We start from the raw sequence: 72,089 nt of genomic DNA, 5'->3' as shown, positions 1-72,089 counted from the left end.
TCTTGTGGGGACCCCAGCCAGTTCGTAGATGTAAAAGTTGGCGGATCATTTGGAGAACTTGGCTGCTCTCTTCCTGGTGGGCCGTTTGGATGTCGCGCAACAATGCTATTTTCAGGCAGACCCCGGTTAATTTCAACAAGTTAGTAAATTATATTTTGGCGGATGTATACGCATCGTTACGCATATGCCTTCCGGATCTTCAACGCCACTTGCCGCTAAGGCCTCCCCCGGATCCGGACTGATCGCCTCGGATTTTATCTGTATTTTGTGTCTATTTTTTGGCTTATGTGTTCTTCGTCATGTTTGTCGGTTTCAACGACTGTTGAACCTGTCGTAATGTTGATATCTTTGATTCGTCTCTCTCTCTCTCTCTCTCTCTCTCTATATATATATATATATATATATATATATATATATATATATATATATATATATATATATATATATATATATGGCCACTAGAAGATGAGAACTAGATTGTAAACTACACTTCAAACACTTTTTTTGCAAATCTCACCATGCAACTTTGTTTGGCATGTTTTATTTGTTAAGAATTGACTAGTAGATCATTTTTTTTATCAAAAAATTCAACTTTTGGATGCTTCAATTTTTACAAAAAAAATTAAGCTGCTCAATTTTTAAAGACTTAAGAGATCTTATATATATATCTTAATTGGTTGATTCAAGAGCCAGTTTTTATAAAAATCAAGAATCTATACAGTCAGTTTTAAGAAGAAAAAAAAAAACAAAAAACTCTGAATTTTTTTTGGTTCACACTGTAATTTTATATTCTAGTGGCCCTATACATATATAGCTCCTAAACAGTTTTTATCTCTTAAACATCCTAACAGATTTAAACTTCAAAGTTTTGGGCATTTGCTTAAATCAGAACTCCGAGACTTATTCTCACATAAGGTATCCGTTGTCGCAATGTTAAAGCTGGATGTGCTCCCATATGAACAAGGATACCTTACCAGTTTGGAGAATGTGGTTTTGGCTACTTGCCTTAGGTCATGCTTGGAAGGACTCGTGCCAAGTAGGTTGGGGTGATTGAGTGGGCTGGTCCGACCACCATCAACGGACCACAAATCAAACGCGTCGATCTGTTCGAACGTGCTGAACATAAACCCTGCCCAAGCTGGGCTAGTTCTCAAAAAGCTACCCCAGGCTTGGCCCACGAGTGGACCGTCCACCATTTGTTAAGGTACAAAGCTGTGAACTATGAGGTGCCAAAATTTAGTCGGGCCTGGGCCCAAACAGGGCAGACCACAGTAGTCCTGCAGGCAGCCCGACCTGGTGACCAGCTTTAGGGATGTAAACGGTTCGGATTCAGTTGGAAAATCCAACCGGATCTGAATCAGGAAACAAAACTGACATAGATCAGAATCCAACTAGAAGGCTTCAGATTTGGTTCCAGCTTTTTCCATCCAAATCTCATTATACAAAATCCAATTAGGTTGGATTCTGTTATGCAAAGTTCCGAACAGAGTCCATTTACATCCATACTCAGCTATACTTCTTACTTGGATCTGCTGGATCAAATCCATTTAACTTCAAAAAAACCAGATGGGTATCCAAATTTGACCACGTTGGATATGGCTGTACAAATAATTGGATTTGGGTATCCGACCAATCCAAATCCATATAAGATCCAATAAAAGTTTCAGACCCGATAGGTAAGTCAGATTCGGTTCTATGTTTTTATGCCAAAAACTGGATCTGACTATATCTGACTTCATCCGTGCACAAATATACATACGGGCCATACGGCTAAGATAATTAGGCGATTGGATCTGGATTTGCTAAAGATTCTCTTCATCATACAGGAATCTGACTCCAAATCCAATCAAGCTACAACTAATCATGTCCAGCCCATACCCAAACTGTTTAGATCCATGGTTAAAGGAAAAAGGACCATATTTGACTGTAGTGGGCCCTGGACCTGGTTCATCTGGGTCTTGTCAGTTTAGCGCCACAGATAATGGTGGTGGGACTGAGATTCACAGGCTCACAGCAACCTGGATCTGGATCCTAGGCAGTGGCAGTGCCTCTGGAAAAGTGTGTGAATAATGAATATGGCCTGGGTGTAAACGGTTCACTTTTTAAACTTTTCCATTCTTTTCTTCAATTTCGTTGCTGAGGCAGGGGAATGTCTGGATGGCAATGATTGCAAAGCTTTGTGCTTTTCTTTAAACTGTCTCATGGATCCCACGCCTGCCCTCCACCTAGGGCTGCAAATGGATCGGATATCTGAACCGAGACTGGCACATTAATTTTGGATTCGAATCCCTACAATCAGATCCAAGTATAATTTTGGATCAGATTCAAAATTGCTAAATTGGGTTTCTTGGGTTTGGATCAGTATTTCAGGTTGGATCTAAATCGAATCTGAATGAAAATCTGATTCAATTTCGTTTTTTTTTTCATCTAAAGAGCTTAGTCGCTTTATGGTTTCTTACTGGATTCAGTATTACCACATGCCTTTTGGGTACGGATTCATCCTTACCATATGATCTTAATTGGATTCAATTTCAAACTCGGATCCACATCATACATTCTGATTTAGATTTGGATGTAACATGATCCAGCCCATAATTTCAGATTGGGATCTACTTTGGGCATTTTGATTCGGATTTGGATGTAATAAGATCCAGTCCATAATTTCAGAGTCAGGTTCACGTCGTACATAGGGATGGCAGTGGACCGGGGGAAAGCGGGGCCCCTCCCTGCCTCGCCCCGTTTGGACCGGGGATGAAGGGTATGAAACGGGGATGGAGGCGGGGACGAAGGTTAAAATCCATCCCCGTCCGGGGGTGGAGGCGGGGATGGACGTGCACTTTTCCCCGCCCCGCTCCATCCCCGTTTGAACCGGGGATGGAGGACATGAAACGGGGATGAAGGTGGGGGTGGAGGATAAAATCCATCCCCGCCGCGGAGGCGGGGCGGGGGTGGAGGATAAATTTTGAGGCGGGGCGGGGGTGGAGACCTTGTCCCCCGCCCCGCCCCGCCCCACTGCCATCCCTAGTCGTACATTCTGATTCAGATTTGGATATAAAAAGATCCAGCCCGTATTCCGATCCCATTGCAGACCTGCCTACTCCACTTCTCTCTCTCTCTTCTCGCACGTGTTTGCACAACTTGGCATGAGTTTTCCTTCACACGGGTGCTTCAAGTGGGCTGCACACGTGAGGCCAGCACCCTCCCAATCTGCGATCCATCTCACGATGTTCTCCGTACACAGCAGTGGGTACTCTCTGGATGAGTTGATGGTTGAACCTCCATCTCTTTTGAGGTCACCCCCCATATTAAATCTTTTTTTTTTTCAAAGTCAAGCTGGGGTTTTGGCCTGGTTTTTAACGGGCTCGGTTTTAAAGAGAAGCTCATGGCCGGGTCCATTGGCCCAACGAGCTAATGTGAAGTGGGTCGGGTCTGGCTCAGCCTGGCCTGGCCCAAACCTAAATGTTTTCCTGAAATTATGGGTTAATGGGAGAATAGCAGGTTTTCATGCAACCGATTAGCTAGGTAAATAATAATAGTTATCCAAGTTACTATGTAACAGCTAATTTTTCAAATTAATAAATAACTCAAGCCCATCGAGCCGGCCTGGTAGCCAACCAGAGCCTGACCTACAAATATTAACAGGCCTGGTTTCAGCAAGGTACCTAATGGACCATAGCCCAAACCTGACCCATGACGGGTTGGGTCGGCTTGGCTCATTGGACTGCCGGGCCGGTTGCCCACCCCTAACCCTGCCAGTTATACAACTATACTATTGGGCTTTGAACGTGCATCGTCCCAACACAAGGTGACTTGCACCTGCTGCTCCTACCAGACAATTGATGCACGTCACCCCAATATTAGTTAAAGAACAGGAGCCCCAAGACATTTTTCTAAACAAACAAGTTGGTCACTTACCATCTTGGACTTATTTATGGTCATCAATTTCACAAAGCTTACTTCCAAACAGGCTTCTCACTGTTAAAAGGTGGTTGAAGCATAAGTCCTGTCTTGTGGGCCCAACAAAGAGATATGGATAACACTAATGGTTACACCATACAAGTCATTAGAATATGCGAACCATTGTGAGCCATAATTTTTATAGATTTTTTGTTCTTTTCTCTTGAATCTAACCTGACGGATGTGCTCTACATGCATAGTTTTATAAGAACCTACTTTTGAATCATCCTATTTTGATGCATAAATGAGAATTTTTTTAAACTTTCAAATCAATGGCTCATAATTTTTATAAATATTCAAGCATTCAAAATTCACACTTTTTTCATCGAGAATACACGATCCAATGGTTGATTCCTAGCAAACTCACCATGCCAAAGACATTCACATGGTTGGAATTGCAAAAAAAGTATTGAAAATGCCCACATATCTAATTCTCATATTCTAGTGACTCCACATATCTAATTCTCAAATAAAAAATGGCTACAATTATTAATAAAAATCTATTTCATATGGACAAATCAAACTATTTGCTGCAGTCAGGGCTGGGCTGGGCTAGGACTGGGCTACAAAAATGGATAAAAATCTATTTCAAATCTGGATCCTGTTTATTTGATGAAAAATGTGATTTTTGAATAATTGAATATTTATAAAAATTACAAACCATTGATTTTAAAGAGGATGATTAAAGAGAAGATCTTTATAAAACCAAGAATGTAAATCTCATCCGTGAGGTTAGATTCAAAAGAAAATGATAAAAAAATGCATAGAAATTGTGGTTCACAAGCTAGTTCTCATATTCTAGCGACACTCTCTCTCTCTCTCTCTCTCTATATATATATATATATATATATATATATATATATATATATATATATATATATATATATATATAGAGAGAGAGAGAGAGAGAGAGAGAGAGAGAGAGAGAGAGAGATGAATAATTGGATATTGTTAGTCTGTGTTTAAGTTGGTAGGGAAATGATCTGTCATACTGTACGTCGATCACAACATGTAGGGCATGGGCAAGCAACATGTAGGGCATGGGCAAGCAACAATCATCTTGTTTCTGATGGCACCTCTCACGTGCTAACTACGAGTTATTATATATGTGGGCATTCGGGATACAACCATCATTTGCAATTTATGCCCCTAAAATCATAGTCGCTAACTCATGCAAAGCAAAGCGTAAGCGTTACTCTCCCTTATAATTAAAGCCCGTCCAGGTATGGAGGCGGGGATGGACTTATGCTTTCCCCCGCCCCGCCCTGCCCCCATCTCCAATCCTTGTAATGGATCGCAATGGATCGAGGGGCCCCTGTCTCGCCCCGTTTGAACCGGGGATGAAGGACATAAACAGGGGATAGAAGTTAAAATTCAAACCCGTGCCCGGATGGAGGTCCAGATTTTGATATGGGGCATGGGTGGAGACCTTTCCCCCCACCCCCGCCCCGGTCCACTGCCATCCCTACTTATAGATCAGGGTTTGTGGCCCAACTGAGTCCGTGATGTTCTCCTTTTTAACTTCCTAATCATTTTACTTCTTTTGAGTTCCATTTGTGGTATACTTTGACAGACTGAGTCACTGAAACGTTTCATCTTGGGTTTCAGTGAACGAGTTTACTGAACACAATGCAAAGCAGGATTTTAATCTTCATTGTTGAATTGGATGGTGGAACTCACTCTATTTTAATTTGAATTGTCTTCGAATTCAGATCACACGAGTTAACAATTAACATGGTTCAATAAATAAAAATACGAAAAAAATGGGTACCTCATTATACTGAGGTTCAAAAATATTTTAATAACTCATTACAATGAATGGACTGTTTGCTTCACTAGCTACAACATAACAGCATTGTCCAGTTCTTTTACAATGTATCTTCCTGTGAAGGTAGAGCTAGTGGTGGACAATGGGCTGCGCCGGGCTGGCTCAATGGGATCCGGTATGGGCCTAACACTCATGTGAGGAGACATAATCACCTTATTGGCACACAGCATAAAACTTCGAGTCCGAGTCTCGCACCTAAGGCATATGCTGGGTGTGGGCTTACGCATGCAGGAATTGAACCCCGACTGCCCGTATGACAGCCAACGTCCGCTCCAACTATACTAACCCCTTTGGGGCTAGTCCCCACCTGACTGAATCTTTCTACAAGGCAAGAGAGGAGGCTCCTTAAGGTTTATGCTGGCACAATGGTCATAGCTTTTGAATCTTTGATTCTAACTATCCTTATGATGAATGCACTGAAGGTGGTCCACAACCACTGAGTGGGCACCTTTTTATCATGCGCAGTCATGCCAGTATGGTTTGGACTTGGGTCGGATATAATTGGATATAAATCAGATCTAGAATCAGAAGAAGAAAACCTAATTATATTGTTCAGTCATTAAAAACATATTTTAAAATTTATTTGGACCTTATGAGTCATCATTTACTTTATTTTTATATTTTCCTTGTTTTACATAATGTTTCCCGGTTTCTTATTTTTATGATTTTTAAAAAATAAAAAATTTCAAAAAGCCTATCCAAAACGTTTCAGATTTAATTCTCTGAGCCATTTTGAAAAAACAAATCAGTTCAAAAACCGACTCTAGCAACGTTGGGAGTACCACTGGATTTTAAAGTACAAACCACCAGACATGGGTGAGAGTATAGTTTTGTTTTTATGAAAGGTAAGCTGAGGTTAGGCAGAACCCTACCAGATACCTCTTAAGCCCCATGTGGCAGAGGGATTCGAACCTGGGCCTTCAGCTTGTCACAGAACCTCGCATACCACATGGGATAGCACCTCGGTGGCGAGTGTATGATTGCTTTCGCCCAATGTTGTTAACAGGGGCGTAGCTAGGATTCCCAAAGGTAACAGAATATTAAAAGTTTTACAAGATGTTCTTGAAAATGAGAGATTATCTTGGATATGAAAAGTAAGAAACTGTGGCTCAGAACCACATGAAAAGGAGAAACAAATGCTCAAAATGTTGTAATTATGGTCTGAACTCTTGCTTAGCAATCGTCAAATACAATGGATGCAGGATAAAGTCTTCAAAATTTTAAACAAAAACTTCACCAATTTGTGCATTTCTCTCATTTTATAACAAAAAAAAAATTGTGCATTTCTCTCATTTTCTGCATTACTTGTTCTTTTGTAACTATTTTTTGTGTAGCCCTATATAGATTTTTCAATAATATGGTAGGGGGCCAATCCCCGAGTATTTCTCATCAAAGAAAAAAAAAAGCCCTCAGGGCTCCCCTCATCTGGTAGGAGCGACAGATGAATGTTGCCAAGTTTGAAACATGTGCAGGGATGGAGGAGGGTATTATTTTTAGACATGGTAGGGCTGGAGACCTTGTCCCCGGCCCCCGGCCCCCGCCCCCGCCCCCGCCCCGGTCCACTGCCATCCCTATTCATAATCGGGTCCAGGTTTAAGTATTAAAATGACTGGATCCAAGACTGGGGTGCAAATCTAAATAGAAGTCATGTGAATTTCAAAGTTGGGTTTGGTCCTAGTCCGCTGTCTAAGTCCATGTTTAAGTTCACGAAATTCAGGTTCAGGCATATAGCGGCCTGTATAAACGAATAGCATGAGTCTGTATGGTCGTATGGAGGGAAGATCGGGTGTAATGTCATTGCACATCATTTATGTTCTGCTGATCAGGTGCAGCATCACACTAAAAGTGTGCAATCACATTGCACCTGAGTGGCTAGACATCAGCTCAAGTACCCAATGAGCTTTCTTGAACATCAGGCAAATCTATATTAGAACTCGGGTTTGGTATAAAATTTCATAAACCATTTGTGGGTCTAACCAATTCAGATAAGGGTCAGAATCGGGTCAAACCGGGACATGTTGAAAGGCCTAGGTATTGAAACCATTGCTCACTTGGAGCTGGATATTGAGCCGAAAACCTGTCCATGTGGGTCCACACAAATATGTAGTTCAGTAACACCCAAGCCCATGTACCAGCTTTACTATTGGATGAAAAATCCATCCATGACGCCCAAAGTCACCACTAAAACTGGTCCGACTAGCTCTCATCAAGCCGGACCCGGATCAATATCCGGTTCATGAATGTGAACGTCATTTCTGTCCTTGACCAAAGAAATCGGAAATTTGAATCGCGATGAGGCGTACTCTGTACGCTAGCGCCATCCTATATAAAAGGTGCCAACGATCGGAGGACCTTATTTTCCCGCCTCGTTTGAGAGAGAGAGAGAGAGAGAGAGAGAGAGAGAGAGAGAGAGAGAGAGATTCGTCGTCGGGGTCGCAGAGAAGAAAGCGATGGAGGTAATTGAGATCCTAAACTCATCACTACTCTTTGATATAAATTTTAGGTCGAATTTTGATTCTCTTTTGTTCTCTATCGTAATTCAATATCGATCTCACCCATTCTAACCTATTTATTGTTTTGTTTGTTTGTTTTTCTAAAATTTCTAATCGACTTTTAGAACGATGTCGAATTACTAAACCCTAGTTCCCTCCCTTGTTTCACGCTTGATTCTTTCAGGAAATTTGTGGGGACGTGCTAGGGGTTTCATGTCAAATTTAGAAATCGACTGGTTGATCTGTTAAATTTTGGCGTGTAATATTAATTTGGAGCGGGAAATTGAAGGAGATCGTTTTGTTTATTGTAGGTTTTCACATGTTGTTGCTCTCTTTGTCTCTGTTTTGATTCACGGTAACATGTTTTGTCAGTTTTGGACGGTAGTTTATTTCTTTATCTGCCAAGATCTTTTTTCTTCTTATTGAGATTTTTATTTTCAAGTGCTGGACCATATATATGTTACTTTGGTCGTTTTACTGGAATTTAAGAGTTCTATGTTCAGTAATTGCTGTTGACTTATGGGTTTTTGTTGTGATTATTTTTCTTATTTTCTCATGGCCTCCCGTTTTTAACACAAATTTCTTAGGGTTAGAGATATTCATACGCCAATGTCAATAGATATGTTTGGGGCATTAAAAGTTAAACACACTGTTGATCTTGACTGATACGTTGATTCTCTCAAACATGCATTGCTTTGCTCATAATGCCCATAGATCATTGTGCTTGTTCATTGTGTCCTTTACTATAACACTAGCTATTCACTTTCAGAGAAAACAAAATGGGTCATCTGAGAAAATATAGGATATGAAAAAAGAAGAATTGAAAATAACAAATGGACTAAGATACAATTTTAATGTATTTTATATTGATTCAGGCAATCTTTTCCCATAACTATAGGATCTCGACACTGTGACATTAACCTTGATGTTCCAGTTTGCAGAATGAAATAAAATCTTTTACACCTTCCCTTGTTGATTTTAAGATTATGATAATCACGGTAAACTCCTCCAGTTTCGGCTGACCCTATATGTCAGAACAAATATTTGAATGCATCATAAATCGGACGGCCTGTAGCTTCTGTTAATTTTGTTAGCATGACTCCACTAGTTCCTTTATTTCCCCAGATTTTTAAGGATATGAGACAAGTTAGTTACACCTATTACTTGTTTGATTTGTATGATTTTGACTGGATTTTGCATGCTTAATGATGATATAATGTTGCTTTCCGCAGTCATTTCAAATATTTATTACATTAATAGAGTGCTTATTATTCTTGAAGACTCTACACATGCATGAATTTAATAGTTTGGCTGATGTCCTCAATTAACCTTGCATGATTGACTTCCTGTGATTTCTTCTAATGCCGATTTAATCTTTAGATAATTGTTATGACTTTTACTTTTTTAAATTTGAGTGCTGGCGTGAAAGTTTTGCTTTTGGATGACAATATGATCTGAAATTGGTTTAGTTTTTGCCTTGAGATGAGGGTACGTTGTTTGGTCCTTGGGATGTATTATTTGTCTGCATGGGTTCTTAGCAATTCCTAACATAACTATGTCCATTAAGCAGGAATTATTTAATACTTTTGACACAATATGATGATTGCAGAGTACATTTCATAGTTCAAAAATACTAAAATTGATGCTCTGAAATGTTGTGCTTTAATTTTTGATACATTAGTAATATAGTGATCATGTTGATAAATTGGCAATTTAGGGTTGTTGCAGCTGCATTTGATTTGAGGTCACATTTACTTATTTACTGTTCGTAATTGCTATGAGTAGTTTGATTCAAAACACAAAGTCCATATGTCATTTTCATTATCCTGTTATATTTATTGTTGCTCCAAACAAGTTGGCAGCTTATGGTTCATTTGGGGTATCTGAGCTGGTAAACTAGTGTTGCTCTTCTATTATTAAGGTGTTAGTCTCCTGGATTTTGTTCCAAAATGAACAAAAAGAAGCATGGAAAAAAGAACTGAGATTTCACATTCAAAATCTCATGTGTGTGTGCCATGTGCTTGCACATTCATGTATGATTATCAATGATATTCCTTCTACGTGGCATTTGCAAGCTATGATTGCCTGTTGTTGTTTTGTTGATACCGAAGTGTGGCATGGTTCCTTGAACAAGTCATCTTATACTGTTTTATTCTGTTAAGTTTTCTTCCATTTTTTTGTATATCTTTTACTGCTTATTGTTCCATGGAGCTGTTCAACAAGATGGTTTCATCTTATTATCCCTATACTCATGGATTGACTTCAAATTAGATCGTTGTCTTTGTTTTCTGTACTGCGACAGCCATCATAAGGGCAAGTCCACTGTTATATATATATATGGCCACTAGAAGATGAGAACTAGATTGTAAACTACACTTTAGTGGCTTTGTGTTTGTGCTCTATATTATATGCTCTTATGACCATTGTGGTTGTGCTTGTATTTGGGATTTCATTTCATCCACACCCTCGTTAAAAGCAAGAAAAACACTTAATGCACACAAACTTTATGGTACAGTAGGAAAATTTTATTAGTCAAGAATGCATTTCCATTTTGGCCATTTGACACTTTTTATGTGATTGTTCATATGTGAATTGTATAAATAGACATACCAAAAACCACAAATGGATCAGTCTAGAAAAGGAGGAGAAAATATGAACAGTTTTGTGAAATAGGAAGCTATTGGGAATTCTAAGCTTTTTAACTCCCAAAAATATGGAAGAAATGATAAAAGAGATTCATACAAAGTTCTGGAAATTTCTGATGTAGGTTGAAATATATGACTCAGTGTTGATATGGTTGTCGGCAATCATCTAGCACGGGGGCGGGTCCTGACCCCCAGATACAGCTCAAGGGTAATGGTTCCTGCCCTGGTTCCGCTAAAGGGAAGTAAAAAAAAGACACCGAGAAGCTCTTGTCCGCGGAACAAAGCCATTGACAAGAGGATCTAGGTCCGGGTGAAGATAGGCGCTCCCTTGAAGGCTGGCCAGATTGTTTGCCACTGAGCCCACACAATGGAAGAGGATCCACAATAATTTTGAGGGTTCCAAGTATACAGTCCGTCATTCGTCCATATCAAAAAGTGCTAAGCCAATCTATGAGCATATCAAATAGTAGTTTCAGGCTACCAGAATCTCATAGGCCAGCAATTATTTGTTACCTTGTCCCCACCCAAGTAGGTCAGTTGAACCCAAGTGGTGTGCTAACGGTATGATCTTTGGCTTTTCATTGCTTTAAGCTATTGAAATGTTTATATGTGGTTAAATTGCTCAGGCACTTCATGCATGTGTATCGCTTTGGAAGAATTCTATGCTTTTTGCGGTGGATTTGGTACTGCCAATCTCCACAAAGATGCCCCAGATTCTTGCCTCTATATGGTGGAGGTAGGTTGCTCATCCAAACTCGAAAATAGTTTTATGGCTGATGTTTGCATCTCAGAAAAGGGTGAGCAACAGGTCGGGTTTATCTTTGGAGGGGTCTTCTTTTGTAATGAGACAAATGCTTTCCCGGCCTGGCAACAGATCCGTGGGCCACGGGCTCCCTGGCCCTACCTACTGGAGCTTTGATCGGGTATTTGGAACTCAGACCAGATCAAACTGGACCTCGGCTTGGCCTGGTTTCGGCGGTTTGGAGATGGGCCAAGCTGAAGTCTGAATTAGGCCCATGGGCCAGACTATTGCCCAGTCCTGATCTCAGATGAAAGGCGGGAAATTCAGTTTCCATGTGCCAATGCTTTGCCTCTTTTTTTCCTATATTCTCTTTGGCCTTTTTTGGGTTTAATTCAGTAATACACCTTTCCTTCTGCGACTGGCAGGTAGCTAAGGTAGGATTAATGTTTTAAGGTATTAATATATATATTTTTGTCACTGTATTTGTCCACAGTTTCAAGTTTTTACTTCTGCTCACCAAGTTACCTGTGGATGTGAGTCCTCAAACATGGACAAAGGGCACCACGTCTGTTTTGATAAAAGCTTCTGCCACTTGTTCGTGGCTGTTGATTGACCACAGTTCCCGATAATGAAGGTAAGCTTGATGCTATATTGTCAAGTTGTCAGAGGCTTACATGGAAATATTCAAGTCAGAACACAATAGGAAAATTTGCACTGCCCAATCTCATGAAAGCTATAAAATGGGAAACTCTCTAATACAACACAACTGGACTGCTTCCTACATGTAAAGTTGGCTATGAAGATGCTTGCTTTGTGGCTATGGTGGTAGCTATATATATATATATATATATATATATATATATATATATATATATATATATATATATATAATTGGTTGATCTAACATTTAACATTTTATGGATTCAATCTTATAAAAATGACTCTTAAAGATTATTTTTTAGGGCATTATAAGTCTATTAAACTTGAAGAGAATTGAAAAGCCAAACACATTTTTCAAAAAAATATCTTTTTACGTCAAAAAGTAACATCGTATTTTTAAAAATGTCATTATTTTAAGGATATTTTAATCATTTTCATAAGATTGAATCCATCTAATATTAAAAACTAGTTTAATGTTGGATTAATACTATATATGTATATATAACTATTTTTGTTGAGTTTTTGAAAAATTATTTCACTCAATAAAGTTACGTATTATCTTTCATGTGATATTTGCCCCTACTTAGAATCAAGTCCTTGGTGCAGTGGGTATTCGTACAACTTCACTCTTAGGATATAATCAAGCTTTTGCCTTCTCGCGAAGATCGAACCACTTTATGCATTGGGTGAAACTGATTACCTCGACAGAGACCACCTTGAATAATCTCTTGGGTCAGGTTAACCCAACTATGGGTTACACCTTAAGCTGAAATTGGGTATGAACATTAGCTTCAAAATGAGTATGGATCTTGGACTTGAATTCAATATGGATCTTGAGCTCAAATTTTGTATGGATATTGTCCTCGTATTTGGGTATGGACCTTAGGATTGGCTTGAGTAAAGACCCTAGGCTTGTCTTAGGCAAATCTAAGTCAAGGTTTAGGCTCACCATTAGGGAAAGAGAGCATGAGAGAGTTAAAGAGAGGGAGAGCTTGTTGAGTGAAGAAAATGAGGGAGTGTTGGGGGCTTATATAGGCCCCAACCCACCAGCCACCACTGAATGCCCATAAAGACCATTCAAGAGGCCCAAACGACTAATCTTAATGGGTCCGACTGCCACTAGCCAAGGAAGGACACCTAAAAATGACCTAAAGTGAAAGGTTTGGGTCTAAATTGACATTCTCAAGGTCAAGACCGATCGAATTCTAAGTCAGGGTCAAAGGTCAACTAAGAATGGGAACTCATGAAATGTTTGACCATAAATGTCCATGCAAGTACATTGGGTAAAGTTCAAACAGATCCGGGTCAAGGTGCAAAAAGATCCAAGGTAATTTAGTGTTGGATTTTTTATGAGTTGGTCAAGGGTCAAATGTTGGTTTCAGAGGTGGGGATTAAATTGTACTAAAAGAATTGGTTAAAGACTAAACCAAACCAAAACCAAAAACCAAATACAAATTCAAATTTAAAGTTTAAAGCTTAGTTGACACGCAAGATCCAAGCTCCTTTAAGGCCCTGCTCTCTATGACAACACCCCTCTGTATAAGGACAAGAGAAGTTCTCACATGACTAAGCTTATAGAAAACACTAAAAACCCACTTAGGTTAATTGTAAGAAAAATAGTATGAAACTTAATCAAGATTCAAATGCTAAAACTAGAGCCAGGGCCTTGCAAAGGCTCAATCAGGGCATTCATAATCAGTGGCAGAGCCACTTTTGGGCCAGGGTGGGCACTTGCCCATATCAGGGTGCTCATCCTGGCCCAGAAACTAAAGTACATCCCGGGGTCAGCATTGGCGCCATTTAGGCCTGACCAAAGGGTATGTTTGATGGCTTGTCTAGGGTTGGACGAAATGAACAAAAAGAACGGAACAGAACATTGGTTATGTTCGTTCTGTAACAACTGTTCCAATTCCAACGTTTGTTTGGACCATACTTAAATGTTATGTCCCAAATGTCCGTTGTTTGATGATGATGTGCGGACAACTTGAACCGTCAAGGATAATGGGTTGAATTACTTTGTTTTGGATCGTATAACCTGATCCGTCCACCATTTTACATGTTTTATCAAATTTATTATGGTTTTTTGCCCGGATATGGATCCAATTATGGAATTATATCTAAAATCTTAATTTTTTGCTCAAAGTATGATTTTGGAATTGGATTTTTGTCCCAAATATGAATTTCAAATGAGATTTTTGCCCCAAATATGGTTTTTTGCTTTGAATATGGATCTCAAACTGGATTTTTGCCTCGAATATGTATCTCAAATTAGATTTTTAGCTAGAATATGGATCTTGAATTTGACATTTGCCTCGAATATAGATCTCTAATTGGATTCACTGCTTTTAAAAGTATGCAACCTGCTTGCTGCATTTTTTTCAATATCACAGCTATGGGAAGTCAATAACCTTGTGCCATGCAATGGGCTCATGGCACCACTGAACATAATTGGATGAGAGACTATCCTGCAAGTACCTCCACCCGCCTGATCAATTATTCCCCAAACACTAAATTTATAATGTAGATTTATAAAAATAATCCATGGTATGATTTCCACTTAAGTTGGTTTATCCTCGACAAGTTTAATAATAGAGCGGTTGATTTGCAAGTGGATGACAACCATGACTAAAATCTGATAAACCTCAACCATCAACTAACTGCAAATATGAGTTAGAACCTTAGAAGAATTATTGAAAAAGAAAAAAAAGGATTGAGAGCTCTACCAATCCACCATACTTAAAAATGCTTACAATCAACAAAGAAGACTTTACAAAAAGAAACTTTGCCTACAGTCATATTTGTGCTTTCATGGTTTTTATCTTGGTTTCATAATCAGCACAAAAAACATGGATACTATATATATATATTGAATTGACCATACAACATTAACCTGTGTCACATATACTCTTTTTATTCATATAATGAATCCTTTGATATACTAGTCGCATTGAGAACTTAAAAAATAACAGGAAACAGATCATGAATTGGTTGCCAACTCAGCAAATCATGGTTAATCACCACATTAGATAAGTACAATTAGAAATATTATTTCATACAATGGGTGTTTATAAAAACCAATAATCAATTGTATTACCAAAGGTATACATCAAATGATAAGTTACAGTGGAAGAAGATTAAACTTTCTTTCTGTGTTGTAAACTGAACGTTAGAGGAATCATTTACCAACAAACTGATGAATTTATGTTTGTATTAGACAACTGCAATCATGAAGTCCACTCACAGAATATATAGGCTATGTTAACTCAAAATCCTGAAGCAAACTCACTCAATTTTCTAAAGATCTATTTTGTAATATTTTACACGCTTCTCCTACAGAAATATAATCACACCAAACTTTGTTTCTCATAATGAGCCAAAACTTTTATGTGTTGTGCTTCTTCCAGGGTCATCGATAGCACTTTTGCATAAGCTTAAAAGACATCTTTTGTGTTTCTGTAATTTACATGCCAACAACATAAAAAATGAAGAACCCCCTAAAAGAAAAGAGAAAGAAAAAAGAAATCACAATTCCTAACTATACACGTACATCCAACCACCAAGCGTCTACACTACTACACACATACATCCAACCACCAAAACGCATAAAATTCAACAACCAAAATCCATGATCAAAACCAACATCAGACACCCCACTAATTCTCAACCAAAACATCATACCGACCATGAATGATGAAACAAACTTCAAAGAAAACACAAAAATGAAAGGCGATGGAAAAATTTTAACATAATTTCTCAATCCAGATAATGATCACGCGTTTGACATTAAAGAGAGAAGGAACAAGGGAAAAAATGAAAAAACATAAATGGGGTCTTTGGCAGGATGGGTCAGGCAACTTTGGGAGAGTGGGGGACTCTGGCGAGTGAGAAAGAGACTCCAGCGAATGGGGTCTTTGGAGGGCTGGGTCAGGAGAGTTTGGGGTCTCGGGCGAGCAGGAGACTCTAGCGAATGGGGACCAGTGATCAGGGTGGGTCCAACGACTCACAGTGGGCCTGAGGCAGTAGCAACAACTGTGGCGACTGGCAAAGGAGAGGTGAGGATTCTCTGGTGAGGCATCGTGAGGGTTCAACGTCAGGCAACCAATATACTAATATAGAGGAATCGATTCCCTCTCGATGAGAGAGACAAGAGGAACTCTTCTCGACGAGAGAGAGAGAGAGAGAGAGAGAGAGAGAGAGAGAGAGAGAGAGAGAGAGAGAGAGAGAGAGAGAGAGAGAGAGAGAGAGAGAGAAGGTGGGCAACTACAAGCTTTTTAGGGCATCGTTGGGTTGAACGGAAACCCGATCGACGGGTTGGATTGTTGTTGCAGTGCAAGGAGGTCAACATTTGCGTCGGATTCTGATGAAAGGATCGAAATTAGGAAAACAAAGAAGAAGAGGATGATGGGCTGAGTTATTTTTTACAGAGAGAGACACATCGATGGGCGTGGCATGCCCGTGGATGCATTTTTTTTGTCCCCTCCATTCCTGTTCATTTTGTAACAAGGGGGGAGGTGGATCGAAAATTACGTACTAATATGGATGGGGTGGACGCACGGAATGTCGTCCGCCGCGTCCAATGTTTGTTGAAAATCATCGTTTCCAACGTGATTTTCGTCTGAATCATGCTGAGAACGGCGCATCAAACATATGCTTAAGGCACAAGATGTGCCCCGATCCCAACCCCAACCCCACCTCTCTCTCTCTCTCTCTTGTTCTCTCTAAATGACACATTTTGTTACCTGTAATAAATTGCTTTCAAGCGATGGCTTTTGACACACATCGTCGACACACGAGTGCAGCTTGCCAATAGCACATCATCTCTCTCTCTCTCTCTCTCTCTCTCTCTAGGCCTAGATTTCGAGTTAGGGCCTGAGGTGTGCAGACTATGCCCTACTTCTGGTTGTTCGTTGTCAGCGTCCTCTGCAGCACACGACAACACCTCCTTCTTGTGTTTTTTTAAGGTTTAGGATTTTTCTTTTTTCAATTAGCATTTAGTTTTTTTATTTTATTTTTCAAATAAAATGAAGCATGTGTTTATTTATGTATTTTTTATTTTCAATTAACATTAAACATTATTTCACTTGCTTGATTTTAGTTGGAAACTTATAATTTAGGAGTTTTTTTTCAATTGCCATATATATGAAATTATGAATAATGCTTGTTAGGATTTAGGGTTTTATTTACGTTCAAATATTTTAAAAGGTCTTAGGTTTTTTTGTGCTTTTTTTCTTAATTAGCATTTAGATTTTTTATTTTTAAATAAATTAATATTTATTTATGTATTTGTGTGCTTTTTGATCAACATTAAACATAATTCTACATGCTTGATTTTAGTTAGAATTTTGGGGGTTTAGTTTTTTTTCAATTAGCCTATTATGAATGACTTTGTTAGGATTAAAGTTTTATTTATTTTTTTAAATAGCATGAATAGTTAATTAGATTTTAAGGTTTTTTGCAAATAGCATTTTGTTAGGATTGAGGCTTTCTAGTTAGTTTTTTTAATAGCATGAATATTTAATTAGATTTTTATTTGGTTTTTAAATAAGATAAATATTTAATTAGGTATGTTGGTAATTTTTAATTAACATTAAACATGATCTACAAGCTTGATTTTAATTAAGATTTTAGGTCTTTTTTTTTCAATTAGCTTATATATGAATGATATTTGTTAGGATTTCTTGTTCTGGTTTGGTTTTTTGTAAAATACCATAAATGTTTAGTTATAATTTAAGGCTTTTAATTTTTTTTGAATTACTATTAGGCATGAATCCATTAATACTCAATAATGAGTACATGATTTTAGTTTAAATAGTAGGGGTTTTGTTTTTTTTGTCAATTAGCATAAACTCAACAACCAATAATGAAAGGTATGTATCTGACATTTTTTTAACAACGCATTTTTGCCCACCCTAAGTTAAATTCCTGGCTCCGCCATCACTGTTCATAATGCAGTATAGCACCTGAGCATCCAACGTATCATCACCAGCCTATGGCTATTATGTATTCTTATTGCTTAGTGTCGAACCCCAAAAACTCTTTTAAGTCCTACAAAATACATAGCCTGCAAGAATAAGACCAATCAAAAGCTTGTCGTTTTAGGATCTCAATTTTTTTACTCTTTTTTCGGTTTTTTCTTTTTTTCTCACGCTTGTCATCTCTTGGTTGAAAACTGGCCCATGCTCATGCTGACAACATTGGTTAGGATTAGAGATGGCAGTGGACCAGGGGCCTTACCTCGCCCCGTTTGGACCATGGATGGAGGTTAAAATCAAAACCCGGGCAGGTATGGAGGGCAGGATTTTGAGATGGGGGTGGGGTGGAGACCTTTTCCCCCGTCCCGGTCCACTGCCATCCCTAGTTAGGACAATAAGTGTGGATAAACTCAGAAGTCCCTTTGATGCCGTTCATCAATGGTGATGTATGTTTTTTGTGGGGGCCCATCTGAGACATAAGCTATCCATCCGAGGTCATTTGATGCCGTTCATTGCCACGGATGAATGGCATACAGTCAGAGGTACCATTGACCTGATCCACACTCAATGAATGTCATGCCATCAGAGGTGGGCCACGTAAGGCAGGGTGGACTTCGGGTCCCACCGAGGGTTTTCCTCGTTTCAGCGAGGGTTTATCGTTATAAAGAAAAAGAAAATCTTCAGTTCTTCCTTTTTCTTCTTGCCCCAATTACAGGAACATTCATGTGGGATTTGTGTACTATCATGAATTTTACTTGAGTGGAATGAGCTTTGGAAGCAGAGGCAAGCAGGCCATGTTGAATGAACTTAGACAAGAACATTTTCTGTGATCAGAATAATTTGGACGACTGAGAAAAGAGAATCATAACACTGGCTTAATGTTAAAGCATGATACCGAACACTCTGACCACGTGAGACCAGAAATCTTGAAAAGTGAAACACCTTGTGTTAATCTTAACACCTGGCATTCGTTGCTGGCGTTTTGTGCCATCAATCACTAAAAAAAAAATTCCAACAGGACTTCTTTATGATTTATGAAACACTGAACTTTTTCATTTTTAAAAAATAGGTAGAATCAGCCGGAAACCAATAGGCCGATTCACCACATTGGTCCGAACTCCAAAATATACATCTACGGCTAAACTGAAGATGATTCTGTACGGTAACCAGATTGGGTCGGGGCTGAACCGATGTCAGTACGGTCTGGTTTTTCTTCGACCGGACCACATTATGGTAAGGAACTGTGCCAAAATCCGGATCACATCTCACACAGCATAGGGCTGAGTGCCTCGCAACTTTAAGGATCCGTTTGCATGTCATGGAAGAGTAAGCTGCACACCTCTTCCGCGAAAACAGAATTGAACCCCCGACCCCACAGGAACTCTTTGTGCAGAGAAGGGAGTCCAACGTTGAATCTGGACTCCTTTTCTGCGAGGAAAGGGAAACCTGCGTTCATTTTGCCTCTGTGAGCCCCTCAGAAATGCACGCCCGTCGATGCATTTCCACAGAAAGTGACATGCAAATGGACCCTAATTCTGAAACTGAGTTCTCGTTGTGTGCTTACTTGCCCGCACACATACATGATGAATGATTGATTGGTGTCCACTGGTTAATATGTGCACCCACCTTTGACCAAGTCAACACCTCTCTTTCACTCTTTCTCAATTATTTTTTTAAGTAAAATTAGGATTTCCTGGGTCGTAAAATTTGGTAGGATGTGATATGCTTTAATAAACTGGTAGAGGTGTGCCTAACCCCAGCTTTCCTATAAAAAAAATGGTAGGATATGAACTGAAGTGCCCGTTTTAAAACCCTTAAAAGTCCTTACATAACCTGCTTTTTACTCAATAAACTATGTTGATCGTATCCATAGGAGTTTCTTGATCATGTGATCATTTGATTAAACAAGTTGGTGTAAGTTCACACGAGCAGTGGATAATGAACTGAGAATTTATTTTTTTCAATTTCACCATATATATGTGATCTAGATGCTTAGTTTTATAGAAACAGACTCTTAGATCATCTGATTATCAAGAATATTTAAGGCTTGAAAATTAACGGCTCAATTTTTTTATAAATATTCAAGCATCCAAAATTCATTTTTTTTCATAAAAAATACATGATCCAACATTCAATTCCTAGCAAATGGATCATGCCAAATGCATCTGCATGGTAAGATTTACAAAATAATTGCCAAAAATGCCTAGTTCACAGTGTGGTTTTGAAGTTAACATATTCTAATGACTATATATATATATATATATATATATATATATATATATATATATATATATATATATATATAGAGAGAGAGAGAGAGAGAGAGAGAGAGAGAGAGAGAGAGTAATGTGTCCCTCAGGTCTCCTATTTTTGGTTAGGTTTCATTAAGCCCTTTTAAAAATTGTAGTTTTAGGTATTTTTTTCTCAAGTCTAACACCATAGATTTGATTTATGGGTTTTGTTTAGTGGGAACTGACTTTTGGATCGGTGGAAATTGACTTGTATACAGATGTTTCTCGTGATCCAAAATCAATGGCTATGAAGGTACAAGTTTTTCCTCACTCATAAAAACATATTTTTTTTGTCGAAAAAACATGATCTAATAGTTGATTCCCGCTAAATCAAGCATGTAAACACATCTAATGGTTCAAATATATCATAAAACACTTAAAACTTATGGGGCAGAAGGGTGAAGAACGAGAAATGGGGCCTATTCTCATTATATATATAGGTTCCTTCTATCAGAATAATTTTCTACTTTTTCATTTTTTCGCTTCTTTTCCCAAATTTGACCTCACAGAATATCTACATGAGCAGCTCAGTAGAAATCAACTTTTACATCGTATAACTTCCCATCATCTGTCAAACGGGTTCAGTCTGACCCCTTAAGACAGTTGGATGCTGTCTCACGTCTAATGAACTTGGAACAAAGTTCACTTATATAGGCCTTAACGGATCTCACACTTTCCAAAAGTCAAATTGATTTTCCATTCCAAAAAAACAATGGATTTTACATAATGTTGCTTATCACAAGGCCTTGTGCATTCAACCCAGTTCTAGCCGACTTAGACATGATAAGATCCAAATAGAGATCCGGTCAAGGCTTAGTTTAGATCCAACTTGCAACCCTGCCCAACACCATGTACGTTCTGTTAGGATCATTGTCTAACCCAGGTGAGTCCTGCCCAATTGACAAACCTAACTTCTAGGGATATCTTGGCAGCTTTGAGGACTATTACGATATACTCTCAAGATATGTTGGTCACTTTGGACCAAAACCCAACATACCAATTTGCGATAGAAAAGGCACGCAATTTATGAGGGGATAATATTCTCATTTTCCCCTCTTTTTTTCTTTTCAAACCCTGACGTGTTTCTGCCACTATTAAAAGTGGAAATGAATCTGCCACGTCATCAAAGTCCAAGATCATTGGTGATCAATTCTCTGGCTATCTTGGTTCCCTTCACATACAAAATATCACCCCTCCCCCACTCAACCTCCCCAGCATCTAAGGGGAAGCTCTAGCTGAAGAAACCCTTGGGCTGCCCCCACCTGCCTGATTGATATGAATCCTCCCCTACCCCCTTCAACCCACTGTGATGACTCAGTCACCCAAGTAGGCCATGATTTCATGTGCCTTGGCACCACCAACCTACTGTACCACCATGAAAGACCAGCCAATACCCCTCAGCCTATGCCTGAATCCCATGAATTCCATCTCTTTCCACATGATGACACACCCACTTGGCTTTACAATGACTCTTGGCAACCAAGTAAGGGCCAGATCATGGATCCAGTTGAACATCTGCTGCCGCCGACTCGAGGGAATTCCAACGATCCGACCAATTCGAATGTTCACCAGCTAACCTTAGATGTTTGCAGCACTGCAAGCTCATCAGCTTCTCAGCCCTTGGAGTTTTCAGTCCATGGACAGGTAATCCACACGAAATCAGCAAGTGGGATATTTTTTGGTAACTTTTTCTTTATGAAAAAAAAAAGTGTTCATGTTCATGTTGGTCTTGTTTCAGTTCCTTTACTGTGTGGATTAATGAACCCTTTTTTAGGTATTAAGGATATGATCTTTACACATTTTTTTCTAGAAACTTTTTGTGCTACAAATCACGCTCCAATAGTCTGTCACCAAGTAAGCGACCAGTTTGGTATGTGTATTTTACCCCATTGGGAATAGATATGATCACCTAGACTTGGTAATGTCAGTTTACATTACATGAAGTCTTAAAATCATACATTGGCAAAATGAGGAATGCTCCTTTTGAAGGTTAGAACGGGATCATGAATGAATTTCCCTTGTTGAGTTTGCTCCCACCCATACCATAGATGTTTGTTCGGATTCAACTCAGAAAATGGTCCAACCAACATGTAGAGGCATAGCTTTCCTTTTCTACAAATTTTAGCCAACTTTGTAATATGTTTTCAATATTTCCTTTTAGTGTGTGCTATACTTTTTATCTGCAAATTCCAAATACCTAACGTTTGTCACTTTTTTTTTCAAGACAAACTTACATTTGCCACTTTTGATTAAGTGGAAGATAAATGCATTGTTTTTTGGGCATTTAAGGGTAAATTAAAAATTATATTTTCAGCTCTCATGGTTATATGATATGTTTTGGGGTGGTTAGAGATCATTAGTCATAACTATGCTTTTTTTCGTGGAGAAACTACTACTATGGTTTGAACATCCTATTACGACGGGCTGAGAAGTATCACGCACAGTGTAAAACTTCACGAGTACTCCTCCCCTGCCCACTGGGGTAGTTTCCTATGTTTTTTAGGCCTTGTGACAAAGAATGCGCACCCCGGGTATCGAACTTTTTATCTTCTTCAACTTGAAATCCTTAAGCCAACCCACCTAGACAGGTATGCAGGTATTAAACTCTTTATCTTCTTCAACTTAAGCCGACCCACCTAGCCAGGTGTGTTGAGCTCTTTTGGGCATACCTGTGTTCTTTTATTTACAAGTAATCTAGTTTTTCCTTCAGATTTTTTTCAGTGATAAATTGTACAGGAAGTAACAAACTTTAAGTAAAGAAGCAAGTGCATGCGTATGTGTGAACATCTGTGCATCGCTTTGGAAGCTTTCAGCTAAATTGTTATATACAAGAAAATTTGATCAACAGATCATTTGTTAGAAGGATGATCAAGCATTTGTGAATTGTCTTAGGCCTCTGGTTCCTGCAGCACAACCACCACAGATGCAATTCATGGCAGCAACGCGATGCACCAAAATGAAGGAAGTTCTGCAGCGGAGAGAGAAGCAAGGGTGTCAAGATACAGAGAGAAAAGAAAGAAGCGCCAGTTTGCCAAGAAGATTCGGTATGTTTCGCGCAAGGCCTATGCCGAAAAAAGGCCAAGAGTAAAGGGCCGGTTTGTGAAGAGCACAGAAGCTGAGCCAGAGGAGCCAACCCCTCACTATTCTATGGAATGGTTCCACCCTTAGGCACTTGCTTTAATTGGATCACACTCAAACAACCTAATTGCAGTGGGCATTCTGTGCCAATACTCAATAGTCAATCTACACTGCACCATAGCTGGACAGAGAAAGAAGTATTTGACGTTCAACTTTGCCATTGTGGATTCTAGAAAGCCCTGTTAACTTGATGGAATTAAGGGCTGATTCCACATTGCAGGAATTTTGGTTCGTCCAAAAGGCATCCAGAATTGTAGAAGTGTGAGGATTGGGCGTATTTTATGGCTGCTCTTTGCTCATTTCTTTGCGGAATTAAGTGTTTTGTATCGTGTTTAATGGATAAAACAAGTTTTCTTGATTCCATGAAATGAACTTTGGGATTACAGTTGTTGGGGAACTACTCAACAACCTATCTATAGATTGCACTATTAATAGATCGAAGAAACAAAAACCGGCAAGAGAAGAAAATCAATCACACAATGAACAAAGATTTTACGTGGTTAGGCAACAGTTGCCTACATTCACAACTGCACTGAGATATATTAAGATTGAGAGAAACACACACACACACACTTTATAAAAGACGGATTGCCCCTTCTTAAATACAAAGAGTCCAGGGCAACCTATTGAAGTAAAATTATAAAACTACCCTCTGCACTCTAGGAACAATATAGAATATTGTTAGATCCACAAAAATTAAGAATTTATAACAAGGTAGGGATCCGCACTCCAACAACAGTTTAATTTTGCATTATTCTTCCCACATATTTTGTCATTTTTCTGTAAATCCTTCTTATTTTCCTGGTTTATTTCTAGTTATCTAAATAATGAATTGATATTGGATGGTTTAGATTCTTCAGATAAATGGTGCAGCCCCCCTAGACTCTCCCAAATGGATAGAGGGGGAGATGGGATCCAGTGTTCTCATGTCTTGTAGCTTTGGTTAAAGGACCAATCACGTTGAGCAGTTTTGAGGGTGGGCCTGCATTCAACCGTCCACAGGGTCCACAAAATGGCAGCATGTGATTGGTCATGCGGGCCTAGGCTACGAGACACGGATCTCTCTGGCCTGATCAGGTCTCAGCCTTTGGTTATTCTACACTATCCAGTGTTTTGGATAAATGGCGTGGCACCCAAAACCATCCAAAATGGATTCAGTGCTTTAGCATAAAACAATATCGGCACGCTTAACCTCTAAATATCCAGTGTAGCTTATACGTGCAAAAGTGAAGGGTTCACAGGGGCTCCTCTCATCTGGTAGGAGCTACTTTTAAATGTCACCGAGTTGATAGGACATCACAAGTTTGAAACCCATAGGTGGCATCTATTGCCCAAAGGTTGAAGCTACGTGTATTATTACCCAGTGAGCAGGGGAACCTCAAGGGTTTTTTTACCAATCAGAGGCCAGCCAATGTGCGGGTCGGTGATGAGGGGGCTTTTTCCTTGGATTATCCTTAAAAAAGAAAAAAAAAAGGTGCAGAAGTGAATGACTCAAGCATGGCAGACAGGATGAGACCATATTCTTGGGTCGTAGAAGCATCTCTGGAGAAAGATCACAGACCAAAAAAGGTGAGGCACTAACAACTTGCAACTGGATATTTAGAGCCAACCAAGACTGATTCCGTGGAGTCATCTAAGCCCTTCCAAAACGCCAATTTAACCACTTATTTGTAGGGCTAAATCCCTATCACGAAAGTTAAATAACTAATCACTTGATAGCCTTCAGAATTGGCGCTGGGAGGTATGTCAAGGAAAAATGATACCTTCTCCACGTCACTTGATAGCCTTCACAACTTCCACTTTGGCAGTCTATTCACAAGATGGCTCCACAAAGGTCTCTACGCGCTTGTCCAATCCAGGACAACAGAGATCTTATCTATATGAGCAGATTATTGGTTTTATTTCATGACCACTGCACATCTCACTCGATGGAGGTGTATAGGTCTCACTCACATATCCCAAGTGAGATGTGTAGCAGAACCGTCCTCCATTATAGGGCTATATTTAGACACAAGACCTTACGATCAATTTTTATAAGATTCAAGGCAAAAATAATCACGGAAGACAATCATAATCATAACTTGTAAAAGATTATGGCATTGCAAACATGCCCCAATTCTCAACCGAATCAAATCAAAGAACGGCCTAAGACTGTGGGAAGTGGCTGTCATTAAGTCAGGATTTCTGTTACTTCCTTTTTATTGTCACAACACGATGAGCAGCTTACTATTGTAAAGGAATTTCCATTATAATCCTAATAGTTCAAAAAAAAAAAAAAAAACCAATGCAAATAAAAAGGAAAAACTGAAAAAGCATGAGAGAGATTTACCTATCAACATTCTCAAAATATTTCAAGAATACTTGATTGAATTATAAATTTTTTTTTGCCCCTAATGTTGTGGGTAATGGGGTACCTCTGTGCAAAAGATCAGCCATAACCAACACGTAACCTTTATCCCAAAGGGGTTTGGCATAGTACTAAAAGGTACTCAACGTTTCATTCTCACGAGTGTCAGGCCCTTGCATATAAGAAACGACAAGATGTTTGCTCGTGCCGAAGCAAGACCACTCCTTGGGGACCAGGGGTGCACCACAGGTTTACACCACCAGAAAAGTGACTGCAAGTACCGCAGGTTTAGCGAGCGCAACTAGGCCTTTGATCCTGATGGTGGTTTCCCTGTTCATCATGAAAAAAAAGAACCCAATATATCCCCTTATCAAATATCTGGCCAAAGACCATAGGACCCCTCTTTTTATCGCAGTTTCATCCAAGACATCCTTTTTTTTACTTAATCAAAAGATACGCCTAACTTTATTGCCTTCTCTTAGATTGATGTTCTAAAGAGAGAAATCTTGTGTCATAACTACCTACATGATGAAAAATCTAAGAGGGCTACGCTTGACCAATCTTGAGGTTGCTAATCGTTCAAGGCTACAAAATCATAATTGGATGCTAAGGCCCCAAGTCTCGTGCTAAGTAGGAAATAAACCCATGCACCCACTTGCCCCAGGGGGGTGGTTGGGGTCAAGGTTTGATTCACCTGGGCGTCACCCCCTCTATACAAAAGACAACGCCGAGCATAGGCCCCAGGACAGGGATCCTAGCCTTGGAGTTTTACGCTCTTAGCACAACAGTAGGTATGGCAGGCTCAGCCAGCACAACCAGATCTTTGTGACAGGAGCGGCTTCTTTGGGTTATAAATCGGAAAAAAAACATGTATCCACTTGATGCAAGAACAAATATGCAAGGGAGCTGATGATACATATCTTGGCATCTTGCGCAGACAAACAAAGTTGCAATCATAAAACACAGTTTAACCAGCTACAAGCAAAAAGCATGACCTGTTAATGTTAATCACTATAACGCATGACCTGTTAATGTTAATCACTATAACGCATGACCTGTTAATCACTATAACAAGATATAACTCGGGGTTGATAAGATCGAAAGCAAATGTTCAATGCACAACATATAAAATCCTCCCAAGGACCTAAAGAAAGCTACAAAATTCCAAAGTTCGGTGTTCACAACTAACAAAAATTGTGCAGAAAACAGACCAAACACAATAAAAACCACAAAGACACGGGAGCTCAACCCAGATATCACCAAAACTAACGGTAGCGGCGAAGAGATAAGGTTTGGTTCCTCTTCCAGGTAGCCCTTCGAGAAGGACGAGCCTTGTGGTGAGTGTGACCTTTCCCCCGAAGACCCCTGTACTTCTTTCCAGCAGATGTCAATCCACGAAGCTCTCTGTGCTTGTGGACTGGGTTGCAGATCCAGTTGATCCTGGGATCATTGCGGATAGCATTATGAGCAGCATCAACCAGGATGACCTCAAAGTACTTGTATGTTGAGTCCTGCATAAGCCAGAGCAAGGATGAACCACATAAGTAACATGTGCGACACAAGGTTTTAATAAACCAAATAACTAAATAGACAAAACTTGGAGGCTGGAACTCGATTTCAATTCAAGGTTCAACACATAAGCCAAGGTCACTCTACAACTTAGGCACCAGATGGCACATCCATGGCCTTGGACCCTCAAAAAGCCTTAGTAACTCCCATGCATGAAAATTCAAGGATATAATGAATGATGATGGCAACCAGATTCAGTCAAGAGTAGTAGTTTGGTATACTAAATTTCTAAGAAGTTTTTGGTATTCGCAATTTTTCAACTTCTAGAAGTGTGTAGGTATTATAATTTTCCTAGATCATAGGTAAGAGAAAAATCTTAAAAACCATGCAGTTAAAAGTAGATACAAGGAACTAGGAACACTCCCTCACCTGGTTCACCCAATACGAGTTTAGCACCTTCAACCCACCCAATTTGCGGCCAGCTCTTTCTTCAGCAACTGATCTCTTATTGCGCTGGAACTTGAGTTGGGTAATACCTTGGTTTGTAGGCTTACCATAGACAATACCCTTTGGTACGGGCCTCTTCCTCCCACCACGCCTAACTCGAACCCGGTAGATGACATATCCCTGATCAGTGAAGTACAGATGATTAGGAAACATAGAAATGAAACAATTTATCAGGGTTAAGAACTTAAGAGCACCTGATGCCTTTATTTTCTCAACTCTAGATTGCTTGTGATATCCACAACAGCATTTATTTTAGTTTCAAAAACAAGTCTAGCAAATCTGAGTCAGTGTGACAAACTAACAGAGTTATTGTCAAAGATAATGAACTGGAACCAAAGACACATCAACAACCATAACCAACCACTGAAAACTTTTTTTAGCTACATTTTTTATCTTTACTTTTTTCTTTCCTAATTTAGTTACAGTCAACTAAGGGTTACCCAATCAGATTCAAATCCAAGATCCTTCAGCTAAGATAGTGTCTCAATTAGTCCAGCTGTCTTTTTATAATCAATCTGTCATCATCTCCTGATAAATAGATAAAAAAATAAAATTAATCAACAAACTATTGCTCCACACTGCCCCGTTAAAAATTAGGCGCATTCAAACAAGTCATGAGTTTCTCATGCACGGAAAAGGCCAGAAAGCAAATAGGCATAACGCTAAATCACAAGTAATAAACACAGTCTCAAACTGGTAAATGCTAGGTCACTGAAAGACTGCATCAAAAAGTGAATGGGATCAAGCAGATAAATAACCAGAACAGGAAATTAGGAAATCCAACCATAATAGTCGGCCACCATTTCTAACAGATTGAATACCATATTAACTGGTGTTCCATACTGCAAATACAGCATATCTTGTCTAAGTACAAATTTTTAAATGTTCCCTTTACTCCGATGTTTTCCACATACTTTATCACCACCACAACAACAACAGCAATACCATATTAACTGGTGTTTCATACTGCAAATACAGCATATCATGTCTATGCACTATTTTTTAAATGTTCCCTTTACTTCCATGTCTTCCACATACTTTATCACCACCACCACCACCACAACAACAACAACAGCAATGATGAAGATAAAACTTAAGGGCAATAAGCAACAAGTAAGATACCTGTTTGGCTTTGAAGCCAAGTCGACGAGCCCTGTCCGGACGAGTTGGACGAGTCACACGAACAATTGAAGGTTGTTGGCGATACTCCCAGCACCTCACCCTTTGCAAAAATCGCATCACATCAGACTGCTTCTTTCTCCACAATTCAGAAACATACTTGTAAGCCCCTGAATATGGTACAAACTTCAGTATATTCAAATTCTAAGTCCAAGTTGCATCTAGGATAACACATGACACAATGGTACAATATCTTCTTATCCTCTTACATATTAAAATAAGCATCCATTTATAGCAAGTTAAATATCCCTAATGATGGTAGGGTGCATTTAATTTGTTGAATGTCACATATTCCCACTTGGATACCAATTCTCATCTACTTAACTGGGCCCAAGAGGTGTTTATCAAGCTTTCTCCTAAGGAATAAGCCTTGGTATAGCTGCTTTGATATGAAATTGATCCCTTGTATCGTGAATTTTTGGTGCATTGTGGATGTTGATTTTTAATCATCATTGAAATTTGTATAAATATCAAAATATTATAATATAAGACATGTTTTACTTTGCCCACTGGACCAGGTATTTCATAATTTACAGTGCAAGATACAGGATTACAGGGTTGACAATGTTAACCACCAAGTTGTGCAAGTCCCAGAGTAAGATTTCTCTTCGTCCAGGCCAATTGGATACAGAAAACTCTTTCATAAGAGGGTATGATCCATCAAGACTAAAGATGTCTAGGCCCAGGCCCCTAAAAGCCTAGGTGGCACCTAGGCATCGACCAAGGGCCAACACACATACTAGAGTGCTAAAAATTAAGAGATTTAGCATTTCAAATGTAAAAAGGCATAATAACAGCGTATAAAAATTATATAACCTAACAGTCGATCATGAGAAAACACAACCAACCATGTACACTGCATACAACCACAACCTCTTACACCTTAATACATTCTGACAGTACCATAAACTAGATTCAATTAAATGTTCAATAAAATAAGAATATTTCAACAAAAAAAAGCAAACAAAATTAATACCAAATGTATAATCAGTTCACAGTTCACAGTGATTGCTAATTACTCATATTACCCCAGAAACCCACTTCCAAATTTACATGAACAGTACATTAAAAGCGGTGCAAACTAGTATATTAGAAGAGGAAAATTAATATAACGATATGGCAAACATGTAGGGATGTACTTCCGAGAAACAATCCTACTAAAACCACAATGCAGCTAACTCTGAATAATAAAGAATAAAACATATGATATGAAGGGGCTCGGAAATGATCATCTAACTCTGATAACAACAAAAAGTCCTCACTCACTATAAGCCTCCAATCAAAAGGATGCATCACGGTCGTAATAGCCTCATATCTACTGCACCCATCATTTAAACGATGGCCATTACACAGAACCGAAAACCAGAGACCAATCTTCCTATTGAAAAAGCAACAAAATTTTTCAGCTAAAACCACAAATAACGATAACAGGCGCTTCGGTTCAACTTAAAACCAAAAAACTCACATGGTGACTCAAACAGAAAGAACGCAAAAAAATGCGTTCTTCTAACCCGTAAACATATACAAGGAATACATAATTAGCTCCAACCATTAAATTCAATCGCCATAGAAAATGCAATATCGAGATAGTCCACCGAACCAACTTCAATCCCCAAAAAATAAATCCATAACCCCGACATCTTCACGGACATATCGAAACCCTAAACCCTAAAGTGGTGTTTGGAGGCACCCACTTGTCCAGATAAACGGGATAAGGTGGGAAATCGCATTATCATCTACAGCAGAAGAACCCACCTTCTTCCGTTCATCTGGATAAGTGGTTGCATCCAAACACCGCCTAAGGAGGTGTATGGATGTCCCCACTTGTCCAGAAAAAGTGGGATAAGCTGGGAAATTTGCCTTTGCCGTTTATCCGACGTTTACAAGAAAAAAAAAAAAGAAACGACGATGATGGTGGATTCAACTCCAACCGATATTACCTACGCAAATCCCAAAATGGCGAAAACCCAATGAATGAGAGAGAATAACTTCGCAGAAACCGCGACACTTCCTACAAACGTTCTTTTCATTTTTTTTTCTTGGGTAATATTTTCAGAGCAATAACTTCACGGAAATCGATCGAGCAAACACGAAAGAATAGAGATCGGAGAAGGGAAGAGGAATCGCTTACCCATCGTCGATCGGAAACCCTAGCCCTCTTCTTCTCCTTCTGAGAGGGAAGCAGCTTCCTATCTCATTTCGAGCGTCTTTTATTTAGGTTTTTCGAGGGTTTCGGAGTGACGAATGGTGTCCGTCCGATGTGATGAAGAGGATCTGGACCGTTTTCTGAGGAATTACTCAAATACCCCTCCATTCTTATAAAGTATCACCACTACCCCAATATGGGTTCTCCTTGAAAAATGTCTCAAATGACAAGGGGATTAGCTTGAGAATTAAGCCCTCAAGCAGCACCGTCTACTCGTAGGAATATGCAAATATTTTCTGTTAAAACCCGCTAGTTTTTAATTTCAACAATACTCTAGAGTCTTGACCGGCCTATTGGCGTACTAGTAGAAGTGCAAACGGGTCAGATTTGGGCCAGATCTGAATCCAGCGGTAAGGATGTACCCGCATATAGGGATGGCAGTGGACCGGGAGAAAGCGGGGCCCCGCCCCATCCCCAGTCCTTCTAAAGGATGGCAATAGACTACGGGGAAACGGATCCCCGCCCCGCCTCATCCCCGTTTGAACCGGGGATGGAGGACATGAAACGGGGATGAAGGTGGGGGTGGAGGTTAAAATCCATCCCGGTGCGGGGATGGAGGTTCTAATCTTGAGACGGAGCGGGGGTGGAGACCCTGTCCCCCGCCCCCGCCCCGGTACCCGCATAGGAAATACAAGTGATAATATTGGATCTAGGAAAATAGAACAAAAACAAGCTATTTACATGTAAAAGTGCAATTATATTGGTTTTTTACTCTAACCAATTCCATATCTAACTTAAAACACTGACCTGAATCCGAATCTGATCCAAATGCACATTCGGATTTTAATTAAAGGATCCAAATCTAGAAATATCATGTCTGACTCTGATTGGATATTCAAATATAACCAATCCATTTTCAGCCCTAAGTACTAGTGGCCAATCAAGCCTACCCTGCATTCGGAATGGCTAGGCCTAAGCCCAATTTGGGAAGGGCGATCCCCCAAAATGCCATGTCCTAGCCTCACAGGTAGGTATTTGACCCATTAGGGTGCAGCCAAAACCAGCCCAAATAACAAGCACTTGGGTATAGGTTCGGTTTATGTCGAGTCATAAAATGAGACACTACATGTTTGAAAGCAAGAAAATGGTAGAAAAAATGCAAGTATGAAAGAAAAAATGACAATTTTTTCAACCATTCAAAGTGAAAGATTTATATATATATATATATATATGTATATATATATATACATATATATATATATATATACATATATATATATAGAGAGAGAGAGAGAATATATTATTCAAAAGGATTTTTTCTATCATTTTTTTTATTAGAGCAACCCATTCACTCATAACACATTTCATTCCATGGGCTGCCACAGCAAAAGCTTTATTCATTTTCATGTTCTTTCCACCCACCACCATTTAGAGGTCTCTCTCTCATGCTCAAAGCCTCAAACCACATCTCTCTCTCTCTCTTTGAAGGAGGGATAATCAAGCATCTCTCTCACACACAATTTTCTCACATTTTTATTCATTTTTTTCTTATGCTACACAAATATGTGAAAATTTTTCATTTAAAAAAGTTATCATATCAAAACTTCTCATAATCAGATCACCAACCCCTCAGCTTGTTGGCTAGGAGCTGTTAGTGCAAGTCACCATGTGTTTGGGCATTGCAAGTTCAAAACCCAATGGTATGTTGTAATTGATAGGGTCTGCCTAACCTCATCTGGACTATGAAAAATACAAACTTCTCAATAGCAAAATTTTATTTTCCTGTGAGAATATTTTTTGCTTCCAAACGTGCTCCCCCACATAGTTTAGAATGTACTTAAAATACATGTTTTACATACAAGTACGTAGTAAAACACATGGTGAGCCAGGTAAGGTCGGATACCCAAGAAAATCATTGCCTAAATATGACCTAAGAGTTAGTGGGATTGATTGGAGATGGAATCAGGTAGCATTCATATCATAATTTTTATGTTTATACCAGGATATATGGGTACGGGTTGGTTGAGGTATCCGAGACAAACCCAAGCCATTGACAGCCCAGGTAACAACCGAATTCTCAGCCTTTTATTTTTTATCCAACTCTATTTACACTTCTTTTTTTCTTTTTAAACCAAGCTGGGGTTAAGCAGAATTATGTTCCTAATAATTTCTAGACATCAACCAAGTTTGGTTTCACATCACATGAATTGCACATAATCTATTATTTTTTGATAATCAGTGGAAACCACCTCACTCCCTCACTCATGATTTAGGTTTCATGGGTTTTTTATTTTAATTATTAATTTAAAAATCTATTTAGTCAATGCATACATAATTTAATTTTTTTAAGTATGATATAGATTTTAAGGGTTTTCTGTTTAAAGTTTTTCAAAGTTTAACGACCATGTTGATATAGATTGGGTCAAAACAAATATCCATGAAACAATCATTGAAAATATACTTGACACACTCATAGAAGAATGTCTTCATAATAATGGTAAATTTACATTTATTTGGTAATATGTGTGTTTTGTTATGGTATTTATATTTTCTTAATATGTTGATTGAATGCATCCTAAATCAATTTTTTTAATTATGATTTAAATTTTCATGGTTTGTATATTAAATCATATTTTTATAATTTTCTTAATGAATTCATACTAAATTTGATTTCTTTTCTCTTATGAGATTTAAGTTTTAAGAGTTCTGCATTATAATTTATATTCTTTAATATATTGATTAAATGCAATTTTATTTTGAATGTTTAATTTATAATAAATGTTGTTAACTTATTGTTAATTTTTTAACAAGTATTTTATATACGTGTATTATCAGAAATAGCAATACATGAACATAAACATAAGGTTGGCATTAATACGCATAGCAAACACATAGGGCGAGAGATACAATACTTAAGTAGTTTCATAAGAACAATTGCACGATATCCTGATCACACACCTTTAAATTTTTTTCTTGGAATACATTATCAGATTTTTGTAAGAAAAATACTTAGCTTTTTATGATGATGATGATATATATATATATATATATTGTTATTGCAAAAAAGTTTTGACATTTATGAGATGACGAAAACATGAGTATTGAAAAAATGGGCAAAAATCTAGAGAAACTTCATGTACGAGCTTAGAAATATCTTCAAACAACATAGTACTTTCGATGAATGCCGGACAACATGTCCATGTTATATCCCTTATCTTCAGTAAAGAAGCATAATATGTTATTTTAAACTATAAAACTTTATGTTGTCATATGTCATCCTTTTTTTTTATTTTATAAGCTATAGAACAGTTGGTACATATTTGAAACAAATTTTCTTTCTTTTTTTATTAGTTGACATTATATAACATGTTAATTGTTAATTCATAAATATTGTGAATATTGGTTATAGAGGGTTGAAGGTTAAATGAAAAATTATATATAGTTATATATGCACATATGCTTTAAATATTGTGTTTCTTACAAAAATTCAAGTAAGAATATTGGAGTAATGAAGGTTCATTATTAAATGAATAAAATGAATAAGAAGTGTGATTTAGAATGAATGTGTGAACTAGTTTAAGTTAAATGAATTAATGAATATATGTATGAGCATGCTTGTTTTTAATGAATAAAATAATATATGTATGAATATATTCATTATTAAAAGAACATATGTATAAGCATATTTATTTGACGATAAATGAATGATTATAAGAGCTAGCTCATATTGAATACAAAAAATAAATGTATGTATGAGCATGTTCACATTGAATCTAGAAAATAAATGCATATATAACATGTTTATTTTTTAATGAATGGTATGAATGAGCATGTTTATTTAAAATGAATGTATAAACTGATTCATTTTTAAATGAATAAATGAATGCATAATCATATTAAGCTTAGAATGAATAGATGAATGTATAAGTAAGTTCATCATTAAATGAATGTATGAACATGTTATACACGAAAAAAATTAAATTAGCAAAAAAACTATAGCTATTGCTAAAAAATGCCTATAAATATATTTTTTATAGTGCTAAAATTGTCAAAAAATTTATTGTTTTTTGCACTAATTTAGCACCACAAAAGACATTTTTTCTGATACTACATTAATAAAAAAAATGTTAATTGTTGTACACATTATGTCAGTAAAACATTTTTACAAGTGCTAATTTAATGCAAGTAAAAAATGTTTTGATTAAAACACATTAAACAAAATAATGTTTGTATCTTATTTTTTTAAGAAAATTGCAAGTTCACATGTATAATTTGAATCACATCCACATACTCAATATAACATGAGTTTCATGGAATCTATGCTTTGAATTGTATATTGAGTCTAAATAAAGTTGTCATTTTTTACTATGAAAGATAGGGAAATCACATTCAAGATTAGAGACCTAATAGTGTTGGCTCAATCCACTCTATTTACGGCAAACCCCTTGCTTTCCTTGCATTCATTAATGCAAGGGGTTTGACATTCATGAGAATTAAACCCAAACAACTTGTCTAATGGTCATAGGAAAAAGCTACTTAAGCTTGATGTGAAAATTGGGTTGCTTTTATGTTTATTTGATTTTATGGGTTTCCTTAACTTTTGTATATTGTTTGTGTTTTTTTATTTCTTTCAGTTTTGATGGTATTCCACACCATTTTTTTTTATTTGAAAGGCAAACTTGGTTAAGGAGACCCCCACCTGTTGCACAATATACCATTGGGTTTCTAACTTGAAATGTCCCAACATATGGTGACATGCACTAACAGCTCCTATCAAACAAGTTGAGCCCTCATTGGTGGTGTCCCACACCAGTAAACTCACTTTTTTTAGTGTCCTCCCATCATGTGCTAAACCCGTTCAGGTACGAGCAGTCCTTCTTGTAACATAACAATTGCATATTCCTGGCACGAACTCAAAAGGACAACTTGCTGACTCTACAAATTACGTTTTTGTAAACTCTCTTTGATGCAGCTCTGCAAACAACTCGGGTCAGATCTTAGTGTCGGGCCTTGTCATAAATCAAATGGGTTGGATCCTTGACCTAAAACCCAACCAACTTGTAATAAGAGAGTAACCTATTTTGGATTCACTAAGCGATGCTTATTTTCTGCAGAATTTTATTTTATATTTGTTCATTAGATGCCTTCTACATAGTAGAACCAAGTTCGAATTAGCTAGATTAGGTTCATAAGGACCTAAGGACTAGGTTAAGATATTAAAGAATAGTCCTCAGCAAGTTGGCATGTGTAGACTTGGACCATCAGCCTATTCTGGTTAAGACCACTTGGGGTTTACTTAGAAAGGGTACAAAGTAAAGGGTAAATGGATCAGACCAATTATAAACGGGCCTGGTTCTCCCCTGCATTTTGTCAGTCTTATGCCATTTGCAACCTGTCTCAAAAAGCTTATCAGACCGAGTTTTGAAAGGGTCTGATCTGAGATTTATCCGGTGGAGGTTCGTTTGGGGCTGGACCCATATCCAACCCGAGTGCGAGTAGCTTCCTCGCAAAGATCAATAGCATTTATGTGATTTTTTAGATTGAAAGGATTTATGTGTAAAGTACTTCTTTCCGCCTATAAATATTGATGTCCATTTCATCTGTGATTCCCTATTTCAAGGGTGTCGGTCCCTACCCTTTGCCCTTGTTGTTCTCTTTATTTTTCTTTCTATTTTTTTATTTACTTTTGAACATCTATAATTCTCTCTCTATAAAATTTTTTGGTGGATTTCATTTTTTTTTTGTTATCATGTTTTTTATTCCAACATCAGCCGACTTTTTAGAATTCTTTCTCGAGAAGCAAAAGAACGCCTTGAGGTAACATCGATTCTTGTTCTCTAATCATCTCTTCCTCCCTGAGGTTCCTATCTCTTTTTTTTCTAATTATTTTGTCTTGAGTCGGTAGAATTCCTCTAATATCTTTCAGATTACATATTGCTAGCTTTAGTTCTTTCTGTTAGAGATTGAAATTGAATTGATTGCTTTATGCCATTGCGTGGAAGCGAAGCAACTCAAGTGTGTATCTTTTCGGCCTTCATTAACGCCTTTCTTTTTACTCTTCATTTTTCTAGAATTTTGGTATTTTTTGGAGCCATAGTTGTGAAATGTTTTCGTTTTCCTTGCATGCATGGCATAGATTTCATGTTTTTAGTTGATTTGGAGTATTTCATCATTTTTGCTGCAAAATCTGGTTCTGAGCTATTATTTATTCAATGATCTTAAAATGTATCATTTTCTTCTTTTCTCTTTATTCCTATTTCTGTGTTAATTTTCGCTTTAGCAAGGAATCTGTTCCTTTATTGTACTTTTCTTCTGAAACCTTCAAGAATTCTCATTTTTATATCATAAAATCATTTTTGTGTCCACACTTGCATGCCATAGATTTTTATGATTTTCATTGTTTTTTTAGTATATTGTGTTATTTGTGAGGTAATTTCTATGTGACAATCACACATTTGATTACATTCCATCTCGCTCGTGCTCTTGCCCCTTTTAACATGAAATAATGTCATTTCTTCTTATTTTTCTTTATAATTTTCATGCTTCTATTTATGTTTCCTCAATGTTTTCTGACCTTGCCCCATTTTCATTACTGAATATACAAATTTCTTTTGTGATTTAGCATGGTTTTTATTTTTTTCTTTTATGATAATCAAATTCTGAGTAGTTGTTATGTGATTGTCTCAATTTTTTGTTATATTCACCTTTGCATGCCTGCATGTGTGCTTGCATTCAGAAGTTTCCTCTATTAGTATGAAATATTATAAACTTTCATTTGTGCACGACATTGATTTTGTTATTTTTTTATTCCAATCACTTTATGAATCTTTTTTTTGTAAAATTCGTTTATAAAATTAGTAGATATGATCTCTCCCTCTTAACGTTTCATGATTATTTTCTGGCACTTTATGAAAATCTGAGTATGCTAATTCTGCATTTTTTTAGTCACTTGTTATATTTATGTTGATTTCATTATTTATTTTTCTTTAAAACTTTTTCTTTTTTAAGTGTGTAATAAACGTCCATGAAAATGTGGATATTGTTATACTAGTTTTTTTTTTCTTTTCATTATATACTTTTTAAAACTACACAAATATATGCTGCATTTTTTTGCCCTTTGTCCCATGTATGTTGATTTCATTATTTATTTGCTTTAAGGATTTTTTTCCTTTAAAAGTTCTATTAGAAGAAATATCCATGAAAACAGGTATATTATTAATTTATTATACTTGTTTTTTTTATTAAAACTTTCCAAAACTTTGAATATATATATATATATATATATATATATATATATATATATATATATATATATATCAAGACATTTCCAGAGGACGAATTTTTAGTGGTTTTCACACCATAACTTTTGGTGGTGTGCTCTTAATTACATAAATGATAGGTTTGATTTTCAACAATGGAAAAAATAACCTTTTGATTATATTTGGCATATTGCGTTTACTATTTTCATGTGTTAAAGTTGAATCCAACATGATGTTCTAAGTGATTATTAAAATATCCTTATCTTCATTGATTGTGAGCCATTGATTTTCACTGTTTAAAAATTTGGATCTTATGATGTATAGGTGATGACTAAACATATTAACATTGTAATCAAATCATGCTAAATACATCTGTATGGTATGGTTAGATATCGAACATTTGGTGGCTTAACACATGCAATTACTCTCATACAATATCGTGGTTTTGAACCATAATAGATTTTTTCATATATCTACTAATCTACATTAGATGTTGGATTTATGTTTGTGTGTTTTTCGACTATTGGGTGTTATCTTATTTATACATTGATGATTTGATTTATCTGTATATTGTTTATGCCTCTTCGATAGTTACCTTTGTAATGAAATTAACTAAATCTAAAATACATAACTTATGAACATGCAAGAACACACTTCAATCAAGTAAAACACTTGATTGAATAAACCACACCACCCTCACAAGGGTCAAAAATATATTTTTTATTGCATAGGAGAGCTCTTAGAAGAGTGAAATATAAAAAGGCCTTGAAGGCCTATTTATAATACAAGGGGACATAAAGGGGGCAGCTCCAAGTGGCTGTTGGGCTGCTCCCAATGGTGTCCCATCAAATCTGAAAAAGAAGAAAAAGTATAAAAATAAAAAAATAAAAACAAACTAAAATAAAAGGTGGTCAACCCCTAATGGGTTGACACCTATTACAATGAAAAGACCGAATTACTTGCCTCAACTTGCATACCCTTCCGTGATAATCTGTGTATCCAAGTGATAGTTCATATACATATCTTCATCCAAAACTCCATTTAAGAAAGCAATTTTCATATCCAACTACCAAAAATTCCATTTCCCCAATGAAGCAACCACAAGTAATGCCCTTATGGTAGTCATATGTGTCATTGGGGCAAATGTCTATGCGAAGTCAATTTCGAATTGCTGACTATATCCCTTAGCCACCAGTCTCGCATTATACTTCTCAATTGACCCATCTGCATTAATCTTAATCTTGTAAACCCGTTTGCACCCAACAACATTCTTTCCTGGTGAGAGTTCCACGAGATCTCAAACATGCATAATCTTCAGTGCACTTAGTTCTTCAACCATAACATGCTGCCATTCCTCCTTAGAAGAGGCCTCTGCATAAGAGTTAGGCTCGACATAAGAAAAGATTAGAGCAAGATAGGCACGATGTTGAGGGGTAAAAGAATCATAAGACACAGAACAAGTGGGAGGAACAAGCACTTTGAAGCTTCTACGTACTTGAGGAAGTGAGGAGAGTGAAGATGACTCTCAACTTGTGTTCTCTAGATCCACTCGGGAAGACTCAAAATTGGCCTCTAAGTTTCATGCCTTCTCCATTTGTATTTGTTTAAGAAAAAGGTTCTCCACTATATTTTTTTGCCTTCTAACATAGGCTTCTTCAAACCTGTTACTCTTCTCAAGATCTCTCTCTCCATGCACTCTTCCCAACTACTCTTTCTTCAGGAAATTACATTAAGAAGAAGTTAACAACCCCTTTCTCTTTAAGCTCCCCTCTACCAAAATAAGGTGTGTCATCATGAAAGATAACATGTCTTGACATCCAAACTCTTTGTTCTAATGAATCATAACACTTATGATCTTTTTGCCCGCAAGAAAACCCCAAGAAATAACACTTTACAAGTCTTGGTGAGAGCTTGTCCCTATAATTATCAAGTAAGATTACAAAACAAGTGTATCAAAAAACTTTCACCATTTCATAATTTAGAACAGTTCCATACAACCTTTGGAATGAGGATATACCTTTAAGTGTCCCTGATGGCATCTGATTGATCTGGTATATTTTCATACACATTGTGTCTGCCCAAAAGTCTCTAGGCACACATCCACCAAAAAGTAATGCTTTAATAGTTTCTAAAATGTGTCGGTTTTTCTTTATGCTACTCCATTTTGCTCTGTGATGTATGAACATGTTTTTCGATGTTTAATTCATTTTTCTGCAAGAAACTCTTGAACACACCACTAACATATTCTTCACTTGAGTCAGTATAAAGCATCCTAATTTTAATAGAAAATTGATTCTCAATCATCACACACAATCTCTTGAAAATAACAAATAGTTCATGTTTATTCTTCAAGAAGCAAACCCATAAGTAACAAAATATAAAGAACTACTTTTAGACAAAATCATACTTGGAAAGAGAAATAAAATCTAAGGCATGTATGGATATTGAACACACACTATATATATAACTCATATTTATGTCATCAATATCAAGATTTAACTTATTAACAATTCATTAATTTGGATCAAAAGCCCACCAATGTGGTGTGAGCTTTGATCGTCCATTAATGAAAGTGAACAACACCTTTCAAGGTGGTTCTTTGCATATGTAGAGATGCATCCAACATGCTCCTACATGCTGGTTCGTCATCTAGATACCTGAGAAACAAATCATAAGTAAAGTATCATACCTTGTTGATGCCTGAGAAAAAAAATTGCAAAGATAGACGTTAGTACTGCCAGAGTCTCACGTGCAATCATGTGAGAGAGATGAAATCGATAGAGTGAAGGAGAGAGTCATTAAGAGAGATGTAGAAAGAGAGTGAGGAATAAGGTAAGATGGTGAGAGGGCTGGGCATGAGCTGCCTGCCTTGCCCAACTTCCCCCCCCCCCTCCTTTCCATATGGTCCAAAACAAAAACAATGTAAGTTTTAAATCTTTTCCTAAGTTCTTATGCTTCCTAATTACCTTTTGACTTTTGTATTTCTTTCTTTCTTTATTCACCTCCATGGAGAGGAGAGGGTGTCAACCTATTCTTCCCCTTTCTATTGTGATTTCAAAAAGCCAAGTCCACCAAAGGTGGGTTTTCACTTAAGTAGGAGAATCCACTTACGAGGGGTGATTCCCACTTGCTTATATAGGTATTTTCCTTTTCCCTTAATTCATTTTTTTCTTTCTTAATTTCTTGTATTTTCTTTCCTTCTTTTTGTTCCTATATTAACTTGTCTCATATGCCATAATTAGAGAGAGGGAAGAGGGATCGACCTTCATCTCTTGGATAGGTGGGTCCCACTAAGGGTCGAGCCACCATATTTACCTTTCAATTAAAATTTATATTTTATTTTTTTAATATCCTAATTAGAAATTTGATATGGGTTTTTTATTTGGTTTTTGATCCTATTTGGATTCTATTCAATTTGGGTCAACTAAAACTCAAATCCAATTCTAGAATGGATTTCGAATTTATCTAAGATCTGGTATCCAAACACCAAATCCAATGTAATTGGATCAGATCCAATTCACTTCTATAATGAGTTATGGATCTACCGAAGACCCAGATCCAAGTACTAGATCCAGCAATTTCAATTGCGCCATTTTTTAGGTTGAATTCCTCGAACCTTTAATTTCATTCAAGTACAAATATTTCAAAATTTTCATTTTCTTCAACAACTATTTATCAAAATTTAAACTCCAAAAATTAAACAAAAACTCCTTTATTGATTTAATAATTCATTGAAATTTTATAGGTTCTACGATAAGGAACTCAATAAGTCGTTTTTGTGTGTTGATCAAGAAGCGCTAGACAAGCTTTGTAAGGAAACAAGGTCTTCCAAAATATATTCACCGAAACAACAAGAGTGGACACTCAAAGAATTCCACCAAAGCACCAAAGGAATACACAAGCCACAAAATAGGTTTATACATAAAAACCCATTAAAAGGGCAAAAACACAAGAAATAAAATAATATTTTATTGATCAATCTATGCAAGAAGGCATACAATATAAGGGGAGTCATCCCCTATTTATATACGCAAGAGGAAGTCTCTAAGAGACATTGGGGCAGGTCCAACGACTCCATTTGGAGCTATTGGGCCTATCCCAATGTCTCATTTGACTAGTCAACTTTGTGTTGATTAGTCCAAAAGAAATTAGAAAAAAAAAGAAAAACTAAAAACTAGTTCTAACATAGTTACATTGTAATATATATATATAATGAATACATACATATATATATATATACTTATATATATACAATGTATATATATATATTTTTAACACCCCCCTCAAACTTACAGTTGGATAACCGAAAGTTTATCCAATAGGAAGTAAAATCTAGGAGCAATGAGAGGTTTGGTGAAGAAATTCACCAATTGATATTCTGAGGTGACATCGAGAATATCGAAAATGTTCGGTTGCTAACAATATAGATGAAACTTTTGTTGTCATAAACATATCTTTGATGCTCTTTTAATCTGGACTCTCATGTCAGCCACCAAAGATACCTTTTGTTGCTTCTTACGTCTCTATAAAATCAACGAGTCACCTAAAAACATAAAAACTAATTGTTGAGTGTCGATTATTGAGATCACCTCTCCAATCAATATCAATATAAATAATTAAATCAAATAATGAAGAAACAAACAAAAAAATCCTCAAAAAACAAAAGTTTTAATATATCTAATAATGTGCAAAAGTGCTTCCACATGAACAATGGTGGGAGTATGTTGAAACTGACTTGCTGTGTGAATTGTATGCACAATGTCAGGTCTCATAATTGAAAGATATGATAGTGCTCCGACAAGTTGTCTGTATGGTGTTGGATTTTCAATTGGTTCTCCATCATCAATCTTCATTTTGACATTTACAATTTCAGGAGTGTCAACCTTCTTATTATTTGAAATATCAGACTTGACAACAATATCCAAAACAAATTTAAATTGAGTTAGCAAATAACCTTTAGAAGAATAAGCAACTTTTATACTAAGAAAATACTTAAAAGACCCCAAATTAGTCATTTCAAAATGTATTTTGAAAAGTCTTTTAATGTTTTCAACTTCTTATTAATCGCCGCCTGTAATGATCATATTGTCCATGTAAAAAAGAATAATAATAATACTTGCATCAGAAATCTTAACAAGGTTGTGTCTGTTAAACAAGATTAAAATCCAACATCAAGTATAACTTGATTAAACTTGTTATACCAAGCCTTTAGAGCTTATTTAAGGCCATACAAAACCTTATCTAAGTAAAGATCTTTTTCCTTAGGAATAACTATACCAAGCAGTACCTCCATATAAACTTCTTTAACCAATTTACCATTGAAAAACACATTCTTAACATTCATTTTGTATATAGGCCATTTTTTTATAGAGGCAAAGGCTATTACGCTTCTAACTGTGGTCATCTTAGCAACATGTGCAAATATTTCCTCATAATTTATTCCATACTCTTGGGCGTTTCTCTTGGTAACTAACTTAGTTTTGTACCTTTCAAGGGTTTCTTCATTCTTGGTTTTTATCTTATAGACCCATCGACAACTTATGGGTTTCTTTCATAGTGGAATATCTTGGATAGTCTAAGTATTCACCTTTTCTAAAGCATCTAATTGTACCCTCATGGCTTCTAGCCTTTCAAAATGTTTCTTTCTTTGCTTCAACATAGTTTGTGGGTTTTATATAAGAATTTATCAATGCAACCTAAGATTGATACTTAGATGAAAATGACTCATATGACACAAAATTTTGAGGGAGTTTTGATACTCTCAATTACATTCTAGTTTGTGTTTCTACGTGATTTTCATTAGTATATTTTTCAAGGGAACATGGATGTTCAAAACTACTATGCCTGAAATATTGAATACATTTCTGATTTTGAGATTGTTTTTCACTTATCTCATTGTCATGAGATTCTTCTTTACTCACCATATCATTTTTGATATCTTGATCTTCGTCAAGATTAACATCACAATTACCAATCTTTAGAATTAGATCCAACAAAAAAAGAATATGCAATTATGTCCTTAAAATTTTCAAATCCATTTTTTTTAAAAGACATATTTCTTGAAATATATAATTTTTTATTTTTAAAATCAAAGCATCAATAGCCTTTTTTATTATTTGCATATCCCAAAAAAGGTACAAGGAATAGCACAAGGAGAAAGTTTATCATTTTTATCAATAAATACAAAATATTTTCATCCAAAAACCCTAAGCCTAGAATAATCAGGAGTAAGTTTAAAAAGTTTTTCTACTGGTGATATATTTTTCCAAATAGTAGATGACATTCTGTTAATAAGATAAATTGTTGTTAGAGTGACTTTGACCCAAAATTATTTAGGTACTTGATTTGAAATAATCAATGTTCTTGTGGTTTTTATGATGTGCTTATATTTTTTTTCTGGCCAAGCTATTTTGTTGTGGAATGTAGGGACAATATTTTTGATGTGTAATACCATTTGATTTCAGGTAATCTTTAAAATCTTTTGATAAAAATTCTCTCTCTGAATCAGTGCAAAAGATAGAAATCATTTTGAAATTTATTTTTGACCAATTTATGAAATATTTGAAAGTATAAAAAGCTTCAGATCTATGTTTAAGAAAATAAATCCATGTAGGTATAGTAAAATCATCAACAAAGATAGCAAACCCACCATTAGATACAACAGGTGTTGGGCCCTAAACATTTGAATGCACTAACTCAAGCGATTGTATAGAGACAAAAGTTTTTTAAATGACAATCTTTTCATCTTGTCAAGAATACAATCTTCACATGTAAAATTTTCAAAATTACAACATTTTTCATATTTAGAAAGTGATGAATTTTGAATACATTAGGATGGTAAGTCTTTTATGCCATAAATCCAAATATAGTTTCTGAACATTATAACAAAAACTATTTTTAGGTATTTCGAAAAAATTCATGTAGTATAAGCTTCCTTCCTAATGGCCTTTTCCAGTCAGATTCTCTGACTGACGATCTTACACTGTACAACCAATAGAAGAGAAGAAAACAGTGTACCCATGGTCTGATAATTGAGATATAGACAAAATATTTAGGTTTAACTTGAGAATATATCTAATTTTTGGAATAAAAAAACTATTTGAAATATTTTTGAAATTTTCTATTCCCTTTATCTCAAGGGATGTCCCATCAACAATAAAAATATTTGACCCACTTGAGTTGCAACATTCAAATAAGATATCACTATTTGATGTCATGAAATAAGACACCTGAGTTAAGAAGCCAAAAAGTCTTACCGGAGTTAGAGATGCCAACAGAAGAGACCGTGACTTCGGTTGATAAAGCTCCTTTAAGTAGAGGTTGGAGAGCTTCTACAAGTTGAATCAAAGACATGCTCCTAATATTGTTTGATTCTTGTATAGTTTTGAACTCACTTGACTCTCTTATAATCAATGATACATTCTTCTCATAAGGCATCTTTAGTTTAGGACAATGTCTTGACATATCCTGCTTCATGACAATAATAACAAATATTTTTTTTGCTTTTCAAACGCATTGCCTTGTTTTCCATAGTTATCATTATTTGGTTTTCCATAATCTGGCGGTTTGTTAGCATGAACATAGTTTTCCTACATAGACACGGCTAGGACTGAATCATTTTCTCTGGATGTATTCTTTGCGAATCTATTTTCCTCCATACTTAGCTCTTCAATGGAGAAAAATTTTTCTCTAAGAAGAAGAGCCAATTTGATAGACTCAAACTTTCGGTCTTGGAACATTGATGAATTGATAGAAATGCTTTGCATCAATGTTTTTGGCAGAGTTTTATGTGTTGAAGACAATTGTAGCTCAAGAAGAACCAACTCATTCTAAAGGTCGAACAACTCACTAAAGTATTCTATATACTTTGTCAAGTAAGTTGCAAATGTGGGCAATATTTTTAAGAAAATGCATTCTCTTAAGATATTCTCATACTTTATTTGTGTTTTCAAATTTAGCTAGACTTGAGCACTTCTTGATATCAACACTACTAATGAGCCAAGACAATCTTGGCATGCCCATTCTTCATTCTTTCCATTTTTTCTCATAGGCCATAACCTTGATCTTTTTCGCTTCTATAAGAGGTATCTTCTTTTCTCCTTATGTCTTAGTAAGGATTAGTTTGAGTTCCAAATCTGACCCATCTACTAATTCTCACAACCCTTTCTCCATATGAAATGCTTTATGATCGAAACCCATGTTACAAAGTTTGCATCGTTAAGTTTAATGGGTTTTAGGGTGACATTATCATTGACATACATGTTTACAAGGGCTAAGAGAATGAATAGAAGATAAAAGAAGAAGAAGAAAAAAGAGAGAAAATAATCAAAAGTTTCTTGAGCGTTCCAGAGAACACGTCCAATGAAAAACATGATCACACCCAAAAGATGCAAGTCATTCTCAAACTTCTAACTCATTTACCGCCAACCATATACATTCCAAGAACTCTCAAAACAACCTCTAAATCACAAAATAAGGCACCAAAATCACACCCAACAGTCTTCTAGTATAAAAACGACCTGAATGAACCTGACTCCACCGATAAGATCAGAACCACCCAAAAAATCAAATCCAATCGCTTCACCATAAAACTCAAAAAATATTGAAAACATCATAGAAGATTGGATATGTCCGATTACCATGATTTTTTATTCAGTGATCTTCTAAAATCATCCACTATCACAGTCCTAAATCAAATCAGGCAAACTGCAACCTTCACCTGTATGTTATAAAGTCAGCACCTCGGAAATTGTGCCCACAAGAGAAATGCTAATAGTCCCAGAATGATGCTTCTGATTTGATGAGAAATAAAAACACAAAATTAATAAGAGGGCAAAATAGTTTGTGATAGAAAGTGAAAGAGAGGAAGAAAGGGAAGAGTAAAAGAAAAGCACATATTTTTCATTTCTCCTTTTTTCCATCCATATACATAACTGAGATATTGCTAATATGACCAACACACCCTTACATCAACAATCAAAAGTCCCAAGAGGGCAAAAATACCAAAAATACCCCTTTTACAAGAAATTGACTAGAACCCTCTTTTAACATACAATTGATAGTTTGCTCCTACACATCATTTTTCAATGGATGGTTGTCTTCTCGTCATCAGAGACTTGCTGGAAATGGACTTTTAGGTTAACATGTAGAATCTCAAATATTTAGATTAGGGCAAGCCTTCATTTTTCCTCTGTGTATGTGTGTCTGCACGCTCACACTCTTGTGTGTGTGTGTGTGTGTGTGTGTGATGGCTACAGATATCTCTAATTATGGAAGTATCTGTAGGTTCCAATGTAATGGCATATTATATGAAACTCTTTATTAAAGAATTTCTTGATTGTCTATTTATGTGGTCTTTTAACATTTCCTACTTTTTAATATCGTTATGGAGACGTCAGTAGCTTTTCTCATTGTTTTCCTTTTGTCGTTTCTATTTTGCTTGAAATTACCACAAAATTTTCAAGAAAAATAACACTTTACAAAATTTCCTGAGAAATTGCAACACCAATATTGGTTACTATTTATAGGGTGCCCTTTGAAGAGGTTGACAAAAGATGCACATGAAGATCAAAAGCGGAAGGCATATGATGTGTTGCTTCTAGCATTATGGATACTTCTAATGTGCCAGAAGATCAGGGATTAGAAATGAGTTAAAAGTTTAGTGCGTTCAATGATCATAGACATTAGAAGTTATGAATTAAGCTAGTTACAGAAGAAATCGTCTGGTGTGAATGAGACCACGTCATTTGTATAAGATTGCATGGTGGGAAGTATAAGGACGTGGTATGGAGCTTTCTTCCTCTGGCCACCATGAACATGCTGTAGGAGCATTTGGCTATAGTAATTGCCCTATTGATTGTGTGAAGTACTTATTTACTTCGTATAGATAGGAAAGCTATGTCGATGCTGATAGAGAGGAGAGACCTCCCTATTCTGTCAAGGGCCAGACGTGGTGCTTTGCCATTTCAACACTAAAACGGATGGTCTGCTTGTACATGATTAACTTGTAGAATTCAATGTTGTTAAAGCTAATTAAGGTTATCTAGGACTACGACTGGTAATTTGTATTTAGGGAAGCGAATGATGTTGGGAAGTGTTGGCTAGTTGGGACAAAGTCTGAAGAGCTTTCACAAGATCCCTATCTCTGTTTTGAATTTTTTTATTTCTTTTAAATGAAATTGAAAGAGATTTTGAGAAAGACTTTGGTACTAGGATGTAGTTTTCTAGGAGATGTGTTATATGTCGAGGTTGGGTTGCCGATGGATTCGAAAATTCTTTCTTTCTCCAGTACAACGTAGGTGATCAGATTATAACTGCTAATGAATCTCACCAAAAGAGAAAAAAAAACAAAAAACATGGAGAAGGGTTCATGAGCAATATCATACATGGGAGATCTTTCTGAATGAAGAAGATTCTTTGATATTCTTCAAGATATACAACTATTTGGCTATACAGAATATTTTGCTATAGATATTTTGTATGTGCAGATTTTTTAATACAGCTTCTCAACTTCGCTCATGCCGGTGCCCAAGCTCCATGAAATCCAATTGGGAAGTTGAATTCTCTAGGAACTTCAAGTCTGGCTACCAATGCGCCATGCTTTCCTATGCATCGAGGGTTCAAAATTACGAGATAACACATTTGTATTGAGACTGCATACTGCAAAATTAAAAAGAAAAATATCAGGAGTTAGATAACAATGTCAATGCCTAATAATATGATCATATACATATCTAGTATAGTTGGTACCATTGAATGTACATGTATTTGTGAACAAGTTGATTGGTGAAAAGATCAAACATGCTCATATGCAAAGTATCGTGACTCTACACAGCATTGGCAGCTCATTTTGGGTTAATTAAACCATAGGCCAAATCACTGATTCTTCTTCATATATACTCTGATTTGAGAATTAGCTGATACATCTGATTGGTACATGTGCTTACTAGGGATGTAAATTAGAAGATAAGCATTCAGGCACTTGGTGGGGATGAAGCCATGTTTTGGTCTTTTCAATTAGAAAATAGTAGTTGAAATCCATGTGCTTTGAGAGAGAGAGAGAGCTGCTAACCACCCAGCTAACCAGATTTTCGAAGGGTTTTTTTTCATGTTTTTCTTAAATCTGACTGTACAGGTGTTAGCTGGCTGTTAGCTAAAAAAACCCTTCCTCTCTCTCTCTCTCTCTCTCTCTCTCTCTCTATATATATATATATATATATATATATATATATATATATATATATATATATATATATAAACAATATCCCTTCAAAATACTTTTCTAAAGATCAATGGGGTTATGTTTAGATAATCTGTGCATACCATACTGAAAGGTGAACGGCCTTCAAAAACCTCAGGGAGATGGTACCGTCTTAGGGTGGATAAATTTCTTAGGCTAGATTAGATGGAGATTGACAAGATTAAGGGTCAGAGAAATTCTCTCAAACAAATCAAGAATTTTTGAAGTATCTATGAATTGTACCTCAACCACTAGTATGTAGCCATCATCTTCATCCTTCCCCCTTGGAACATAGATGGGTTCTCCGATGAACCTTCGCTTTCCGGCCGTCCATGTTGTTACTGATTTAGTTACTCTGTTGAATTTCACGACTGTGTCAAATGGAAAGTGTGGCAATGATCGTCGAGTGCCTGAACAAGTTGCTGCATAGATGTATTTGTTTTTTGTCCCAGACACGGCTGGATTTATGGTTGGGAAATCGCTGGCCTTAGTCCACCGTGCCAATGGGTGCACCATACAATTTTGGCACTGTCCATCGTGATCCAGCGTCACTGATATCTGCTTTCATGAAAGTTGAAAATGACATTATTGTTATTGCTGTACCAATATTATTATCGACCTGGCTGACTTGATAATCCAAATCAGATTCATTCTTAGGAGAGCAGATCCAGTACTCGGGGCTGAGTACTTAGCGAAGTACTCCACTGGTAGAATGGTGCCACGTGTCTTGGGCCTGGGGCCCACCATCCCCATGACAGTGGTCAGCAAGCTGGGCGCAAGTATCAGTTCGAGTACTGGATCAGGACTCAGGTAACTTGGCCTGGCTAACCCAAGTATATTAGCTTGGCTAAAAACTGTGACATACTCTGGGGGCTTACCTGCATCAAATGTGGTATTATATCTTGTCCAGGATTCATGAAGGTGGGGTCAAGTTGAGACCGTTGCCAATCGTAACCTGCCCATCCATGAAAAAAGAAAGGTTAGCAGTAAGCTTGCACATTTTTAGGAAAATAAAATGCTCAACCATGGGTTTGAATGAACAGAAGATGATTTTCATTTTCCAATTTTGTGAGAAAAGACATATCTGACTATTTTACATTGAGACATTTCTTTAATAAAAGATAGTTATGAAAAAAAAATCTGATATTTGCATCACAAATAAAAAAAAAAAAGAGGAAAAAGTGGGCCTCATGTTTAATTCTTGGGAGAAACTCTACCTGTGATGTTTTGCACGATGCAATCAAACCACAATTTAATAAAGGTAAGGGTGGTGGGTGTGGTGGGGGAGAAGAGCTTAAATGAGTGAGAATAAACTAATGCAAGTAATCAGCAGCAGTCTCACAAGGTGGGGGTGGGGGTGGCCCCTCTTGTCTGGTAGGAGCAGTGAGTGTACGTTACCTTGTGTTGGAACGTTGCAAGTTTGAATCCCATATGGTTGTGTAACTTGTAGGGGTCTGCCTAACCCCAGCTTGCCTATCAAAAAAAAATCTAGCAGTCTCACCAAGTGTCCAATGGTCGAGTGAGACCCCTGCTGCAGTAGTTCAAAGCCTATGTATATATGATTTATTGCCCATCCATTTCAAGTGGTACAAAAGGCTAAGAGGCTCCTCTTCCTGTAAGGCACAGATTGGATAGTGCATCCCTTCTCGGTATTTCTGAGACTGGAGTACCGGTTGGTTCTTGAAAGTTGAAACAATACATAGCTACCCTATTAGATGTGCTTGGCAGACATCACTATGAACTGTAACGAGAAAGTTGGTCGTCTATTAATTTGTGCATTAACACATAAAGAGCATTTTGTTCGAGGAAGAAAATGTCGGAACTTTTTTTTGGTCAACAAGTATCTAATGCTTACTACTGTAAGCAGTAGTGAACCTAGATGGAATATGTCAAGACCCAATAGTTGTTAAAGATGAATTATTAAAATCAAAGTGCTCCACTAGCACCTGCGGTTGTCAAGATCAAGTCGGTGGTACCAATGACACCCTTTGCGAGTTGGTTAAAAATCATTGTAATTGTTCTGACTCATAGAGGCTGTCCGAGTCCGTCGAAAGCTCTGTTCTTGTTAGTTGAATAGTTCTTGTGCCGAACGTGAACTGTAGGAACTTTAGATCTTCTAAACATGAGGGAAAAAAGGCTTAGGCAAGACATGATGATTTACCATGCTGGGCGACTATGGTGCCACAGGGTATGGCATCATCTAGTTTTGAATAACCAGGAAAAAATCACCTTGCTCACCAAGTTCATTGGCATAAAACCTCAGGTCCCTCTTACCCACTAGAGAATTCTAATGATGCGCACACCCTTTGGTTCTAAACTCATGATGTCCCATCAACTTGGTGATGTTTTATGAGTGACCTTTACCAGATGAACAGCCCCTTGTGGGCAAAATTCTTGTTTTAACTACCAACAGGGGCTCCGTTAGGAGCTGTCAGTGCACGTCTTCCTGTGGTGGGACGTTGCAGGTTCAAAACCCAGTGGTGCGTTGAATAATAACTGGTGGGGGTCTGCCTAACCCCAGCTTGCCTTTCAAAAAAGAAAGAAAAAAAGGTTCTTTTTTAACTATGGTAGTGCGTTTCCCCTAAAATGGATGTGGAAAAGTAATAGCTGGATGGCTAGATGTTTTTACATGCTAAAGTAACCATGGCATTTTTGCAGTTGCCACCCAAAAAGTAAATAAATAAACAATGAAAAAGTCCTTTGCTTCGGCAAAAGGTTTAAAAAGTGCTGTAACTTTTTGAAAAGAACTAAATAAAATACTAATGGTATTAGTTAAAAAGACCTGGCACTAAAATACTCTTTGATTCACATTTGTTCATTAATGGGATAATGGCACTTGTATGGAGAGACCTTCAAGAAGATTCTATGAACGTGCTGTAATGAAACAATAATATTAAACCATCTTTTCTTGTATGAGGGTGAAACTGAGGTTGCAAAAATTACCGAACATTTTGTTGAAATTGAACCATTTGTATGAACAGGCAGAAGCTTGCATCTGTATCTCCACATTCCCATCCCCGTCCCTTTCTTCAAACGCGTTGGCAACGTGAAGTAACCAAAACTGTGAAGGAGCTTCAACCGGGATCCCCCAATCTCGATTTGAACTGGAGTCGCCGGAAAATCGAGGAAGTATGTAGATGGGAGTTGTCGGCGAGCTGGGATTAAGCGACAATGCTGAGATCATTGGTGATGTTCCACACATGGCCCTCATCGACCCTATATATACATGTATATCAAAACATAGTTGCAACTCTATATATTGCACGAATGAAGATCATCTAGCATTTACTTGTGTTGCAATTGCGTGAGAGGGACACCACACACACCTTACTACTAATGTGCACGTTTGGAGTCTTAAAGAAAAGCTATAATAGTTTTTATGATTAACTTGTGGTTGTGGGTAATGGTTTTAATTAACCAATGATGAATCCAATTCTGAGAAAGGAAAAGGGAACAGTAGTGCATAAGGAAAGAAAAAAAATCACCTTGAATATCGAGCTTAATACGGTTAGCCACCAGTATGTAGTGGTTGTCAGTAAATGCCCAGTCATGGATCATCAAGTGATCAGGAATGTTGAAGTCTTTTTTTTGCAAAAGGTTGAAATTCTCGTCATACTCTGTAACATATGATGAATTATATGTTAGCAAAAGGTTTATCCAACGCATATATGCATGAAAAACAAACAGAGAAATATGTGCATGTCTATGCATACTGCATACATGCAAGTTTATGAGTATATAAGATCATGGATTTAGTGGATATCAACAAATTTATATTCTTTTCTTTACCTAATGAAATCTAAACATGCCATGGCGGTCCCTTATATTTCTGTCCCCTAATTTTCTTAAAAATGATTAAAAAAAGTAGAATTCACTTTCTAGAAATGATTCTAGAGTTTCAAATTATTCTCTATTCATTTGCTACAACACCTTTGCAAGATCCAGAGCACATGGTTGGGCACAAATTTGATAGGTAAAATCATCATGCTACAAGTTTTGGAAATAATGAAAAAGCGAAAAGGGTCATTGTGAACAAACACTTGTTACATGAAGGTTATCTAGAGAAATGTCTGGTTAAACTACTCTAATTATTCTTTGTTGAGCTATTTAACTGAGAAAAAATTTGTCTACTCAGTGACATCAATCATAATTTCATGCATCAAGTATATGTCGTGCATGTTTGCTCATGCCCACGCTACATGGAATATTACTTGAATTGAAAGAGAACAATTTGCTAACAGATTAGAGCAAACTAAAAAAGCTTTCCCATGAACTAACCATAGATTGTAAAGTGGCTCCAAGGTAAAAGCATGTCCTCGGCATTGCATGACATCAATAGAAGCCGATTTCGTTGAGCATCAATTTTGTAATGTGAGAGCAGTCTTTTGGGGGGCATCTTAAATACACCTGCAAAAATGTTTCAAAAAAGAAAAAAAAAGATCAGTTATGTTGCCATTAGTGGAAAATATGGCACTAGGGATCAACTTGAAATGCTATATATATATATATATATATATATATATATATATATATAGACTGAGCATGTAACACCACAGCATGCCACAATAAGGAAGTAAAAAAATCTGAAATTTCATTTTAACTAATAATTTCAAAGTAGTATGTAATAGAAAAAGTCATATTTTGCAAATCAGACTTCACAGATGTGTTCAGCATGTTTTTGTTAGGAATGGACTGTTGGATCACGTTTTTCCCGTAAAAAATATGATTTTATGAGTTTTGAAATTTACAAAAATTTTGGGCTGTTGATTTTTAAAACCTTATGAAAACCTATTCGCATGTCATATTTGGATTGCTCAAAAGTCGACTCCCACTAAACAAACTATATAGAAAACATCCGTAAGGTCAAATTAGAAAAAAAGAACTCAAAAACAAAAAGTGAAAAATTAAAACCCCATTCCGCCTACCTGGGTAGGATGAACACACACACACGTATATATATATATATATATATATAGAGAGAGAGAGAGAGAGAGAGAGAGATGGGCATAACAGTGGATGCCTCATCCACTGTAAGTGGATGCACGCCTGCCGCTGATAGGGCATGCGATTTACATAAAAAGGACCTTTTGTGGTAGTCAGATCCAAAGACAAAAAAAAAATGAAATCGAACCTGCTGGGTGCGTCCGATGTTCATTGGGATTGGGCTCCATCAATATGCCCCAAAAATGAAAATCTCCCCAATGAAAACGGTCCCAAACCTACCAAATGGAAAATTGTTGGTGTTTTTTTAAAAATTATGATTTTTACTAGAAATCGACACTTGGATCATGAATTTTGGATAGAAAAATAGTATTTAGAGCCTCATAAATTTATGAAAATTGATTGCCGTTGATTTTTTAAACTTATAAAAACCTATCCATGCATCATAATCAAATGGTCCAAGAACTGATTTTTATAAAAACAAACATATGGAGCTAAAAAAAAAACACTAGAACTCCCATAAAAAGTCCATTGGGTAGGTTTTCATTCCTCTCTCTCTCTTCATATTCATATATATATATATATATATATATATATATATATATATATATATATATATATATATATATATATATATATATATATATATATATTCTCAACACCTGAAGACGAGATTCGTACATCGCCAGAGAGGAATACGAACCCAGACAGGAGGAGATCCGATCCTGATAGAAACTAATACTCATATAGGGTTATTTCAGTAATTAAAAAAATCGTATTTCATACCGTAAAGAACGGGCTTCAAAAATAGAGCCGCGAGTTCCATCAGTATCGATTCCGGCGCAAGCCCCGCAAATTTCGGCAGGAAATCTCTGGGACCCGGCGATCGTTCTCCGTTTTCCGGCAGACCACCGGCGATTCGGAACTCCCCGACGGTGTCCAGCGTGGCGGGGTCCACCTCGTGCGGGTCCCCTCCCTCCCAGAGGCAGAGCAGCCGCGGGCCCCATTTGAGGACGCTCGTGTTGGCCACGTTCTTCATCACCTTGGTGTTGCCCATTTTTCGCCCGCCACGTAGGACGGAGAAGGGCCCACGGTGGGTGAACCTCCACTCCCCGGTCGCCGCGTGGCGTTCCTCCATCTGGGCCTCCGTGGCGATGTACCTCGCCGTGAACCGGACGCGCCGGCAGGGACCGTCGATCTCGAAGGCCCGGAGGTACCCGTGGCCGTCGAGCGGGTGGACGGTGGAGCCGTGGTCGTCGGAGAATACGCCGGGTCCGGCGAGGTAGTAAGTTCCCGACGGGAAATCCGTCGGGATCGAGCCCTTCACCAGCCGGAGAGTGACGGGGCGGTCGGTCTCCGACCGCTGGGAGACGAAGAGGAATTGGTAGTCCCAGAAGGCAAACACCGCCTCGTTCTCCGCCGCCTCCTCCTCCTCCTCCTCCTCCACCGCCTCCTTTTGCTTCTTCTCCTTCCTTCTCCGCCGGATGGGGCGGGTCTCGATGATCTCTACAGGTCGGACGGCAACAGAGATGGCGGGGAAATGCTTTACAGTTGCTGGAGTAGTTCGAAAGGGGTATTTACTGCTGGGAATGGTCGGAATTACGGCCGGGAGTGATCGGAAGAAGACCGTCTGCATCTTCTCTGCGAGCGGACGTTGTTGAGGAGGAAGTGTTGGAGTGAGCGCGTTTAAATGAGCGAGGTGGATCGTCGGGCTGTAAGTGGAATGACGAAAAGGTCCTCATTTTCCTTGCTCGGAACGTTTTAGAAGTTTCTGTTGGTACTCGTAGGAACCGAAAAAAAAAAAGAGGGATAGTGTCATTCCTATAAACAGTAAAAGAGGTATTCCTTGATGCACCTCGGTAATTTCAAATATGACAATCGTATCCTCCTAAATGGTTTTGGAGCAAGCGCAGGTAGGCCGGGGCTGATCCAAGAATTTAAGTTGGGGTGGACACAAATGCAGGGTGACTCCTGAATTCGGCTCGTTCACTGGTGACTTGTGACTCGAGCAGGTCAACTTGTTTTCAAGTTTTGTTAAAAATTGATTTTCTATAAAAATAATGTATTATTAGCCAACTAAATACAAAAAACTAAAAATAACAAAATAAATTTAATAACATCATGCTAAGTTATAATTAACATAATATTTAGTCATTTATTAACACAAATATTTAAGTGTCAAACAACTAAACTAGTATCTTCAACTAGAGGTTGTATAACATAGTATATATAAGCAATCTTCACAAATTCATTCAAACACATTTTAACCGGTTAATCAAACATTCAAACGTAACTTTATGTTATACCAATCAATTCATTAAAAAATATAAATTTATTACCGGTTTATAAATTTTTTCAAACATTTAAAGTTCAGACACGAATATAAATTTCTTCTAATATTTAAAAACAACTTAAATTCATTCTAACATATTTCAACCTACACATCAAACATGTAACTTCATAATATGTCAATCAATTCATTTAAAAATATAAATTTATTCATTTATCATAAATTCCTTCAAACATTTAAAATTCAAATACAAATATATATCATTCAAATACAAACTCATTCATTCAAAAAAATTATCTTCCATGAATAATGCAAGGTGTGACTAAGTTCAAACTTCGTTCTTGAAATGCATTCAACAAGATGTGACAAAGAAACACAAACATCTTACAAATGAATAGACAATTAATTAGTTAATATTCTAAAAAATCTAAAAAAATGTCATAAATATTTTATAAATAATTAAAAAAGTTCAAGCTACTAAAAAAAGAACATAAAAAATACTTGATAAATTTTATGTCTTTCAAGCATATAGAAACTAATTAAAAAAACAACTAAATGAAAACCTCAATACTAACAATCATCATTCATAGTTTTCATACATAAACTAATTGAAACAAAAAATAACTAAACCCTTAAATTTTTAACTAAAATCTAGCATGTAGATTATGTATAATGTTGATTAAAAAATATAAAAATAACTAATTAATATGGATCTCATTAAAAACCTAAATGTTAATTGAAGAAAAAAATATAAAAAGCCCTAAACCATCAAAATCCTAATTCTTAGATCATCAATTATGCACTTATGTTATTCATGCATGTAGAGTCTTGTTTAATGTTAATTAAAAAAACATTAAAACCTAATTAAATACTCATGCTATTTAAAAAAAAATAACTAAAACATCATTCATAGTTTTCACAAAACTAATAAAACCCTCAAATTTTTAACTAAAATCAAGCACATGAATCATGCATAATATTGATTTAAAAATATAAAAATAACAAATTAATAAGCATCTCATTAAAAACTTAAATGCCAATAAAAAAACCATAAAAAATCCTAAACCTAAATGCTAATCAAAACCCTAATTCTTATATCATCAATTATGCACGCATGTTATTTAAGCATGTAGAATCATGTTTAATATTAATTAAAAAACTCTAAAATCTAATTAAATATTCATGTTATTAAGAACAAACTAAATGAAAACCTCAATCCTAGCAAGCATGATTCATATTTTTTATATATAAACTAATTGAAATAAAAAATAACAAAACCCTCAAATTTTTAACTAAAATCAAGCATGCAGATCATGCATAATATTGATTAAAAAAAATAAAGAAATAACTAATTAATATCCAATCAAAACCCTAATTATTATATCATCAATTATGTATTCATGCCGTAAACACAAAAGAGAGAGTAGACCTGGTCTTATGCACACAAAGGCAACAACGTGCGCAATGCACTAGACAACTATGTTGTTGGGTGTCAGACCATGGGTTCGAGAATATATATATATATATATTCGTGGGCATTTCTTCTCTACGCAAGCCGGCACCCAACATAGGCCCTGTAAGCCAAGGCCTTAGCCTCAGAGTTTGACGCTGCTGGCAAGATGGCTCTAGGTATGGCAGTTTGAGCCAATGCTATCATCATGTCAGATGTAGTTTCTTTGGGTTATAAATAAAAAAAGAAATTGTTTTTTTGTTTTTGAGCTCATTTGAACTTTGATTAGTAGACTAAATTTTATTAAATTAAACTTTAAAAAGAGATTTGGGTAGGTGAGTAAGTTTCAACTCAACTCATTTAACTCGAGGTTGGCATGAGCTCCAATAACCTTTGTTGGGTTCATTCGGCTAGATTACCAATGGCTCCAGTTGGCAACTAAATGATGTGGGCAATATTGATACCTCTAGTTAAGTAGAGTAGGCAAGGGCGTGTGGTCGTTGGCTTGGGAACCACCCTGACTGACTCTGTCGGCCACTTTCCATGTTGGAGGGCTAACTAGGAATCGGCCTGACCTATTATAGCTCTAGCTGTGACAGGTTAGATGTGACATACAGGGCCACTCAGTAGGTGGACTGAGTTCAGTCTGACTTATTGAAAACGGTACTGTGCTATTCTTTGAATGCATTGGCCGTGGATGGGTACTTGTTTTTGTTGCTTTGGTTGATGGTGTTTTGACATCGATCATCTTGACGCACTTTTGCTGTATGGCGAGCAAACATCTAAATGATGGAGTATCATATGTTATAATTGAAAAAAAGAAAAGATCAAGCTGACTCCAAGAGATTCTTGCAAAATAATTACAAATTATAGCACATAGATTCAAAGCCCAACTGCCTCTTTCTTCAATGATAGACCTAGCATTACCCTCAAAAGGCCTTAGAGAGAATATATATATATATATATATATATATATATATATATATATATATATATATATATATGCACAATTAGGGATGGCAGTGGACCGAGGGAAAGTGGGCCCCGCCCCGCCCCGTTTGGACCGGGGATGAAGGGTATGAAACGGGGATGGAGGCGGGAATGAAGGTTAAAATCCATCCTCATCCGGGGGTGGAGGCGGGGATGGACATGCACTTTTTCCCGCCCCGCCCCGTCCCTGCCACGATCCCCGCCCGTCCCTGCCACGATCCCTGCCCCGACCACTTTTCCCCGCAATATTCCCGCCCCGCCCCACCTCATCCCCGTTTGAACCGGGGATGGAGGACATGAAACGGGGATGAAGGCAGGGGTGGAAGATAAAATCCATCTCCGTCGGGGTGGAGGATAAAATCTTGAGGCCGAGCGGGGGTGGAGACCTTGTCCCCCGCCCCGCCCCACTGCCATCCCTAAGCACAATGCCAGCAGAACGATGCTGTCAATTTTAGCAAAAATACTTTTATTGGTATACTAAAAGTGTGCACCTGTAAAGGTTTGTGACCTTTAATGGCTCGTGCACCGCCAAAGGTTTGAGGTGCATGGACCTTTGCTGACACACTTTTAGTACATAAGTAAAGATATTTTTGTGAAAATTGATGCTGACACTTAGCATTATCCTGCTGGTAGTTGCCTACTTAAGGGTTGCACAGCTACTACTTTATATATATATATACTTTAGCAACATTTTACATGAAAAGATCAAGTGCAATATGATTGCACAAATATTTGTGCATTAAACACCTAATCACCCTCCATCTTGTCACATGGCTTGTCAGTTGTGAGTTCAAGGCCTGATGGAGGGCGATCAAGCGCTTAATGCAGAAATTTTGTGCCATGTAATTGCACCTGATAATAGCATTACTCTGGATCTCTATTGCAAAGGTTGTTCAGATCCAATCTAACCTCATGGATCATGGTTTTCTCAATGAAAAAGTATGATTTTATGACCTAAAAAGATGTCACACTTTGTAGATAATTGATTTTTGAAACCTTATAAAAACCTACTTATGTGTCAGATTATTCAAGAGTCTAATCTCACTAAGCAAAATGTGTAGATTGCAAAAAAATGAAAAAAAAAAGAGTGTTTCTACCTTTTCTCTCTGTTACCAAATATTATATATATGGTCTTTAAAGTGAATAATGGAGTCCCCCATTAATGAAAGAATGAGAAAGAGGTTAGGTGAGAAGGCCTGATTAATGTCAACATACAAGAATCCCATAGAAACCATACAGGCTTTCTACCGTCAGTGCTCTATTCATAGTTTATATTTATGGATCCTTAGACATTGTAGCACGTATCTGGAGGGGTTAAGGCATCATCCCTCTCCGGCATGACTGAAAAGAGCTCTTTAGAGCTCCATAGAGTTAATGTTCCAAAATTAAACAATTTTGTATATATCCTAATTGTCTTAATCAGCTCTAACCTCACCCAGGACATGGCATTGGATAGAAATGAATGGAGGAGAAGGATTCATGTGGAAGACCCAGAATGATTTTCTTTGTTAGTTCATATCCCCGACCCCAATTGTTTTGGGATGAAGGCGTAGTTGTAGTTGTAGTTGTTGTTGTTGTTGTTTTTCCTTGTTTCAAACCTGTGTTTTTATCATGGATATTTACTAAATATTATGACTTGAATCAAATTAATTTAATAAAGTCTTGATTTTTTATATCATATAAACAGATTTAAACATGAAAATGCCTAATCCACATGTTTTTTGTTAATTTATTTAATGATGTATTTATTTTATTCTTTTCATAAAAGAGAAAAAAGAAAGAAAGAAGAACAATGAAAAGGAATCCAGGCTGGCCATTGAAAAGACACCATGACATGGGGCTGAGTGGAAGATCCCCTTTGTTGGCTACAAAGCATTGGGAAAGAGAAAGGATCAGGTCAAAGGCACCTGTAGAACGGTCAGAGGTGCCTTGGATGTCGTTCATCTTAGAGAATAACAAAACAGTGAATAGGCTCATGGTAAGCTATTCATTTTAAACCATTCCAATGACATAAAAAAAAGAGACCCATCCAAGTGATGGGCATCTCATTTGTACAGATTTTGGATGCCGTTCATCTTGAGATCAACGGCATCCAGAGCACACACTGACCTGATCTCATCTTCTATCTTCTAATAAGCTGCGGTTTGGTAGCTTGGCGTCAACTCTCTCTCTCTCTCTCTCTCTCATATAGGTCCAAACAAGAATCCATTCTCCTTTGTCATTTGCAGGGAGCATCATTCAGGCATAAGTGGGAAGGTATCCCATCCATCCAATCCTGCTGCAAAAGATCTCTTTTATTTATTACCACAAGAATAAATTTGCTGGGTTTGGCTTAGTGGAATAGGGCCTAGGTCGTTTGAAGAGCAGCCTAAGTTCAAATCCCATGTGTGTCACCCCCTGCGTAAGCCGAAGCTTGGAGACTCCATAGGGTCGAGGGACAAACATTGCATTACTGAATAATCAAGAAAACACATCAGAGACCAAGAAGACGATGAGAAATAGACTCTCAAGGATTCAAAATGATGTCTTTGTGGCTAATTTATTGCATCTAGTAACGGTTTACTGACTGAATACAAGAAGGTTTCTACTTATAGGGAACATTTGGTAGTGAAAAAATGTTAGCAAAAATGTGAGTGAAAAAATGGCAATGATTTAGGGGACATTGATTTTTAGCACAATACCATAACTGTTCTTCAATTAAAAAATATAACATGATCAATTTATTTATTTATTTATTTGACATTTTTGTTCTTTTGTTTGGTTGAAATCATGACACCTGTTTTTTTAGGCAACAACTTGAACAAGTGGTTTGACTAAAACGCCTAATTTTTAAGCAATAGAAGGGTAAAACTATTAACAAAAAATTAATTAGCCAGATTTATCATTTTTTAATTAGTGAATTGACATGTCTACCAGATTTCTTTGGTCTTGACCAAAACAAAAAATTATTCCAAAAGTGAGTGACATCTACATCTTTGTTAGAAAAAAAAGGTACAATATTTTTAATTGTTTCAAACAAGAAGACATATATCACATAAAATGTTTGAAAAATTATAAGTTATTTATATGAAAAATGATCCACCTCTAGGAATGGAGAAAATTTTCATATAACAAGGTTCTCTCTCTCTCAAATTGGATTTTTCCATGTGACACATCAAAATATAAATTTTCATCTATAAAATTTCCCATATGAGAACTAATATACAAGATTCTTTTCATATGAGATTGTTTCTCTCACTTTTATGTGTTGCTTAAATTAATTGAATTATCATCTTTTATAATTTTGATAGACCACATTTCACCGTGTGTGTGTGTGTGTGATATATATAACTAGGGTTGGCAGTTAACCGGGGCTGGTGCCGGGGACAAGGTCTCTATCCCTATCCCATCTCAAAATTTTGCCCTCCATCCCCTATCTCAAAATAGCTGTCTCAATTCCCGCCTTTGTCTTGATTTTCATTTCGGTCTCAAAATAATTTTATTCTTATTTTAAGAGGAATAAGAAGAAAATGAAGGGTTTTTATTTATATATATGTTAATAATTTTATGAATGAGGATCGAGAATGAAGCGAAAAGTAAGCCCGTCCCCGCCTTTATTCCTGTAGGTGTTTTGATTTTCATCTTTATTCTCGGTTCATTCTCTATTTTATGTCCTCCATCCCCGATCCAAGTGGGACTGTCTAGATAGATCCTTTTTTACTGCTCTACTGCCACCCCAAAATATATATATATATATATATAAAAGGAAACTTTTATAAAGGCATGGTGTAAGCTCTGCACTTTGACAGGTCATGATGGGGATGCCTTCCCACTTATTTCCTAAAGATACTCTACCAGAAATAACAAAAGGAGCCAACGGATTCTTGTTTGGACGTTTATGTGAAGTGAGAGAAGATAGAGAAGACAATATGGAGCTTACGTATCATTGATGACACCAACCTTGAAAACTTATTGGAATATTCCTTCCTCCCTTTGCCTCGGTATCCAACAAAGGGATCTTTTACTCATAGCCCATGGTTATGGTGTCTTCTCAATGACCAACCTGTTCTTATTACATTGACCAAAGTGTTCTCCTTAGGAAATAATAATAAATTATAAACAGGCACAAAATAAGAGCTGTCACCAAAGTCTCAAATTTATAACCAACAATTATCAAGGGGTTCACTTTAATTCTTCAACTGTTTAGTGCTTCATTGAACTAACTTTATGTATTTGATCGCTACAATCCTAATGCAGAACATGTTTTAGGAGATTATAGTATTTTAATATTTAAACATGTCAGTGTCATGGTTGATTATGGCAGGTGAGTCCAACTGTGATCCACAAACTCTCATTAAGGCAAGCACTGAATTATATCTCAGCTCATGAGATGCTCTAAACACACACACACACTATATATATATATATATATATATATATATATATAAGAAAACTAAAACTATGTAAACTAGTATGAACCAAGAATTTTATAGGTTTTATTGCAAATCTAATCCTGCAAATGCATTTGGTGTAGTCCATTTGCTTGAAATTGTTTATTGGATTATTGTAATCAGTCAAAAAATGTGATTTTGTATGCTTGAATAGTTATGAAAATTCTAAGCCATTGATTTTCAAGCCTTAAAAGATTCTCCTTATGCATCTTAATCGGATGATTTAAGGGTCTTTTTCTATAAAACCAAGCATCTAGATAGCATTCGTACGGTAAATTTTTTTTAAAAAAAACTATGAAAATTTACAAAGATATTACATGAAGATTACATTCTTATAGTTCTAACCTATGCATAAAAAAGTTTACAACACGAGTCAATTCTTAGGTTTTTTTTATCATGAAGATTACATAAGTATAGTTGGATTCGCCAAAATATGCTTTTAAATATGATTTTTAAAAGTGATTTGAATGGTATGTACTTTTCTTTGATTAGACTATATATATATATATATATATATATATATATATATATATATATATATATATATATATATATATATATATATATATAAGTGTGTGTGTGGGTTAGGCAAGCTGGTAGATATCCTCTCTAGTAAAACTCAAGATCCCTCAATCATGATAGTGCAACCTAACCATTTAGCTATCTCATTTCAACCCTAATTGTTCACCATACTTGGCTCTCAAAAGATTCCTGGCCGTAGATGATGAAAAGGGATAAGGGCAATCACCTAATCAACCAATCTCCTCGAAGGCCATCTCTGGCTCCACAATTGACAAAACATTGGGCTCACAGACACTCTCCAACTGTATTGGTTGATTTAATTAGTGATTGAGATGGTCGGCCCGAACCCTTGATCCAGTTCCTAAATGACAGGCATGGCAAAGTCGATCGGTCATCAGAGGTAATATAAGAGGAGGTTTGAGACAAGACTCGCACCAACTTGTGGGTTCAGCATTGGCATGTGGTGCTGAGCCACACCATGATGAAATGTAATTGCGATACAACTAGTGATTCCACCAGCAAAGACATATAGCAAGTTGAGCATATGAGCTCAGTGCACCTGGACAAGCTCTGTCCCGAGCCCGCGCCTAGTGGCTACTGCTAAATTCCACTAGCCCACCAACATCTACTAAAGCTATTACTTTACACATAGTATGCCTTTCTAGTTCTTAGTATCTAGGTAGCCCACAAAGGGATCTTCACAACCTGCCTTAGCCTATGATTGTGGTGTCTTCTCAGTGGCCAACCTCCCTTTCTTTTTATTCTTTTTATTAATGACAAAATTAGAAAAGTACCTCTTCCTTCTATTTCCCATCTTAGGAAAGATGTAACTACATAAAAGGGACGATGGCTAAAAAAAAGAGATATAATAATGAGATACTATCTGTGAGCATGTTGACGCAGAGAGAGAGAGAGATGGAAGTGGACCTGGAGAAAATGGGCCCCGCCCCGCCTTGCCCCATTTGAACCGGGGATGAAAGACATGAAACGGGGATGGAGGTTTAAATCAAAACCCGTGCCAGGATGGGCTTACATTTTCCCCCGTCTCGATCCCTGCTTTGCCCCTCCATCCCCAATCCTTTTTTAGCGATGGCAATAGATCAAGGGGAAATGGGCCCTGCCCTGCCTCACCCCGTTTGGACCAGGGATGGAGGGCAGGATTTTGAGATGGGGAGGGGTAGTGACCTTGTCCCCTGCCCCAGTCTACTGTCATCCTTGAGAGAGAGAGAGAGAGAGAGAGAGAGTCAACATGCTTGATATCCTAGGAAGTGAAAGCACTTGATTCTTAGAATTGACAAATGCTACCTCTAGAGGTAGTACTTGAGAATTCCTTTTGAGTGTAAATACAATAGAATAAGTACGGCAACTACCTCCTTAATTCCTCATCAAGTGCCTTCTTAATTCATTTCTTATCAACAGCCATTGGTAAAGCTATTTGACCCAATTCTTGAATTTTCTGCCTAAACTAGCTCGCCACTCTTGGTGGATCACCACAATGAACAGTGAAGATGCCAAATACCATTGGTCGATTATTTGGCATATCACTTCATTTGTCTGCTGCGTTCATGAAAACAATAACCGGAATGTAAAAACAAAATATATATGCTGGTAGACGCTATGGATGAGACAAGTGTTAACTCAGGTGCACGACGTTCTCCTCAACCTATCGATGCCCATGATGAGCCTAGGCCGTCAAGTAATGGTGAACAAGACCTTGAACCCAATGAGAAAAGTAGACACCTTTGTTGCTCTCATCAAGAAACCATGCCGCAATTTATAGTCGAAGGAAAGTGAGGGATTACATACATGGCATTCATGTATATGAACCCTTTACATGCCATATTGAATGTGAACCTTTTACCTTCACGTAACCCCTTCCTCACTAATTCTCCACTAATGTCACACTAAAACCATCATTAGTGTCAAACCGAGTCACACTTAGGGTTGGATCCGATCTGAAATGTCCAACATTATCTCACTTGACCCATTGACACGAAAAATCATAAAATCGAGGTTCATACCGTTATCTCAACTTAATTTTTCATGTGGGTTCACATGCTATATGGTATCAAAAGAATGAATCATATGAGTCATGGAGATGAACACCTCTTTATGAAATATCATATTTTTATGTACTATAATATAATTCATTTTCAGCGCTTTAGGATGTTAAGATTACCTTTATGAATATGTTGGTTTCTAACTCATTTTATTGGTCTTTTAGTATTATTATTTTGCTATTCTCTCTAACCAAATGAGAGATCCTTTATGCAAAATCAACACTAAATAAAGCCATAGAGAATAAACTTAGTTTCACAAATGTGATCACATATAACCATAATGTATTGTCATACATAAGAAGGAAACAAACATACCCATCCCCTTTACATGTTGGGAATATAATTTCAGTGTCAGCCCTTTAGTAAGGGTATCTACCGTCATTTCTTTTGTACTGATTGTATCAATACACACCAAATGATTCTCAATCCTTTCTTTAACAATAAACTACTTTAACTACATGTATCGACACGAGGTTGAACTCTTATTGTTATTTGAGAAAGATACAACTGCTTTATTATCACAAAAGATCTTTAGTGGTCTCTTAACAGAGTTCTCAATCTCAAGACCCATAATGAAGTTTCTTATTCAAATGGCCTGAGATAAAGTCTCGTATAGAGCAATGAATTTTGCCTTCATAGTATGAGCAATAGTTATAAATGGCTTTTTGCTTCTCCATGAGACGACACAACTTGCCAATAGGAAGATGTATCTAGTAGTGAATTTTCTACTATCAAGACTTCCTCCCAAGTCCACAACAGAGTATCCAATGACCTCTAAGTTGTCAACCTTTTTGTAGGTTAATATATAGTCTTTCGTTCGTTACCAATAGTGCATGACCTTCTTTGCTGCCTTTCAGTGCGCAATACCTAAATTAGACTGATATCTACCAAGCATTCTCACAACAAATGCGATATCTAGTCGGGTGTAGGTTTGCGCGTACTGCAAACTCTCAATCATCGAAGCATATGGGACAATTGTCATCTGAGCATTTTCATTATCATCCTAAGAAAAATCCTTTAGGCTCAATTTATCCCCTTTCACTATAGGTGCCGAAGTGGGAGAACAATTCTTCATCCCATGTCTTTTAAGAACCTTAAGGATATATAATTTCTAAGAGAAGCCAAAGATACCCTTAGTTATATCATGACGGATCTCAATTCTAGGACATATTCTGCCTCACCCGTGTCCTTCATTTTAAAATGAGAGAAAAAAAATCTTTTGTGTCATGTAGTATGCTTAAATTATTAATTGCAAGAAGAATATCATCAACATACAAAACCAAAATTATGAACTTACTCCCACTAGACTTAAGGTACTTGCATTGATCAACAATGTTTTCAGTGAATCCAAAATTTAAAATTACCTGATTAAACTTTTTATACCGCTGGTAGAAGGCTCGTTTAAGTCCATAAATTGACTTCTTTAATTTTTTAACTAAATGATTTGAGTCATCTACACTGAAACTAGGAGATTATTACATATATACATCCTCTTGCAAATCCACGTTCAAGAAAGCAGTTTGGCATCTATTTGATGTAGCTCTAAATGAAAATGGGCTACGAGGGCCATGATTATCCTCAATGATTCCTTAGTTGAGACAAAAGAATAAGTCTCATTATAATAAATGCTCTCCATTTGTGTGAAATCCTTTGCAACGAACCTAGCCTTGTACCTCTCCACTTGACCTTTAGAGTTTATCTTGGTCTTAAAGACCCACTTACAACCAACAGGTCTTACTCCATCATGTTGAGGTATCAGATCTCACACTTTTTTTTTACCATAGAGTCAAGCTCTTCTTTCATGACATTGATCAAATGTGTTGATTTTCACTTTCAATGATTTCTGTAAAGGTGAAAGAATCATAATAAATGTTTATAAAATCATTGGGCTCTTGCAAATACATTACATAGTCTGGATGAATATCAGATTTCTTGGTCCTCATAGACCTCCATACAGGTGGTTCAAAATGAACCTTTACATCATGTTATTGTTGTATATCCTCATCAACAACTTGTTTTATTTGGGATTGATATTCATTGATTGATTTTTTCTTGACATTATCCAAAGGGATAATGATAAAAAAAACTTGGTCTTTATCCTTTGTAGGTATGAAACCTAAATCCTACATTTTCTCAAATTCAATACTTTGAGATGCATCTATCCTAATAGAATCATTTTTAAAAAATCTTGTTTTATCTGTTTTCACTATATGTGGTGTATGAGATAAACAATAAAACCTAAAGACCTTCAAACTTTCTGGATAACCAATGAAAAATCCACTAGTCGTCCTATGATCAAAGATTTTTATATGTGGGTTATACAATTTAGTTTCAGCTGGACATTCCCATATGCGCATATATGACAGAAAATGTTTCATATCAGTCCATAACTCGTAAGAAGTCTTTTAGACAGCCTTCGTAGGAACCTTATTCAAAATATGCATTATTGTCGTAAGAGTTTCTCCTCACTAGGTCAAGAAAAGGTTTGAGTGATTTAACATCAAACTATTTCTTTAAGCATACAATTTCTTCTTTCAGTTGTACTATTCTGGTAAGCACTACCAAGTATGGTATATTAAGGTATAATACCTTCCTTTTTTAAAAGTTGCATTAATAACGCTTTATTTTATCACATCTCAATGAAACAATCATAATATTTGCCACCTCTATAAGACCTAACCGCTTTAATAACTTCACCTATTTGTTTCTCTACTTCTTTCTCGAAGTCCTTAAAAATCTAAAAGACTTTTGATATTTCAAATAATAAGTAGAGATACATGTACCGTGAGTAATCGTCTATAAATGTGATAAAATATTTTTCACTCGTATAACACGAAGAAAAAGGCTCGCAAATATCTGTATGCATAATTTTTAATTTTTTAATATTGTGTTTGACATCTTTCTTATATGTTTTAGACTGCTTAGCCTTTCTGCAGTCAACACATGGTTCTATATCTGTGAAATTAAGGGATCCAAGAATTTCTTCTTTCACAAGTCTTTAGACTTTCTCTTTTTAGATATGTCATAACCTTCAATGCCAAAGAAAATATATTTGATCCTTCTTTAAGCCACTTTTATTGCCAATAATTGTGTTCTCTACGGAGTGAGATTCCTAAATTTAGAATTTGATTTTCAAATGATACAAATCATCACATACATATGCAGAACCTACAAGAATAATTTTTTTAACAATAATAAGCTTGGAGTTTTCAAATTTATAACTAAAACCAAACTTATCAAGTTTTGAAATTGAAATAAGATTCTGGCTATAGGATGAAATATAAAATGTATCAACTAAATTCAAAATGAATCCTGACCCCAACACAGCTCTGTAGGTCCCAACGTTCTTAACATGCAAACATATCTTATTTCTTGATAAGATGCTTCTTTCATTCTCTGTTGGTTTCTTTTTGTTCAGAACTGCTTGTAAAGAGTTAGCAATGTGCACCGTGGCACCAGAATCAATCGACCAACTATGCAATGAAACATGGATTAAATTGCACTCATAAAAAATGAATAACTTATTACCTTTATTCTCGAGTCATTTCTTATGCTTCATGCAGTTCACCTTCTCATGTCTCTTCTTTTTGCAGAATAAACACTTTATAGAAGAACCTCTTTCCTGGGATTTGACTTTCGCCTGAAAGTTTGAACTCTCCCTAGAGGTTTTCTTCTTAAAGGAACTTTTCTTAACCCTCGGCTTATGTTTTTTTTTATGAGAGGTCATATGTGCACTCAACACCCTCTCACCCTTCAGTCTTTCTTCATCTTCAATATACTTGGTCAAGAGGTCATTAAAAGACCACTCATCATTGTATATGTTGTAGGAGATCTTGAATGGCCCATATTCACTAGGCAATGAAGTCAAAATCATATAGACAAAAAATGAGTCAGAAATGACGAACTTCATGTCATTTAGCTTAGATACAAAGTTTGTCATCTACAAGATATGCTGAAGGATATGACTCTCACAAAAATATTTCATAGACACCAACTTGGATATCATTGTATTGGTCCTAGCCTTATTAGAATTGACAAACTAAGTCTTAATGTCTCACAAGAATTCCTTCATTGTCTTGTAGTAAGGGATTGTGCATCGAATGTTCTCTGTCACTCTGGATTGCAAAATAAACAAGTTAAGTCTATTCAAGCGATCTTACTTCTTAGGTGTAGCCTTTTGTTCAATTGTACTCTACTCTGTAAGAGTGAGAGGTTCATCGATCCTAAGAGCTAAATCTAGTTCCATGTAACCAAGATTGAATAATATTATTTTTTTCCAATCTAAGAAATTGGATCTATCTAACGTGGAGATGTTACTAAAGCTATCAATGATGAAAGAACCTGATACAACAAAGAATGAAAAGAAATGACCTTATTATTGCTCAAACGAGACTCATTTTGAAAAGGTAAAAATGGAAACCTTTTATTATTTATCTTTTTTGAGACAAGCATAATTGAGTCATTATCGTTCTACTTTGGTGAAAACAGTAATACTCATAGTTGCTTTGTCTCCTCAATTCACAAGGAATTGACTTCAATTGGTGAAACTATCTGATCATATAATCAGAGGCAATTTAGCAGTGTACCTTTGGGTACGAACTTTCTTCATGGACTGATATACATATCTACTATTACACCTTTTGTGAATTTAGAACACAATGACCTACTTCCACCCCAACAAAGCAGTGGATTAGCGACGATCATATTCCGTCGCTAATCGGCTTAGTGACGGATTAGCGACGACGAGGCGACAGTATGCTTACGTCGCAAATTTTTCGACGCTAACTGGTGACAGAATAAATTCGTCGCTCAGTCCGTCGCTAATTGCGACGGAATAACGAGCGATGTATTCTGTCGCCAATCCGCCGGTACTAAACGGCGACCTCGGCTTGGCGACGGATTTACGTCCGTCGCTAAGTCGTCGCTAGATTTATATGCATAGCGACAGATGTTTCCATCGCTAATTCGTTGCAAACACAAAAAAAATAAAAAAAATTTATTTGAAAATTAAATACCGAGAACGGTATGATTTATATTTCCTGTAAATAAAAAACAAACTACACAAAAAATCCATATAAAAGGAATCTACAACAATTAATCGTTCTACCTTAAAATTAACAAGTTTAATAATTTACAAATCAACAATTACAATTAGGAAACAAAAAAAAATAGAACTTCTTCAACACAGTTCTCTATTCATCGCCAAGATTTTATGCGTCTTCTTGTTCATTGCCTTTATCTGTCCCTTCAGCAACGCTATGCTAATTATCGCTAGCAGCCTACACAAGAAAAAAACAATCAGTATTGATAAACAAAATATAATGAAATAAATTGCACACTATATGTGATTCTATCATGTGCTCATATGTGTTCTAAGGCAATAAAAAACTTTATATGTGATTCTATCATGCTCATATGTGCTCTAAGGAAGGCAAAAAACTCTATATGTGATTCTATCATGAATTATATGTGTTTTAAGGCATTAAAATTTTTTT

At 36.7% G+C, this 72,089-nt stretch overlaps 2 protein-coding genes and 1 long non-coding RNA gene across 3 annotated transcripts; 1 reads left to right on the top strand and 2 right to left on the bottom strand.

Annotated features, from left to right (window-relative positions):
* The first annotated feature begins 21,687 nt into the window (after positions 1–21,687).
* LOC149821663 (uncharacterized) lies at positions 21,688–24,137 on the top strand. The gene is made up of 2 exons (XR_016425977.1): positions 21,688–22,231; positions 23,480–24,137. It is a non-coding gene; the product is annotated as an uncharacterized LOC149821663 (long non-coding RNA).
* A 2,993-nt stretch (positions 24,138–27,130) lies between these two features.
* LOC149821662 (large ribosomal subunit protein eL15-like) lies at positions 27,131–31,491 on the bottom strand. The gene is made up of 4 exons (XM_089979988.1): positions 31,399–31,491; positions 29,211–29,377; positions 28,011–28,208; positions 27,131–27,583 (listed from the first exon to the last, which is right to left on the bottom strand). The coding sequence occupies exons 1-4, from the start codon at positions 31,400–31,402 to the stop codon at positions 27,338–27,340; spliced, it is 615 nt and encodes a 204-aa protein (XP_089836114.1). The 5' UTR covers positions 31,403–31,491; the 3' UTR covers positions 27,131–27,337.
* A 17,545-nt stretch (positions 31,492–49,036) lies between these two features.
* Positions 49,037–56,488, bottom strand: CCD7 (carotenoid cleavage dioxygenase 7). Its single transcript, XM_089981387.1, has 7 exons — positions 55,639–56,488; positions 54,190–54,318; positions 53,397–53,528; positions 52,855–53,127; positions 50,790–50,866; positions 50,155–50,469; positions 49,037–49,331 (listed from the first exon to the last, which is right to left on the bottom strand). Exons 1-7 carry the CDS (start codon positions 56,486–56,488, stop codon positions 49,188–49,190), a joined length of 1,920 nt encoding a protein of 639 aa, XP_089837513.1. The 3' UTR covers positions 49,037–49,187.
* Positions 56,489–72,089: the final 15,601 nt, after the last annotated feature.

Source organism: Nuphar pumila, chromosome 11, assembly GCF_984573655.1.
Source record: "Nuphar pumila chromosome 11, dmNupPumi1.hap1.1, whole genome shotgun sequence".
Lineage (NCBI taxonomy): Eukaryota > Viridiplantae > Streptophyta > Magnoliopsida > Nymphaeales > Nymphaeaceae > Nuphar > Nuphar pumila.
The sequence above is the reverse complement of the archived record's forward strand: the minus strand, read 5'-3'. Positions and strand labels throughout refer to the sequence as shown.

Bases quoted from the DNA above. Each gene is read 5' to 3' on its own strand.
- CCD7 (XM_089981387.1), bottom strand. From the start codon at position 56,488: ATGCAGACGGTCTTCTTCCGATCACTCCCGGCCGTAATTCCGACCATT. The intron at 54,319-55,638 runs GTATGAAATACG...ACATTTTTGCAG, and splicing joins TTTGAAGCCCGTTCTTTACG to GTGTATTTAAGATGCCCCCC. The intron at 53,529-54,189 runs GTTAGTTCATGG...CATATGTTACAG, and splicing joins GAGCCACTTTACAATCTATG to AGTATGACGAGAATTTCAAC.
- LOC149821662 (XM_089979988.1), bottom strand. The intron at 28,209-29,210 runs GTATCTTACTTG...TTCACTGATCAG, and splicing joins TTGGCTTCAAAGCCAAACAG to GGATATGTCATCTACCGGGT. The intron at 27,584-28,010 runs GTGAGGGAGTGT...TGGCTTATGCAG, and splicing joins ACTCGTATTGGGTGAACCAG to GACTCAACATACAAGTACTT.